A 71051-nucleotide genomic window follows, 5' to 3' on the forward strand; every position below is an offset into this window, starting at 1 on the left:
TAGTACAATTTCTTTTTGTGAGTGTTTGCAATAACTTAGATGTGATATGTTTATGTTGTACGTCTCAGGGCTTGTATTATGGTCGTATGGACCGAGTTAGTTGACTTACTAGTTTGAGATGTAATATGTGAATGGAAAGACTTTAATGTATGTCGATACTTAGACTCTAGTAATAGAATTGTGGAGAATGTTTTATTAATTCTACTGCATATTTTATATGAGATGAGAAGGTATCAGGTACACAGACGTCACTAAAGTAGCACATCGGGCCCACGAGGGGTTCGAGGCGTTACAGACGTATTATTGTTGAATGAAAAAAGGTTCTTCATTTGTGAAGCTTTTGAAACTCTGTTCCAATCCTTGAGATTGAGTGGCAAGAGGTTACGACGTTCTCATCGGAGATCAGTTGGTGTGAGACCAACATCTATCCATCACATCATCACCATCTCATATTCCCCACGCCATTCGCATACAAACATGCACAACAACAATACTTACACCTATTCACCGCGATTGTGAGGATTTCTTGGTTTGATTCAAGTTTGTTAATCATTGGTAAGATATCCAGCAATTCCACATGGTAATATATATCCTAATCCCTCCCTAACTTTATTTTAAACCCTTTTTTAAGATCCCATAAGCCTTAGTTTCGCAAAACCCTAAAAACCCAATTTTTATTTCAGTCCCGTCGCAGGTCAGGCGACTGACCCCAAGGAGTTTAGTCGAATGACCCTTGACAACTCTCGGTATCTCACTCGAAATCTCAGTCAGGCGACTGACCATACTGGCTTAGTCGACTGACCCCTCCCTGCTTTCCATAAAACTGATTTAAAACTCCTCAGGCGATTAAACTTGAACCCCAGTCGCCTCAAAACCCTAGAACTTTAAATTTTTCAACATTTATACACATATTTGCATGTCAATTGTGGGAATATAATTGTGATAACTTAGACTTATTTTCTTGAATAATTCAATGACATCTTCGTAGAATTTCACTTGATTTTTGTGAAAGAACCATTTGGGAATGGAATCTTGAATTAAACTATATCCCTTTTCAAAATCCTTGGACATGTGTGATAAAACATGATTTGTTTTGTTTAACATTTGGTTGATTGTATTCTCAATTCAAAGTGTTTCTCATATATGGTGGTTGAGGGTTGAAACCTATAGGACTAGGTCACCCCACCCCGTCCGACATCAGGTAACCATTACACACGCACACATAAAAGTGGTAACCATTCCATGACTAGATATCATTAAGGGTGCTAGGGGGGTAACCATTATTTGAATGGTTATTCGACTACCTTCCCTACGTACAAATGAATTTTTGAACTGAAATCTTCACTCTTTTCAGGTTTTACTTTATTTTTTACCTCCTTTTCGTTAAAAAAAAGGAAATAAAGTGGCAACTCCCATGTTATTTGTTTTGTGGAATCGATAACCTCAAAAAGGTAAATAGTTACTTTAATTTTTTATAGTTGTAATTTTCATTAATATTGTTATAGGGTATTTGATTTAAGAAGCAATTGCATGGATTGGAGCATTGGCTGGTAAAGTACCTCTATTTTAGGAGCAAAAAAAAAAAAAAAATCAAAAGGAGATATTGTTACCGAACTTTTAAGCCCACATATTGTATTATAGCTAAGAAAGTATGTAGACATCTACTTGTGAAGAAACAACTTCCTATAGTTAGAATGATCAAAATTGAATTTTATGTTCCTTAATTGATTAAAAATTATTTTTTAATTTTGTCTTATCCAATAGGAAACTTTCAATTAATCCTTTAGCTATCCAACCTATTCTATTAGTACAGTTATCAACGAAGTGCGTTCTCTCAAGTAGTAGGGTGATTAGTGTATAGAAAAGGAATCTTCCCATTTTAGAAAAAAGGAGATACAAGTATCGAACCCATGTCATTAGACCCCTTTTTTGGTTTAAGAGTTTAAGTAGTTCTTAATTAATTGTTGTATGTAGTGATTGATTTCAGTGACTAGGGTTTTTCTTTTCTCAAATTATGTATTTAAAGCACTAGGATTTATTACGAAATTCCACCTACCAAGACGATGACAAAAATTCCCACTTCACAGATTTTATATGTACAATGAAGAATATTACTCATTTAAATTTTAAAGGTTTTGAGTCAAAATTTTATTATCAATTTAAAATTTACTTATTTATCACTGCTGCGTATAAATTATTTTCATAAAACATTTTAAAAGCAAAACGTGTCTTAAATAATGTATCAATATGATGAAAATTTTATCCATACTAAAATTAGATTTTATAAAATAAAAATATTTATAATTATATAAAATATTTCTCACGCACAGCATAGAGCTATTAAATAATTTAAAAAAATTAACTTTCAAAAAATGGAACTTGAACTGAATTTCAAATAAGTGAATTTTATAAAATTTTCTTCATTTAAAACAAATGAAGCTTATACAATTATTTAAAATTCATTTAAAACTATAAATTTATTTAATATATTAAGTTTTTGGGTATGAATCTTTTCATACCCATACTGAGCACAAAAGTCTCCAAGTTCACCTTTATTCCTTTTGAATTCAGTTTTCATCTAAGATTGTATCTTAAGTTTATTGCAAAGCTTAAGACCTTCATGATTAATAGTACAAACGATTTGACCATAAGTAATTGATTCATAATTTGTTCCTAATGTTTCATTAACACGGTCTCTTACTCTTTGAGCAAAAAGTTTTGGTAATCCACTTATAAACTTTTCTTTCCAAAAGCCAGATCTTCCATCTGGTCTTCCCATTACTTTGACAATAAATGTATCTTTGTAGCATTGAAAGTCTGATAATTTTGGACAAGTAAGATTAAGAAGAATAACACTATTCTTCTCATGTTGACTGCTTTCTTCACCTATGAATTGTCTAAAGATTGACCAGATAAGAGCTGAAACAGCATCACTTTCTTGTGTAGCAATTCCATTTTCTTCCTTAACCTTTTTTGATTCGTCAAAAGGAGTGAGATAATGATCCCACCATTCTTTAAGAGTTCCAGTAAAACCATGAGTAAGAAGAGAAACTATTTGTTCCTCAGTTGCCTTATGTGAATGTAGTTTGTAGGCAGTTGTTGCCATAGCCATTTGATGTAAAAAGGAATGAAGTTGATGTTCTGTAAGACCATCAATTCTCCATTCATGAATTTCATTTCCTTGAAAGTTTCTTTGTGGAAGCAGATCATTAGATTCTTCTGATAAAAGACCTAACAGTTGCCATAAGGCAACTGAAGAACAAATAGTTTCTCTTCTTATTCATGGTTTTACTAGAACTCTTAAAGAATGGTGGGATCATTATCTCACTCCTTTTGAAAAAAGACAAATTTATGAATCAAAAAAGGTTAAGGAAGAAAATGGAATTGCTACACAAGAAAGTGATGCTGTTTCAGCTCTTATCTGGTCAATCTTTAGACAATTCATAGGTGAACAAAGCAGTCAACATGAGAAGAATAGTGTTATTCTTCTTAATCTTACTTGTCCAACATTATCAGACTTTCAATGGTACAAAGATACATTTATTGCCAAAGTAATGGGAAGACCAGATGGATTCAATTGGTTCTTCGATCTTTTCTTTTGATCTACTTGATTCACCTTTTTCATAAGTGCTATGGGCTTTTATCTCAGTAAGATTTTCTAACTGTTCCTCAATTCTTGTTGATTGAGAGGCTATTGATCTTAACATTTGATTTGTATAATTGTTTTGACTAATTAATTGATCAATTTCTCCTTTTCCTTTGGATTCTTTATAAGGTGAGGCTAAGATTTCGTTTCCTTTATAATTAAATTTGATTGAATTCTCTGGAGGGTGTACTGCCTTGACAAAGTAATTATCAGTAGTTTTTCAGTTTTTAACTGGGTTTTGAATAACATTAATTGTCTGCCTGTCTTTGACGAATTTGAAGAAAGGGATTTCTTCTTTTATTTGATCCATTCTTTCTAACCATTCTTTTCTAATTTTCTCTCTTTCTGTTTGGTTATATTTTTTGAGAAATAATTTTCTATTTTTTGCATTAAGTTCATGATAATAATCTTTCTCAATTTTTCCATATTTGGTTTGAATTCTTTATTAATAACCATAACATTTTTTCTTTATTCATAAAGATTTTCTCTTTGTTCTTCTTTTAAGATTTGTGATTCTGTTGGGGAATTTGACTCAGGGATTTCTTGATAATAACCTTGAGGTATTTCTGGACCAAAGTCAACTCCTTTAAGCTTAAGGTTCATTTGATTTGGTTCAACATAAGTATAAAGGCTTGAAATACTTTTTCTTCCTAAATCAATTGGTTGTCTAGAAGTTTGTCCTAGACTCTGGCTTCTTATGAGTAAAGGTTGAAAGTTGATTTTAACGTTTCCCTCATTATCTTGAATAATTTTTGTGGCAGCTGTTTTTTGTATTTCAGGAATAATTTGGTGATCTGTTTCGTTTAAATTTGTGAACTCCCATTCTCCCCCAGCCTGAATCTCATTCCATAGAAGTTTCTTTGGATGAGAGGCAAAGGATTTTCTATTATAATTGGCTTGTAACATAAGAGTTTCTCCTTTTTCACTTGTTTGAATAGAATTTGGTAATACTGTTGAAGTTGTTGCTTTGTAATAAATTTGATAAATAAGTTCAAGATTTGAACTTCTTGAATCCATATTGTAACCTTTAGTTTGAATATCTAATGTTAATAATTTGTATAATGATTCGTCATTAAGATTTGCCCTAATATTTGGATAACATTCAAAATAAATTGGTCCTTCAGTAATATTGGATTCTAACATTCCTAAAAGTGAGTCATTGAATTCATGATGCTTGGCATCACGAAGAACAACACAAACTGGTTTGTTAAGTCCTGCCCTTGTTAAAGGAAATAATCCTACTTGGACCATTCCTATATGAAGCCTATCATATTTTGACCTAAGAGTTTCTAAGTGTTCAAGACTAAAAAGTCTCTTTTGTTGTCTTGTTTCGCAAGTTGTTAAAGAAATGGATTTGTTAATTATTTTAATAAAGTATTCTTCTTCCTTTTCAATAGATCCCTTATGTTTGATAATCTGACTTTCATGTTTAGTCATTTTCCAAATTTTATTTGAATCTTGACTTGGTAAACTTTTACCATTCCAATTTGATAATCGTCTTTCAATTTTGCCAAGTGATATTTGTAGTTCTTTCTTATCAGATCTTTTGCTTGTTTCTATTTGTTCATTCTTATCTTCTTTTAAGAATTTTCCTTTGTTCATGATACTTTGAACTAGTTTATCCATCTTCTTTTCAAAGCTTTCAAAAGTATGTATGTTTTAGTTTTTTCCTAATCGGGAACGGCACCGAGACCACCCAAAACGCTCTCCTGGCTTCAACGGGCTGACCAACGGATTTTCACTGCCTTACCAACGCTTAGCGAAAATCAAAACATACAAGTTTAGAAAACTTTTAAAAGATCAATGAATAAAACTGGCTCTGATACCACGTACGCCCAGATCACTCTTAAAACAAGGAAAGTTTAAACGATTGGCAAGCAAAAGGACCTAAGCATCATAAATAGTTTGACAAATTGAAAGAGGATTATCAAATTGGAATGGTAAAAGTTTACCAAGTCAAGATTCAAATAAAATTTGGAAAATGACTAAACATGAAAGTCAGATGGCAAGTGTTGGAATCCGGGGAAAATAAGTGCGGGTACACAATGGGCCCCATCGTCCACTTAAATGACACGGAGTCCTTACAGACAGATGAGTCGACGCAAAACAACAAAATACTTTAGATAAAGGTGACAGCACATGGACGGCTACATTTGTGTGGGGATCCCACCACCTTTAAATAAAAATATTGTTTACAAAAAAAAAAATTACAACCTTGGCCAAAGGTGGACAGGTGTAAAACACTCAGACCTCACTCATAATTTACAATATAAAGTGACAGGATGAGCTGTCTTAGATGCCAAAACGATCATTGTCTTGATAAGCAGCATAGGAAGGGTGATAGGATGGCCTGTCTTTGAATTAAATCTTGATAATTATTTGGAACAGACTTCATCTGGATCATTCATGAACTTATACCAGGATTCAATATCGGATCCTAGCAGATTGAAGTTTGGAGCTTGTGGAGAGTCGGGTTCGGATCCGGACTCATTGGACGCAAGTTGAGCAATAATTTTGAGTAACTTTGCTTTTGCCGAAGACTTTGACTTTCTTGAGGAAAGAGATACTGTAGACATGGCATCGTCTTCCTCTTCAATGATAATTTTCTTTTTCTGGCTTTGAGTAACTGGTTCTGGGCAAGTGGATTTTGAAAGCCAGGCACGAACTTTTCCTTCTGGCATGATAAATTTATCCCACCAGCGTATCTTAAAAATTCTTCGTAAGGTCTTTGAATGCCCAAAGGAACTATCTTCTGGAGAGACAAGAACATAGTCCTAGCAAAAAATCCAGGTAATCATGAAGAATGAGCAGAAGAACATGAGGCAAGCCGTTTCTTCAAGACGACCTTTTGAATAATCGAGAGGGAGCTTAAAATTTTTTCTGAATAAGTCAAAATCATTTTTGATTTCTTTTGGAAAGATTCCAGCTTCAGCTCCAAAATAAGAAAACCATGTTAAGAACCATTTTGGAAAGGTTTTGACAATTTTTTGATCAAAATGTACAAACCAAGAGTGAGTAAAATTTCTAACATAAAAGACATAATACCAGGCTTTCTGGTAATCTTGATAATCATAGGTTTGAGGAAGATAGACTCCTTTAAATTCTTTTGATGTTCGAGGATGCTGTCCCCAAACTCCTGGAGAAATGACTTTAATAATTTTGATTTTTGAAAAAAATATCTTTTGAGGCTCTTGTAGGTCATAAGTATGATCAATAATGACTGAATTAGTTTCAATAAGGATTAATTCATAAAACCTTCTGTCTTTGATAATATCAGGAGTGTCAAAATGACATCCCCAAAAAAAGCATTTTTTAATAACTTCGAATGGTTGAGAGGCATCCCATTCGAGTTCAACTGGAAATAAATCTTCGTAAATATTTTTGGTAAAATATCCTTTTGAAGGACCTTTTGATGAAGGAGAACAAGAAGCAGATTTTCCTTCAATAATGTCATTGAAGCTTGGGGTTTGAGGTTTTGAAGGGTTCTCCAGTGGGGAGAATCTATTTGATAAAGCAATGTCTGGGGTTTTTGAAGAAGAGGCTTTAGAATAAAAGTCACTGACCACTTGCCTTCTTGCCATAATTTCCCTGTAAAAATTCTCTTGTTAAAAAATCTGGGATTGAGTTCGAAGTTCCTTTGATAAATTCAATTTTAAAGTCGAAAACTGATAGAATTGCTTGCCATCTTGCAAAAATTTGTTTTAAAACAAGATTTTTGACGTCCTTTTCAATAATATTTTTTGCACTGGCGCAATCAATTCGGAGTAAAAATTCTTTATTAATTAAATCATCTTGAAATTTTTGAATGCATAGGACAATTGAAAGCATTTCTTTCTTAATAGTGGAGTAATTAATTTAAGGACCTAACCAAGCTCCTGAGTGGAATCTAACCAGGGTCTCTTTTGAATCAATCCTTTGTTTAAATATACGTCCAAATCCTTCATTAGAGGCATCAGTTTCAACAATCATAAAGGCTTCTGGGTCAGGTAGACTAAGGCATGGTAAAGTTTTGACAAGAGTTTTAATTTTAATAATAATTTGAGTACATTCTTCGTCCCAGTTCGGAGGATTTTTCTTAAGTCTTTTAAACAATGGCTTGATTAAAATCCTAAGATTTGGGATAAAATCTGAGACGTAATTTAGACATCCTAAAAATCTTTGTAATTGATTTTTATTAGTAATTTCATTTGGGAATTTTTCAGCAAACTCTAATGATCTTTGTATTGGAGTGATTTTGTTTTGGTAAATTTGATGTCCAAGAAATCTAATATTGGTTTGAAATAATTTAATCTTTGGTTTAGAAACAACTAAACCATTTTTCTTAACAATATTATAAAATATGTTAAGATGTTTGAAGTGTTGACTAATTGATTCTGAGTAAACAAGGACATCGTCAATGTATACTATGGTAAAGTTCGTATAGTTAGTAAAAATTTCGTTCATAATGTTTTGGAATTCTGAAGGGGCATTTTTGAGTCCAAAGGGCATCACATTCCATTCGTAGTGTCCGAATGGTACTGTAAATGCCGTTTTGTATTTATCTTCTTCAGCAATTTGTATTTGCCAAAATCCTGATTTCATATCAAATTTTGAATAAATTGATGCTGTATTAAGTCTGTTGAGTAAGTCTCTTTTATTAGGTATTGGATACCTAATCCATTGCAAAGCTTTGTTTAATGGTTTGTAATTGATAACAAGTCTTGAAACACCTCTTTCTATTTCAGCTTGATTCTGAACATAGAAGGCTGCACAACTCCAAGGAGATTTACTTTTTCTAATAAGTTTTTTGTTAAGTAATTCTTGTATTTCTTTTTTATAGTTTTTGCAAGATGGCAAGCAATTCTATTGGTTTTCGACTTTAAAATTGAATTTATCAAAGGAACTTCAAACTCAATCCCAGATTTTTTAACAAGAGAATTTTTACAGGGAAATTATGGCAAGAAGGCAAGTGGCCAGTGACTTTTATTCTAAAGCCTCTTCTTCAAAAACCCCAGACATTGCTTTATCAAATAGATTCTCCCCACTGGAGAATCTATTTATCCTATGTTAAATTCTTCACCTTGTTCCTTTAACTTTTTTATTTCTTCTTTAGTTTGATTAACTTCTCTTTGTAAGTCTTGTATAGTTAAATTTTCTTTTGGTAATTCTTTAGTTTTGAATTTGTTAATTATCTCTTCAAGATTGTATCCTTCATTAACTTTGGGAAGTTTATCTTTTTCTAAATTCTTCTTTAATTTTTGTAAGTACTTATTTTTAATTTCTGGTTCTTGAATATGCTCAATCATTTCTAAAATAATTTCGTTTGTCTTTGAAATAACATTAACAGATTTTGAGCATTTGTTGCAGGAACAAAATCCTAAGTCTTCTTGACAAGATTCTTCTGAAGAAGTGTTAAGAGTTTCAGAACTTGAAATAATCTCATTAATAAATTCCTTTTCGGATGAACTGGAATAAGAGGTTTCTGATTCTTCTGAATCGCTATTGATAATTAAATTTAACATTTGTCTTTTTAATTTCTTTCCTATGTTAAGTTCTTTTATTTCTGGCTTAACTCTACAGTCTCTTGCATAATGTCCCTTTTTACCGCATTTGAAACATGTTTTTTGATTGTTAAGTTTTTGAGGTTTATTTTTCTTTTGAGACTTTGAAGTTTCTTCGGTTCTTCTCTTTTTCTTTTTATAATATTTTTTGTCGTAGTTTTTATAATATTTTTTGGATGGTTTATATTTCTCATAATTCTTTTTTAAGTGTTTTCTTGAAGGTGCTTAAATCTTTTCATACCCATATTGAGCACAAAAGTCTCCAAGTTCACCTTTATTCCTTTTGAATTCAGTTTTCATCTAAGATTGTATCTTAAGTTCATTGCAAAGCTTAAGACCTTCATGATTAATAGTACAAACGATTTGACCATAAGTAACTGATTCATAATTTGTTCCTAATGTTTCATTAACACGGTCTCTTACTCTTTGAGCAAAAAGTTTTGGTAATCCACTTATAAACTTTTCTTTCCAAAAGCCAGATCTTCCATCTGGTCTTCCCATTACTTTGGCAATAAATGTATCTTTGTAGCATTGAAAGTCTGATAATTTTGGACAAGTAAGATTAAGAAGAATAACACTATTCTTCTCATGTTGACTGCTTTCTTCACCTATGAATTGTCTAAAGATTGACCAGATAAGAGCTGAAACAGCATCACTTTCTTGTGTAGCAATTCCATTTTCTTCCTTAACCTTTTTTGATTCATAAATTTGTCTTTTTTCAAAAGGAGTGAGATAATAATCCCACCATTCTTTAAGAGTTCTAGTAAAACCATTAGTAAGAAGAGAAACTATTTGTTCCTCAGTTGCCTTATGTGAATGTAGTTTGTAGGCAGTTGTTGCCATAGCCATTTGATGTAAAAAGGAATGAAGTTGATGTTCTATAAGACCATCAATTCTCCATTCATGAATTTCATTTCCTTGAAAGTTTCTTTGTGGAAGCAGATCATTAGATTCTTCTGATAAAAGACCTAACAGTTGCCATAAGGCAACTGAGGAACAAATAGTTTCTCTTCTTACTCATGGTTTTACTGGAACTCTTAAAGAATGGTGAGATCATTATCTCACTCCTTTTGAAAAAAGACAAATTTACGAATAAAAAAAGGTTAAGGAAGAAAATGGAATTGCTACACAAGAAAGTGATGCTGTTTCAGCTCTTATCTGGTCAATCTTTAGACAATTCATAGGTGAACAAAGCAGTCAACATGAGAAGAATAGTGTTATTCTTCTTAATCTTACTTGTCCAACATTATCAGACTTTCAATGGTACAAAGATACATTTATTGCCAAAGTAATGGGAAGACCAGATGGATTCAATTGGTTCTTCGATCTTTTCTTTTGATCTACTTGATTCACCTTTTTCATAAGTGTTATAGGCTTTTATCTCAGTAAGATTTTCTAACTGTTCCTCAATTCTTGTTGATTGAGAGGCTATTGATCTTAACATTTGATTTGTATAATTGTTTTGACTAATTAATTGATCAATTTCTCCTTTTCCTTTGGATTCTTTATAAGGTGAGGCTAAGATTTCGTTTCCTTTGTAATTAAATTTGATTGAATTCTCTGGAGGGTGTACTGCCTTGACAAAGTAATTATCAGTAGTTTTTCAGTTTTTAACTGGGTTTTGAATAACATTAATTGTCTGCCTGTCTTTGACAAATTTGAAGAAAGGGATTTGTTCTTTTATTTGATCCATTCTTTCTAACCATTCTTTTCTAATTTTCTCTCTTTCAATTTGGTTATATTTTTTGAGAAATAATTTTCTATTTTTTGCATTAAGTTCATGATAATAATCTTTCTCAATTTTTTCCATATTTGGTTTGAATTCTTTATTAATAACCATAACATTTTTTCTTTCTTCATAAAGATTTAATCTTTGTTCTTCTGTTAAGATTTGTGATTCTGTTGGCGAATTTGACTCAGAGATTTCTTGATAATAACCTTGAGATATTTCTGGACCAAAGTCAACTCCTTTAAGCTTAAGGTTCATTTGATTTGGTTCAACATAAGTACAAAGGCTTGAAATACTTTTTCTTCCTAAATCAATTGGTTGTTTAGAAGTTTGTCCTAGACTCTGGCTTCTTGTGAGTAAAGGTTGCAAGTTGATTTTAACGTTTCCCTCATTCAAATGCGGTAAAAAGGGACATTATGTAAGAGACTGTAGAGTTAAGTAAGAAATAAAAGAACTTAACATAGGAAAAAAATTAAAAAGACAAATGTTAAATTTAATTATCAATAGCGATTCAGAAGAATCAGAAACCTCTTATTCCAGTTCATCCGAAAAGGAATTTATTAATGAGATTATTTCAAGTTCTGAAACTCTTAACACTTCTTCAGAAGAATCTTGTCAAGAAGACTTAGGATTTTGTTCCTGCAACAAATGCTCAAAATCTGTTAATGTTATTTCAAAGACAAAAAAGTATGCATGGATTGGAGCATTGGCCGGTAAAGTACCTCTATTTTAGGAGGAAAAAAAAATAAAAATTAAAAGGAGATATTGTTACCGAACTTTTAAGCCCATATATTGTATTATAGCTAAGAAAGTATGTAGACATCTACTTGTGAAGAAACAACTTCCTATAGTTAGAATGATCAAAATTGAATTTTATGTTCCTTAATTGATTAAAAATTATTTTTTAATTTTGTCTTATCCAATAGGAAACTTTCAATTAATCCTTTAGCTATCCAACCTATTCTATTAGTACAGTTATCAACGAAGTGCGTTCTCTCAAGTAGTAGGGTGATTAGTGTATAGAAAAGGAATCTTCCCATTTTAGAAAAAAGGAGATACAAGTATCGAACCCATGTCATTAGACCCCTTTTTTGGTTTAAGAGTTTAAGTAGTTCTTAATTAATTGTTGTATGTAGTGATTGATTTCAGTGACTAGGGTTTTTCTTTTCTCAAATTATGTATTTAAAGCACTAGGATTTATTACGAAATTCCACCTACCAAGACGATGACAAAAATTCCCACTTCACAGATTTTATATGTATAATGAAGAATATTACTCATTTAAATTTTAAAGGTTTTGAGTCAAAATTTTATTATCAATTTAAAATTTACTTATTTATCACTGCTGCGTATAAATTATTTTCATAAAACATTTTAAAAGCAAAATGTGTCTTAAATAATGTATCAATATGGTGAAAATTTTATCCATACTAAAATTAGATTTTATAAAATAAAAATATTTATAATTATATAAAATATTTCTCACGCACAGCATAGAGCTATTAAATAATTTAAAAAAATTAACTTTCAAAAAATGGAACTTGAACTGAATTTCAAATAAGTGAATTTTATAAAATTTTCTTCATTTAAAACAAATGAAGCTTATAAAATTATTTAAAATTCATTTAAAACTATAGATTTATTTAATATATTAAGTACGTAGTGATCACGTGAAGCAGCAATGAGGAACGGGCGAGTAATAATTGGATGGATTGATATGATGATGTATGTCTTGATTGATCAAGGTGTGGGCCCCGCGCTTTCTATTCGTGTCATCCATCGCCTCTCCTTCTTCAAATCTCAGCCTCGGGGCCCCACCCATTTCTTCTGTTTTGCCGAAAAGGGAAGCCAACACCGCCCCCGCGATATTACTGAATTACCATTAGAGCGAGGCCAAAGCTCGGGCCAACCAATCGGTGGAATTTATTATTATTATTATTATTATTTCTTTTTGGTTTCAATTTCTGCGATAAAAAATTACAGAGGTTATCCGCTCCCTAGGGTTCCTTTTCCTGCCCCAACCTAAATATCTCCCCGATTGAGCCTCTGCCATGAATTCTCCTCACTGTACAGATCTTCGCTTCTCCCCACGATATTTCAGCTGAGACTCTCTCCCTCTCTCGACATCTTTCTCCCTCTTTCTCTCACATTCTGGGTCGGGTTTGAATTATTTGCGGGTTTTGTTCTTTGGGTTTTTTCTGGCGCTGCCGGTTTTGGATATGGATGGGTTTGATGGTGGGAGTTGTATTCAAGAGAGTCCCAGTACGAAGCCCCACGATCTTAAGCAGTTTGCCGAGAACTCCACAGGTTCGCTCGATTCTATGCTTCAAAATATGAGTTGCGTTGATGTTTTCTTTTTTCTGAAATTGTCTTGCAGATCGTGTCTTTAGTTCATTTTTGTTTGGTTGTCGAGAAAATAATAGAAAATAAATGGAAAAGGATTTCTGAATCCATTGTTTTCATTTTTTTCTGCCATTTTTCGCATGTGAAACTGGGCCAGATTGAGTAAAACTGTTTTATTAGGTTAAGAAAAAGAGACTCTGTGGTGCAGATTTAAATGTTTTTGCCCAGTAACCTAACTAAAATCGTGATTCTTTCTTTCATTTTTTCTGAATTTTTGTAGCCATTATTTAATCTTCCCTGCAAGTATGTTAGCTCCAATTTCTAGACCTTATAGACCCACTTCAGATCTGCTTGGCTTGGCCGCATGGCCCAATTGTAGTCTGGCAGGACTAAATTTCGCCTACCTTTTTATTGCATATTTGCAAAATTGCCATGGAATTTTTGTAGCTTGTAATTGGAGGGTCCAAATCTTGTCAAAATTCTATAAAATTTGACTTTCCATTTTGCAATGGACGTTTCTTATAACTCTCATGCTACTACTTATGAATGCATCATTGCGTCTTGAATATTTTGCATTCTGTTATTGTCTTTGGTTGGCTTACTTGTATATTTAAGGACTAACTATATATATATTTTTCCATCTTTATTTGTTCTCAATGTTGGAAAATTGTAGGGAGCATTGATGATGTGGCTCTGTTTTTTCCCCTTGTCATGCAGGAGATGCAGTATTTGATGCATCACAATATGCATTTTTTGGTAAAGATGTAGTTGAGGAAGTTGAGTTGGGGGGATTAGAAGAGGAAGAGGATAACTTTCCTGCTGTAGAATTTGATGATGGGGATTTTATGTTGGATAGAGAAGAGGTTACATCTCTCTCTTCGTGTGTTTGTGTGTGTGTGTGTGTGCGCATGCATGCGTGTATGTAATCTTAAAATCTCTATGTGCTAGTTCTGTGTCATGTGTAGTATTGTTGCACATAAATATTTTGAATGTAAGTATCTTATTATGTTGAACCAGTGATGTAGGATTTCCAAGATTTAGTCTTTTTATCTTTTTGAAAAAATGCAGATGGTTTAGGTTAGACAAAAGTAGGAGATTGATTGCTGTACATGCAATGAGTGTGTGAATGTGGGTTAGATTCTGTGTACTTAAGATGATAATGTTGTTATGGGGTGTCTTTGTGTCTGTTTTTAAATTATTTATTTGGATTCTGCCTTTCTTGACATAGAGCTTCTTTTTGTTGAGTGGAAAACTATAAACTTATTGCCTCCTTATGATGCAGCGCCTTTCTAGTGAAGCACTTGCACAGTTTGCCAGTAGGAAAAGGAGACTTTGGTTAACTTTGGTGGAAGATCTTACAAGCTTAGCCTATTTATCAATATTCAGTTATAGGCTGTTAGTGGAAGCTAGAAAGAGTACGCATGCTTTGTTGTGGACCAGTTTAAGCTAAAAATTATTAGAACGCAGTAGATAACATTATATTATGAAATCTAGGTCATGAAAAATTTGAAATGTGCATATTTAGAACTGCTGTTCACAATTAGTGCATAAATAGGGTGGCAGCTTACCAAATGTGTCAATTAATGCAAGGCCTAAGAAATAGCACCCTCATGATAACCAATTAAAAATGTAGTGAGAGGAAAAAAAAATATTATTTCATTCTAATGCTTTTCATTTGAGGAATTTAGATAATATGCAATTTGGTCAAACAATTAAAAAGTCTGTCAGAAAGGGGCTGAATCCCTGCCTTACTGACCCAAACCTGAAAGATCAAGTCTGGGTCCTCACTTTGACTGATCCAAGCCTGAAAGACGATCTGCCTAACCAAATTGATTGACCCAAGCCAACTTATAAACAAAAATTGGATACCCACTTGTCATTGAACCGTTTTGCCCCCTTGTGATATATCAAATCATAGTGCCCTGGCCCTCTACGTTGCATTGATTCCCCTCAGTTCTGCTCAAGTCATGAAATACTAAAGAAGGGCACCAGGCGTCAGCCCCTGAAGCACTTAGTAACTGATCTTCAATATATATTAAAATAAGATAGCAGGAATTTCCGGGTTGATGAAAGGCAAAAGAAGTGCCAGGAATTTGAGTATAAAGGGAGGAAAACAGTGGCTGTTTGGTTTTGAATGCATCTAAATCTGAACCTGCAACTGTTAAGGGTGATCTTTTTATTTATTTATTTTATTTTATTTATTTATTATTATTATGATTATTTTGCGGAATTGAGGTGGTGTAGGAACAAGGTCAAGCAATTATTTGGGCTCAGGAAAGGAATTTTCTTGTGATCTGTGTAGGAGCATTTACAGGTTGGGCAGGGACCAGTTCCATTCGAATATGTTTAACACATAGTTATAAATAGTGGTATTGTGTAGCATGGTCTAATGTCAATAGGTATGGTGGAAAAAGAGAAGATCTTACATGGTGGGAAGTGAGTATGATTGTGACTTTTTTTAAGCATGCAGAAATTTGTTTTTATGGGTAAATTTGCTTGATTTAAGCCCCTTTTTGATAATATTTTTGATGTAATTTGGAACCTCTAGTTTGACTTACCATCACTGTCTAAGGTAGTAAATTTATATTGATTTAAAAAAATATTGACAGTATATTTCCTTTTCATTTTTCATTACTTTCCATTAATATAAACATATAATTGATTATAATATGTGAGAAATAAATTAATGAAACAGGAATGATTAGACTTGTATGATATACAATATTAATCTGTTAAGACTCATAAAATGGAAAATAAATGAAACCAAAAAAGGGCAGCCAGGTGCACAAAGCTCTTGCATATGCGGGGTTTAGGGAAGGGGCGGACCACGATGAGTCTATAGTGCACAGCCTTACCTTGCATTTTTGCAAGAGGCTGTTTCCATTATTTTATTAATCAAAGTCCCAAAAATCTAATAAATCTAGACAACTTGTTATATTGTATGACCTAAGCTACAAAATTACATTATTGTGTTAATAAAGTTCATCGTTAAATCCTAAGTTATTACCATCTTGAATAGGACAAAAACTCGAGAAGAAACAAGGTTAGAGTTGAACATTGTAGAAAAGAAATACAAGAATTGTTATTCATTGCATATCTTGTGGATTTTATAAACTTCTCTACATCTGCTTCACATAGCTAATCAAGATTGATTTATGAAAGTAAAAATGAGAGTGAGAAGAAAAGGTAGAAAAATGAAAAATAATTTAGTGTTGTAATTCTTGCTGTGGATGTTACCATTTAATTGTTAAGAATTAATCAAATTGAACAGATTGTATCTTCATTCATTAGAAATTCCAAATTGAATTATTCATGAGGTACAGGTCCAATTTGTATCAATGAAACAGATCATTGGAATTTTCAAAGCGATGCATTCTTGAAGGGCTGTATGCTTGTTTTGTTGATCAACAACGGCTTGTAGGTTGAGTCTGTTTTGTGACTGGTTTTTATTTCCACTGCTGTAGTACTGTGTACTGGTATGTGTACCCCAAAATCTGCATAACCACCATGGTCTAAGTGGCATCTGAGGCGAGTTGGTTAGGGTTGGTTCGGCAGTTGACATGTTGAACGTTATACGCATATGAGGCGAGTTGGTTAAATTCAGATCCCTAACACCTTGAAATCAGAATGTAGCATTGGCCATCCTAACAATGGAGGAAAGGGACGGGTTGTTGCAAACAAAACAACTCTGAAGATAAATCAAATTTAAAGAAATGCTAACAAAGGCTTTATTCCTTAGAAGTAAAAATACCACAACATAGCACCCATACAGAAAGACAAAAATAAAAATATGGCAAAGTAAATAGAAGAAAAGAATAGTATATCTGATTGCACAGGAGTTTACGTTGTACTAGAGCTGACTAGCAGCCAATCAAAGCAACTAACTGGCAAATTCTGGAGCGAAAGTGAAGAAAATGACAAAAATAAACTAAAGACTGCTGCTGTGATCTGCAATTTCAGATCTTGATTGTCCGTTAACCATTGCTTGATATATTGTGAGGGTGGCTCCATCCATGATCAATCTTCTTTTGAAGCTTTTATAGTACCATCTGACTCAAGACATTTTTCTCTGTTTTCAATCCTTTTGTTTTATCACTTAGAGCTGAACGAAAGTATTTCCTTTGCCTAGATTGAGATTTGAAGTTCTTTTTTTGAAGTCTTTCTTTTTCCCTCACTAATCTTGTTCTTGCTTCTGATTTTTGGGATTGTGGAAGAATTTGGTCCGACTACTATGGTACCAGATGCAAACAACAAATTGCAAGGAAAGTGATTTGGAATAAAAATAAATTTCTCAGTCCCACTCTTGAAAGAGCACATTAAATCTATCTTGTTCTAGCTTTAGAAGTGGCAACACCAAGTTCTATTGCCAAGCCTCTCCTCCCTACATCATGAATCACATGTGAGCTGCTCACTTTTAAGATATCCCCTTCCATATTTTGCCATTTGACGTAACCTCTCAGATCGAGGTTGCTGGGATGTTCTGATAGGTGGGAGAAGGTGGTTATGGGTGTGAATGGTGGAAGGCAGCTGCTGCTGGTTTTAGGAAGTTAGACCTAGGTTTACAGACTCCAGAGAATAAAATGAGAAGGATATTAGGGCAAGGGAGCTGGCTTTGGGTTTTATTTGAATTGCATGGGCAAATGACACTATATTTTCATTATGGTGTTTCGGGACAGTTATTTGAGAATAACAGATATATTGTTATTTTAAATGTTTTGACTGTACTTCTCTTTCCTAATTAACTGGGTGGATTTGAGTAGGCACATATTGGTTTATGATCACTCCTAGTTCTATGGGTTGGATGGGGATGGAGTTTATGTGCAGGCAGCAATATTCCATAGAGACCTAGGCAATCATGCCTAGGATCTTAATCATCAATCATCATAACCCAGAAAAGATGCATGACATATATCATGGCAAGGGGGCTGAAATGATTTCTTTCCTTTCACGTCTAAAACAAGCTGAATACATGCATATAAAGGATCAATTTGGAGATTAAGTTGTCTTTGTGGCCAAGTAAACTTGTAGCCCAAGGCTTGACTTTTCTTAAAAGACTTGGACTGACTCTTTGCACCCATTAAACTACCATATTGTGCCCCCAAATCACTAAAATAGTCCAAAATTAAAGCCCCAAGCTGACAGCTCAATACTTCAAAGGAAAGATTTACCAAAATGCCCCTGCAATAAAAATCATAGAAATGTCAAACTAAGCTGAATACAAATTAAGCAAATAATTAAAGCCATTCCTCCAAAATTGCTTGCAAGTCGTCTTGGCAATGTCAAATGAATAATTGGGCTTTCAAATCAAGTTCTTTGCTGTTCTTGTAAATCATGGCTGGCCGCTATTGTACCCCATTTTTCCCAGCCTTGAAGCACTTTACTGTGAATAAAAAGGAGCGACACACTTGTGAGGTTGTGATTAAGGTATTGGAATTTATTAACTATGATTCAAGTACAAGTATTAGAGGGCATTGGGAAGCCCCTTCCACTTTATAAGGAACTTCTAGTATCTTCACTATTTTTTGATAGCACAAAATGGTTCATTACTAGATTAAGGAAATGCAGCAAGGAGAACTTCTAGTATCTTCACCATGTATTGCAACTATTTGTTCATCATCACACTCATTTTTTATAAGGGGTACAGGTTTAGAAAGTTGAGGATTTTATTGTAGCTTGGGATATTAGCTTATTTTTTTGGAATTTTAGCTATGTTGATGTTTTATTTTGATATCATTATTTTGTGGCTATTTCATAATTTTTATTGTTTACATTTACGGCTTCTTAGTTGCTTATAAATATAGGCTTATGAATGAAAAGATGATTGGTTTGGACTAATTGAATTACTTAAGCTCTTATCTAACATCAAACTCTTTGTCTCTCCCTACTTCTTTCTGTCAATCTCTCTATTCCTGATCCCCTCTCTCTCTCCTTCTCTTCCTCTCGTGCCTGCCTCTACTTCAGTCCTCTACTCCTCAACTTCCTCTTTCTATACTTTCTGTCCCTTCCCTCTGTATTCTCTGCTCGTCCTATTTTATTACTCAAATGTGTCTTTTTATAGATATCTTTTCTTTCTCCTTGGCTGTCCCTCATCTAATTGGTATCATAGCAAAACTCGGTCCTCCACTATCCCCACACAGCCCAATCATCACAGATGTCCACTTTGTGCTTCATAGTGGTCCAGCCAAGTTCCCATCCCAAGCGATTGTCCTACAAGCAAAACTTCCGTCTCCTGAGTTTTAGGTACAAAAAACAAAGATTGTGTTGGGGCTGTGAGATGACAGGGTAGTGGACGCATTGAGGAAAAAAAAAATCATTGCTACTAATCTGAAATTCAAAGGAAGTTCCAGCGATGAAAAAGCTCTGCTGCTGCTGCCAATTTGAAGTTCTTGCCTTGAAAGAAGGTTCATCACTGGATAAGTCTTTCATTGCAACTCTTATCAGAATTTCAATCTCTATCATCAAACTCCTCTGCTGTTGCTATAAATCCTCTGGTCATCGCAATCCCTTTATCTTGTTGTGGTGTAGGCCGTTGTTATTTTTTTTTTTGATAGAACGGTTGTGTAGACCATCATTGCAGCCCTAAGCCTTCAAGATAATTCTCATCTGTTTGTGGGGGAGCAGATCACACGTCTGTTCGTGAGAGATAGTTCCAATCTGTGTAGCCATCTCCTTAATTCCCATTTTTCCTGGCAAGGTAGCCCAAAAGTGGAGATTTTGATAAGAGGGAAGAGAATTTGACCACTGCTGCATGTAAGAGATACTTTGACTGCCACTGCAAGATTTCAAATGTGTCAAAGTGAAATTTGAATCTTTTCTTAAAAATTGAAGATCTGCTGTAAGATTTTGAAGAAACTAAAGAGAAGTTGACTGTTACAGAATTAGGTTCTTTAGCATATTTTCTGGTCTCTACTGTCATATTTTGGAGTCTATCTACCAAAAAAAAAAAAAAAAAACAATAGTGCTGCAAGGAATTGGGTGGATTTATGATAATTGAAGATAAGGGCTGTGCTAGCTAGCGTTAAAAGCAAGCTTGTGGGCAATGTGCATGTGGTTAGGTTGGATTAGTGTTTATTTGCTTAGCGCATCAGTGAATTTATGTAGTTCCACTTTTCTTGATTATAAAAAAAAAAAAATATTATGAAATATAATATACATTGCTTGATCCTTTATCCTTTTTTTTTTCCTTGTAGTTAGCCATTGTGTGTTCATGTGGGCTTAATAGAGCTTTTTGACACTTTGTGTGCATTGATTTTGATAGCTTTTCTCTATGCATCATTACATAGTTTAGGATTATTAGTTATTGCAGACTTAATCTTCCTAAATTTGTCTTTTATCTTCCCTTATTGTGTATCATGAGTTCATGACCAACAATGAAAGCATTGATTCCACCTCAAGACTTCATTATTTAACTCCTAGACTTTGTCCTTGTGCTTTGATACCTCGGAGTATAGAACAAATATTTGGGCAGCTCTATGAGCAAATTGCACAAGTTCTAAATTTTTTGGATGAGTGTTAAGGAATAAAGTCTGTTAAATGATAAGATAAAGACCTAGAGAGAAATATCTTCCCTCATTCTATATGATAAATAATTGTTTAGTGAGCTCTTGGCCCATGCATGCTAACCACCTTCTTGGCTAACAATTTGAGGAGCTTCTGCATAGAGCAGCATTGTTGAGGAACAGTGGTGGACCCAAGAAAATTTCCAGTGGGAGTGGTACATAATTATCTGTGCAAATTGGAAGAAAAAATATGAAAATATAGAAATTGAAATGAATTCCTTAAAGTTTAAACTTAAAGACCTTCTACGTTGATGTTTTGTGTCAAAATATTGGAGACAATTTAACAAATAAAAGTTCGAATTTCCTATATATATATATATATATTTTTTGTTCTTTAACTAGTTCTATTGCAAAGTGAATATGTTTTTATTAACAATTTTTAATTTGATATTGCAAGTGCTTTTGTGTAATCAACTTGTGCAACTTAACCATTTGTTTTTCCTCTCTGCATTTTCAGGGTGAAGTTTTAGATACCTTTTCAGATATTGATGATCTTGCTAATACTTTTATAAAGGTAAGTTGCCATGCAGGCAGTGAAGAGTATCGGAAATAAATGTCCAACATTTATTGCTTTCTTCTTATTTTTGCATATGTTATTGGGCATTGAAGTGGATGCTGCTCTAAGACTGAACAATTTCCCCAAACCTAAGAAAGGGAAGTGCTATGTAATACATGTCTATATATATATCTCTGACTGTTGAAGTAAACAAATGGTGACCTATTATAAATAGTCACAAGTTCCCCTTATAGTGGGACTAACAAAACTCTGTGTTTTAGTCAATATAGGAGAACTAATAGGTAGCACACGACATGCACAGTGGCTATGTTTTTGAGGTCTAGCGGCGTGCATTTTTTACATGCATTTGTTCCACATTTTAATCATTGACAGGAAAAGAATTCTAATATCCTATTTTTTAGTTTACCAATTAGTTCTAGTTATTGAGAGAGTTTTGGTTGCCCTATGCCCCGCTTCCTGGGAAAAAAGTTAGTCTTTTTACGAAGTCCACATGGTTTATACACATATTTTAATCCTTAAAATTGAAATGCCATATTTTCCTTTTTTATGTTTGTTCTTCATTTTGCTCTCTCTCATTTGGTTTATCTTTTTATTTTTTGTTGATTGTATGAGTTTTGGCTATATTTCTGTATTATGCATCTTCCACACAAATTTTGGATTTGATACTAATTTTGAATTACCACTTTTTTAGGCCAAAGATTGTGCATAATATGTTAATACAACATTAAACATATTATTTAAACTTGGGTATTCTGAGTACACGTGTGCAGATGCCAGAATAAGAATAGAACAATACTTCGCTCATTAAAAGAATTTAAATTTTGTAAATAATTGTTACCTGAATCCAATTAAGCCAGTAGAACTAAATTAAATCTACAATCTTTTGGAGAGAGTTGGACACTTAGTCATGTATCTAGGAAGCCAACTTTTGCAAAGCAATTCTATTATCTTTGTTTCTTTTGTTTTGTTCTTGTGAGGTTGGCAAGCTTACGTGTTATCTGTTGGCTTTTATTTTTTACACATGCTTGGTACCAACATTGGTGAGGAGGAAGTTGTGGGGGTCCTCGTTATTTGGGGTATTGTGTGGATCGTAGAATTTTTAACTTGGTAGGGGTCATTTCTTTTCTGTTTAGCTGGAAATATGCGTAAGGCCAGTGGTGGTTTGGGTTAGTTTATGCTCCTAACTTTCATCATCTTAGGACCTATAGGGTAGGTGTAGGGCCAGTGGTGGCATTACCTGCCATTTTTTGGGTTTTGTGTTCTTTTTGGGTGATTTTGGGGGGGGGGGGGGGGGGTTTGTTGGTTTTAACGTTACTGAATTTTCTCATGGGAAGTTAAATGATTCTAAGATTACTTCTAGTATGATAGGTTTTAATGATTTTATTAGGATTTGTAATTTGAGGGAGATAGAACTTTGCAATGCTTGGTTTGGTTTGCAGTAGGTTAGTCGTCTTTGCATTGATAGGTTTTTGTTATGAATAAGTGGGAGTAACTTTTTAATTTGTCTTAGGAGTTTTTACCTACAGTGGTGTTAATCATTTCCCCATTGAGTTTAGTTTTGTGAGCCTATGCCTTTTAAGTTTGAGAATATGTGGTTGAGTTATCTCAGTTTTGTTAATTTGGTTTGAGATTCATGGAGAGAATGGATAGTGGAGGGTTGGAGGGATTTTGTTTTGAGCAATACTGTTATGTTAAAAGAGGAAATTGAAAGAGGCATTAGTGAATTTTTACAAGGCCTTTTATTCCGAAATAAAAAATTGGAGACCCGTCGTGGATGGAATTAATTTCAAATCACATAGCCCCTCTATGTGGAGTAGCTTGAGGACCCTTTGAAGAAGCTGAAATCCTGCAAAAACCATCAGAGGTTGCAACGGTGACGAAGCACCCGACCTTGATGGTTTCTCCTATTCCTTTTTTCTATCTAATTGGGACACATTGAAACCGAACCTCATTGACAGTTTGAGGACTTCTTTAGATCAGGTAGATTCTTGTGCGACATTAACTCCACATTTCTGAGTTTGATTCCGAAGAAATATGGGGCTCTTAACATTAAAGACATTCGTCCAGTCAGCTTGGTTGAAAGTATGTATAAGATTCTTGCTAAAGTCTTGGCTAAAAGGATAAAAAAAGCCATACTATAAGTTATTTGCAGCGCCAAAATGCCTTTGTAGCCGGGAAACAGATCATGGATGCAACCCTCATCGCTAATGAGTTGGTGGATTCCTATCAGAGGGGAAGGAGAAGCTATGTGGTGTGTAAGATTGATATGGAGAAAGCTTTTGATCATGTCAACTGGGACTTTCTTCTTTATCTTCTTAGAAAGTTGGTACTCCAAGCTTCTCAGTGCTCATAAATGGATGCCCGTTTGACATCTTTGGCTCTTCCAGAGGTCCAATACAATGAGATCCTTGGTCTCCCTATCTTTTCATTGTGGTGATGGGGGTGCTAAGCCTTATGTTGGGAAAAAGCCATCGACAGAGTACTCTTGAAAGGTCTTAGAGTCAGCAGTAATGGAAAATCTTTGATGGTCTCTTACCTTTTATTCACAGATGGCACCATCATTTTGTGAGGATTACCCTCTTTATATTCTTTACTTGTGTTGCATCTTAGTTGCTTTCGAGGCCGTCTTAGGTTTCAAAGTTAATCTTGAGAAAAGCAAAATCATTCTGATCGGTGATGGTTTGGAGGATCTCTGCTTTTGGGTTTCTTGGGGTGCAAATTAGGATCCTTTCCTATTAGCTACCTCAGACTACCTCTTGGACCCAGGTTTAAAGATAAAGAATCTAGGATCCCATCATCGATTAGTTTGAGAAAAGTCTAGTAGGACGGAAAAGGAACTTCTTGACAAAAGGAGGGAGACTCACTGTTATTAAAAGCACCTTGACAAACCTTCCGGTGTATTTAATGTCTCTCCTCCCTCACCTGATTTCTATTGCCAAAAGACTAGAAGGAATTCAAATGAGGTTCCTTCGGGGGAACTTGGGGAATTCTGCCTAGTGAAATGGGGCCTGTTGGAACAGCCAATTAGTTCAAGAGGCTTGGGTTTAGAGTCCCTTCACATCTTCAACAAGCCCTTCTTGGAAGGTGGATTTGGAGATTCATGAATGAGAAGGATCTCCTTTGGCGGAAAATTGTTGCTATGAATTATGTGCTTGGGCACAATAGGTGGACCTCCCGGGTTGGCAGAGGACCATGGTGCAGGGTTGTGGAAACACATTAGGAGAAGTTGGAATGATTTCTTCTCCTTTATTAGATTTGAGGTGGGGGATGGAGAGAACATTTATTTTTGGCATGATGTGTGGACTTATCTGGGGCCTCATAGGGTCGCATTTCCAGCCATTTACAACATAGCTTGTGATAGAGATGCTTGCATTAGTTAACACCTTCAAGCATCATTACATGGTTTTTTCTGGGAATTTCTATTTTTCATAGAAATATGGAAGATTGGAACTTTCACCAGCTCACTGATTTCTACAGTCATATTTACAAAATCCAGCCCCAAAACACTCATGACCTCCCTGTTTGGTCCTTGGACAAGAAGGGGGTCTTCATTGTCAGATCCTTTTACAAGAAACTTTTTATCTGGGAATCAATCAACATCCACTCCTCTTGGTCTCAACTATGGAAGACAGCTGCCTCAAATAAGGTTTGCTTATTTAACCTGGGAAGCAACTCATGGTAAGATCATGACCCTGGAGAACTTGCAGAGAAGGGGTTCTTGATTCTAGTAGATGCACCCTTTGCATGGTGGTTGAGGCTGAACTAATTGACCATACCCTTCTCCGCGGCCCCTGGACTAGAAATCTTTGGAATGTGGCTTTGTCTCTTATTGGACAAAGGTGGGTTACCACTATATCTGTGGGAGGGGAACTTTGGGCCTGGGGAGGGAACTGGGCAACAAATGAAAATAGGAAGGCTTTGTCTCTCATTCCCCTCGCAATTTTCTGGTGTGCTTGGAAAGAGAGGAACAGAAGGGTTTCAACAATTCAATCTCGACAATTCAGTTCAGCAAATAGTAGTGGTTTACTGCAGCTACTAATTGGCATAGTGGACTTGTTGCAAATGAGTGTAATGTAATTTTTGATTTTTGTGAGACCCTATAGGGTGATTGGTTTCTTGTATAACGGTTTAGCATCCCCTTGATGCCCTTTTAATGCATACCTTTTCTACTGATAAAAAAAACTGCTATGTTAAAAATGTTATGGCGTGGAATTGGAGGGGTTTAGAGATTAGGAATTACGAAAAAGTGGTATTCTTCATAAGGATAGAGGCCTTGACAGAGGAGGGGAATTGTTGGTAGATTAAGTGTCTAGGAGCGTGGAGTTGCTTGATGAGTGATTAGGTGGGTGAAGGAAATTAGTTGGAGGCGAAAGTCAAGTTGAAGTGGGTGAAAGAAAGGGGTTGTACTGGTTTGTTCCAAAGAAGCACATATATTGACACCGGATACGGATATGACATGGTACTTGCACAATGATACAATCATTTTGAAAATATTAGGATATGATGTGGCAGGGATACATTAATTAATATAATAAATATATTTAATTAATATAATAAATATATTTAGGCTTGTTTTCTTCCTTTTGAGTGAGAAATATTAAGTTAATTTAAATTTTGAACAAGACATATGCATCATTCATGCATATTCTACAAATAGATTTTATGTACAAACGACAAGTGTACATTCAGTTTATATTCACATTAAAAAACATTGGTGCAAACTGCAAACAAAAGAACGACAGAAAAGATTTTAATTAAAGTACAAAAAGTAACTGTTAGATCTTGATATACATTGTTGGCCCACAACTTAGTAGCTTAAGCTTTTAGGTAAAATGATAATCTAACGGTAACTAGAAAGAAAAAAATATTGAGAAAAAGAAAGATTGCATTTCATGTATTCAAATAGAACAGATTTAGAGCTCCCAAAAGTTGCTTGATAGAAGAAACAAGAAGCAATTCTCCAGGTTCGACATCTTTGTTCCACACCTTTGAACTTCCCCGCTGCCAGATTATTCACGTCTCGCTTCAGACTTCATCGGAAGTTGGAGAGCTGCTGGATCAACAATGGTGGCATGTGATCGTTGATTGGGAAGAACCATCATTTTTTGCACGCCTTTGACTGAAAGCCTCACTGCTGCATTAAGCCCTCCCCTCATTGCTGATATGGTGCAAAGGAAGCTTGGATGGTCTGATGATACAAAGTAGCAAGGGGTTTGTGTCTAGGGCTCAATCTCTATTGCCTCTGCATCCTTGGATCCTCTTATTTTGGGGTTTTGTAATGTACAAGGACGATATAGAAGGGAGAAAAAAAGTGCTTGATTTAAGGTTACATCCGTGTCTTGAAGTGTTCGACTGTGCCTCTAACATGTCTGAAAATTAAAAAAAAATTAAATTAAGTGCATGTGTCAATGTCTGACATGTGTTGGATACTGACGTTTAGGCCTTCCAGAAGTGCTGGTGTTTCCTAGGTTTGTTCCAGAGGGTTGCTAGTGGTAGAAAATGTAATAATTTTGTTAAGGTGTTGAAGATGATATGGGTGAGAATCCAGAGTTGATTGCTAAAGAGATTACTCTTTTATTTTTTTGGGTTCGGAGGAGGATGTTATGAGATTTATGGTTGATGGGTTGGTCTCTCAATTTGGCAGATAAGGCAGTGTGGTTAGAAAGACGTTTTTAAGTGGACAAAAAAGAGAATTCGTTAAAGGGCATTGAAGGGGGACCCTATCACAAGCAACAGTGGCCAAAAAAGAGAATTATGTTAAGTATCCAACATATGCAATCTAGGAGCAGCATGCCATCTTTCTTTGAGAATCGCAAGCGATGTAGCTGTTCTTGTGGAAGCTCTTTTGTTCCTTCACAAAGCTGAAAAAAGGGCAGGAGGGATGAAAATCAGGCTTTTTCCTGTGAATACTTGAAGAAATTCCCATCTCACTTTCTCCAGAGTCTAAGCTGTAACCAAAACTTGCCTACCTGCACAGTGGCCCTGATTCTGCTGGTTTCTAGTTGGAAACTGTAAACTGGGATGTGATCCATGGATTCAGTATCTTCTTGGCATGAAAAGAATCGGTGAGGTGTTAATTAAAGATATACCCCTTTGTTGAAAATTGTTAATGGTGAGTATTTTCCCAGGGCTGCCACCCAAGCACGAAAACAACCACTTCGGTAGGGGCTAGAGATTTTTATATAGCTTTCAAGCGCAAGTTTGTTCCAGTTTCCTGTAAAGAGAGTTGACTGTTAAGCTTCCATCTAGACTTATCAGGATTTAGTTCGAGGAGTAACACTACTATTTGAGGCTTTGAGCAGCCAAAGAAATTAACAAAAGTCAGCTCTCTCATTCTTGGGAATGTACCAAATTATTCCATTTGGTGGAGATGAAGATGCATACTTACCAGAGCATACTTGTCATTAGAAAAAACTGAATGTCAAGAACTTGAGTACTAAGTGGGTTGGGCCCACATTGTATATCATGCTGGAAGAAAATATTTTCCCATTCAAAGTGGATGAGGACAAATATTTTTTTCCAGCCTTCCATGATTTGTGTTTTGGTCACCTAGCCCATGGAGAAGGAAGAACTTTCCAGGTGTGGTTAATACCTTTTGTCTTTGCATGTATGTACTCCACCCTTGGTATTGGACACCATTAGGGATGGTTTCTTCAAGGTTTTTTTTAAAGAATTGCAAATGGCACGATTTGTAGGAGTGTTAACTGTTCATCCATCTTTATCACTTGGGGCCTGAAAAGGTTTATCAATTGAGGTGAGAGATTTCTGACTCATTAACTTGGTGACATGTGTATGAGATTTTAGAGAAGGTATTGGCAAATAGATGATGTGATGTATTCTTAGATGACACTTCATAGTAGCTTTTACATTGGGGTGAAAGTGTTGATTTTCGATGTTACTTTGGTGGCCAATGATCTTGTAGAGGATGTTAAAAGAGGAAGCATGGAAAAGTTTAAACTTAATTTTGAGAAGGCTTATGATAGGGTTGGTTGGAATTTCTCGGGCAGGGTGCTGAGTATGAAAGGGTTTGGTTCTAGGGTGAGAAAAATGGATAAGGTTTTGCCTTCTTATCAATGGCTTTTGTAGTTACTGGTAATGACCATCCTAAATTTATTGTCTTGTGCCGGGGGGGTGGGGGGGGATTGGCCAAGATTATATTTTGTTGTTTCATTTTTTTTGGGTACTATTGTGTGGATGTATTAGTAGGATGGTTAGCTATTGTACGGAGAGTGGGAAAGTTCTTAGTTTTGGTTTAGAGGAGGTGATTGTTTCTTACCTAAGACAAATGCTGCTATTCTTTTCCTTGTTTGGTGATATTAGATACTTTGCTAGATAATCACTTCTTGAGGAGGGCTTTATTTGTCAAGATGATCTTTTGTTGTTGTTCCAATACTATTTTCCTTCATGGACCTCCATAACCGCTTCTTGAGGAAGGCAAAGAAAGTGAGGAGGGATTTCAGCTCCAAACCTTTCAAACATATGGGTTATTTAGCCACTCCCCATCTAACAAGGTCATATTTAAACTCCTCCCCTAAGCTTCCCCAATGAAATCTTCTTTGTATTTCCTCCAATATCCTAGCAATTTAGGCCGGTAAGGGAAGGAAGACATGAAATAGAATGGAAGATTCATTAAAGTGCTCCTGATAAGGGTGAGTCTGCCTCCTTTTGATGAGAAATCTCTTCTCTAGCCTGCCCTTCTCCTCTCAAAACTTCTCAATAATGGGTTCTGAAACTCTTTTGACTTTGAATTTGGCTTGAAGGGTGAGACCAAGGTAATTAATGGGAAAGGTTCCCATCTTGCAACCCAAAAGACCAGCAAAAAAAGTTAAACCTCCGTGTTCTCCCCAATTGAAATGAGCTCACTTCTACGAAGATTCACTTTCAAGCCTGAGACAGCCTCAAACCCTAACAAATTTTCCCTTCAATTTTCTGGAATATTCCATTTACTAGGAATGTGGCAGATTGGAAATGGCATGTACTCTCGGACTTTTACAGCAATCTCTATAATTTGCGTTGCCAAAACATCCCCAATGAATCAAAATGGGCTTTCTACATAACTGGTGTTTTCATTGTTAAATCTTTCTACAAGAAGCTCTCCCTGATTGGAGCAAATTGTAACTCCTTCCCTTGGATTCTTATTTGGATGATAACAACCCCTTCAAAGGTTGCCTTTTTTGCTTGGTAGTCCACACATGAAAATATGTTAACACTTGAAAATTTGCGTAAAGGGGGCGTACAATCACAAATAAATGTTTTCTTTGTATGGCTGATGCAGAATTAGTCAACTGTTCTTCTCCTCTGCCCCTGGAGAAGGAACTTGTGGAATATGGTTCTATCCTTGACTGGAGATCTGTGGGTTACTGCAAATTCTGTTGGAGGGTAGATATGGGCTTGGAAAGCCATCAGGGCCACCAAGGAGAAGCGAAAGGCTTTGAATCTCATCCCTCTCGCCATCTTTTGGTGTGCTTGAAAAGAAACAAGAGAACCTTCAAAGATACAGCTACGCTGATTCAGATTTGCATAGAGCAGTGGATTGCTGTTGTTTCCAGATGGCATAGTGGGCAAATTGTTAATGATCATAATGTAATCCTTGATGTTTTCAACACTCTACAGTGTAGTTGATGTTTTGTACCTCGGGATGGCATCCCCTTGATGCCCTGCTAATAAAAAAATTATCTTTATTGATAACAAAAAGATGATGCTTTGCTAATATACTCACTATTTTACAAATTTTTGAGGAAGTGTCTAGGTTACACTAGAGGAAGAGGCTTGCATGAGAGGGAGAGGCATAATATCTTATGCAATCCTTTGGAAGTTTGTGTGGTAGGTTGCTTTCTTATTCTTCCCGCTCTCTTTTTTTCCTATAAGTAAAAAGAATTTATTGAAGAGGCATCAAGGGGATGCTGGCCTGTTGTTCAGAAAATTGTGAGGGACAGAGTTACCCCCAAAGTTAAACACTCTCTTGGGACAGAGTTATGTTTCTTGCCTATTTTTTTGAGCTTGTTTGTTTGGGTTTATTGGCGGTTGTCACTGCCCGGCCGACCTTCAAAGATATTAGAGGGTAGCTCTTTGTAATCGATAAATTTTTGTTTTGTTTTTTTGGGGGACATCTTGTTCTCCTTGTATTGTTCATTGTTTTCTGTCTCTATTTTTTCTTTCTGGAAGATAACAGTGTTTTGAAAACTGGATTGGACCAGCTGGTTGGACCTGTTAAACCTGGAACCAGCTCCCTATATGGTCCAGTTATCAAGTTTTTAAAGAAGTCAAAATTGGTCAAATCTGGAAAATATCGGACAAACTGGCCTGACTGGATAGAGCCAGATTCATATTTTTCAAGGCACCTTTTTTTACCAGATCAGAGGATTTCATGGGTGGGAACTTCACAGAGAGAGAGAGAGAGAGAGAGAGAGAGATGTTGGTAGTGGACTAGGCTTGCAGCCTTACATTTGTGATTTGTGATTCCTGCAATTCATGGGTTGAGACATTTGTGACTTTTTTTTCTGAACTCATGGGGAGGGGGAGAGAGAGAGAGAGGCTTGCAGCTTTGTGATTTGTGATTTCTGCAACTCATGGGTTGAGACATTTGTGACTTTTGTTTTCTGAAACAAATGTAAGGCTTGCTGTGATTTGTGACTTGTTTGTCTAAATGCATTATTCGATTATATATAGTATTAAAAGAGGAGATGTTGGTAGTTGCAAGTGTTAAAACTTGAAGTGTAAGGTGTAAGGTTGTGTTCAGAAGCTTGGATTTCAGGCTTTGGATTTGTACTAACATCGATTTAGACGAAGTCCAACACGGCCTCTCCAATCCAAAAATCTCACCAAAACTAAATTCTCTCTCCATTACAAACTTTATAGTGAATATTGGGACCAAAAAGATGATAAATTTGTGAAGACAAATTTCCAAGGGCATGCGTAAGCAAATAGTAGAGCTTCAACACCCCACACTTTTTGTTTATGTCCAAATTTACTATGAATCACCATGTGTCAAAAAGTCAAGTTCTGAGGGAAAATGTCATAACCATTTCCCCACCAAAGAATGTTATTGGATATTGAATTACTGCGACCCAAACTCCCCCCATTCTTTGATCAACAGCCTGTCTCCAACCTACAAGGTGATCACTACCTTGTTCATCCCCTCCTAACCACAAAAAATCTCTCATTTAACCTCTTAAAACTCTGTGCACTCCCTCACAAGAATAGTAAAAGTGACATAGGATAGCAGAATGCAAGAGAGACAATTAGGAATGAGGATAATACATCCCCGTTAATGGAAGAAAGCATCTTTTGGTTCATCTAGTCTCCAAATTATTATTTTGGGTCGCAAAATGAGGATGTGGGCGGTAGGGGTGTACAAAATTTACCGGAAAACTGAAAAATGAACAGAAACTGGACATTTTGACTATTTATTTCGGTGTTTCCGTTTTGTTTTGAATTTTATAAAAACTGATATTCGGTTTCACAAAAAGAATTTGTAGGGGTTGCTTCTAGGTTCACCTTGCCATCCCTTAAAAGAGGCGTATGGCGAAAGGGGACAAATCGATTTATAATTCCTTCAATTTACGTAGGCAACACAGGAACTAATTTTTTGCTCGAGGAAGGATTTCACTTGAAGCAACAATGGAAAGGAATGCATGAGTGCAGTTCTTAGCAGAAGTAGAGAGCCAGCAAACCCACGCAAACCAAGAGCCATTCACACACCATCATGTACACTTGCACCACAAACCTGAAAAATGCAAAATTCCCTAGGCAAAAAACCTTACAAATATACACACATTGAGTAGGATTGTAGAAGCATGCTAGGCACGACAGCAAAATAACTAACAATTCATAGAAAACATGCTTCAAGAAGGAAAAAAGCATGTAAACACAAATATGTTACAACAACTTAACTGGCAATTTGTGGAGAACTTGCTTAAGCCTTCAAGAATGAAAAAATAGGCAATGCATGTAAACACAAATATGCTATTGCTTTGGTTTAGACACAAGCAATCAACACCCAATGTCAGTGACATAGACATCGATGACTATCATAAACCCAATGCAATAGCATAATTTTATAAGCATGCACTCAATTGGGTGTGGTAGGGATAGCAAAGTAAATGGGGAAGTGGATACATCAATGGTACATCAATAAGTAGGGCTATGAAAGAAAATGGAGATTGGATGGCATGTAAACGCAAATCTGCTATCACTTTGGCTCGAAGACCAGCAAATCACCCCAATGGCAAGATGTAGGCATTGACGACCATCGTAAGCCCGATGCATTGCATAATTGTGTAAGCATGCACTTAATGGGGTGTGGTAGGGCTAACAAAAGAAAGGGTAAAATGGATACATGAAAGGTACATCAATAGATAGGGTACCAAGGAAAATGGATGCAATGGCATGTATCTGCAATTCTGTTATCGCTTTGGCTTAAAAACAAGCAAATCAACACCCATTGATAAGATAGAGGCATGGATGGCCATTATAAGCCCGGTTCAATAGCTTAATTATATAAGCATTGGACAATGGGTGTGGTGGAGCTAACAAAAGAAACGAGCAAAATGGTTTTCAAGTGTGGAAATAGACATGTCAAGAACCATGTATCCGACTTGGCATGGCATGGGCTGACCATGCACATAAAAGCATCCAATCGACTTGGCATGGGCTTACCATACGCATAAAAGCATCCAACCAACTTGACATGGCCTTACCATGCACATAAAATGAAATGCATTGTGTTCATTATCAAGGGACATCATTTAAGCAATACCACTGGGACATGGGCGTGTTGATGCCATGGGGGAGGTGTCAACACCACATAGTGCACAACATAGGTGTCAAGGGCATGGCAGACGCCCTTCCCAATCATGTTGTGGGCCATGCAAGGCTCAATGATGGGCAATCCATGCAGCCACAAGGCCAGCAGCATGGCAATGATGGGCGTTCATTCGCCTTATTACCCAGGGAAAGGTTCTATCTCAAGAAGTTTCATCAGTCAATTGTGCACAACATAGGTGTCAAGGGCATGGCAGACGCCCTTCCCAATCATGTGGGCCATGCAAGGCTTTATGATGGGCAATCCATGCAGCCACAAGGCCAGCAGCATGGCAATGATGGGTGGTCATTCGCCTTATTACATGGGGAAAGATTCTATCTCAAGAAGTTTCATCAGTCAATTGTGTAACCATTTAGTTAACCATGCGTGGCCTAACCCTCACGAGCCGAGCTTGTTCAGAGCATTATGCTTGCCTGTGACCGCTTGTTTTGTGCGTTTGGGATGTGGGTTTCCATCATGTAAATACTAGTGTAGGGTAATTTTCTAGTTGTAGTTTCTTCCTATGCCAAATAAGATAGTATGACTTCTCCCTCACTTTTATGTTTCCTAGTGCCAGAGTGAGAATTGCATAGAAAGGGGAGGGTGAGTGTTCATCAACTTGTAAAACTCACTAGATATTGTCAACGTGTTTAGCTTACTTGCCTCCCTCGCTAGACACACAATTTTAACGGAGTGTTAATGAATTGCGTTGCTTCAATGTTTTCTGCTTACTTGCCATTGCTTTCATAATTGCTTACTGCTTCCGCTGATATTTGATCGAATGATAATGAAAGTGTTTCGTGGATGAATTGTGATAAACGACATGCTGGCTAGTTAAACAAGAGTGCTTTAGCTAGCACCGCACGGTCCTTTCACAAAGGTGTGAAATAGTTAGCCCGTGACACTTTGTATCAGAGCTCGGTTAGTTGCTAGGTGAATTTAGTTGCCTTCGTTGTGGGATTGGGAAAACTTTGGTAAATTACCATGGCCCCAACCAATGGTGAGAGAATCAGTGTGCTAGAAGCATAGGTTGAAACCAATGCTCGGTTAGTTGCTACATGAATTTAGTTGCCTTCGTTGTGGGATTGGAAAGCTTTGGTAAATTACCATGGTACCAACCAATGCTGAGAGAATCAGTGTGCTAGAAGCACAGGCTGAAACCACAGCCAACAATGTGGCCACAAAGATGGCCCAACTGAGGGGACTTATTGATGAAGTGATGAAATCAAAAAAGCATCAGGCAAGTTTGATAGGTGAAATGTTAAGAGGACTTTTACCATATTGTGGAAATTTTGCAATCTCGAATAGCTGATCTGGATGAAAAGATGAATCTGATGGTTCTTACTATGGGAAACTCTAAAACTCCGGGGTTTAGCTAGACCAAGTTACTAGAACCTAGGAAGTATGGGGGTGCCTGTGATGCCAAGGAGTTGGAGAACTTGTTTGATATAGAGTAGTACTTTCGCGCTATGAGGACGAATTCAGAACAGGTGAAAGTGGATACTAAGACCATGTACTTAGTTGGTGACGCCAAACTGTGGTGGCGTACCAAGTACAATGAAATTGAAAATGGACGCTGTGTAGTGAATTGTTGAGCAGACTTGAAAAAAGAGCTCAAGGCCCAATTCTTTCCTAAGAATGTTAAGTACAATGCTAGGAAAAAGCTGAGAGACCTCGAACATACTGGTTCAATCAGGGAATACGTGAAACAATTTTCTGCTTTGATGTTGGATATAGGGACATTTCAGAAAAGGACAAGCTGTTTTATTTTCTGGAGGGGTTGAAACTGTGGGCAAGAACATAACTTCATGGGCAAAGAGTTCAAGACTTGTCTACCACACAAGCTGCCGCGGAACGCATTGACTGACTACGGTGGCGATAATACCTCCTCATCCAAAGAGTTTGGCGTAGGGGGAAACAATGGAAAGTCTTTCAACAAGGGCAAACCCAAAAGTGGGGGAGCCGACTATAAAGCATCAACTTCAAAAGAAGCTTCATCGCCTCGAGCATAGTAGTCAGAGGTGCGAGGCAACCCAAGGTGCAAAGGATATTTGAAGCCGAGGCACGAGGTGTGAGGCGAAGGCATGCACCTCACCTTTTATTAAAATGCTGTAAAATGCCTATTTGGGGTAATTCATATATGAACATATGAATATCTAGTAATATTAGAATTTAAAATGCCAAAATATTTAATAGCAAAATTGGAAATTTAATGAAATTGCCAAGGCCAAAAGCATCAACAATTCAACATAGTTCAACATCAAAATAAAAGAGTACAATAAAAGATTTCAAAGTCTAAAATCTAAATATCAGCTTAAGTTAAATTCAATACTAGTGAATTCTTAAATTATGTTGGTAAAACAACCTTCTCTAGTTTGATTCTTGTTGATTATTATATTAATTATTACGAATCTTCAACTTGCATTTTTTTTTCTCTTTTTTAAAATATATTATTTAGAAGTTTAAGATTAAAATAAAATTGTCAACTAATATTATAAGAAGCAGCAGTAGGCAGCAAAAATAAGAAGAACTCAAAAAGAAGAAGAAAAATAAGAAGTGAAAGAAGAAGAAGAAGGCTTAAAGACGAGCTCGTTGCTAGTTCGAAATGTTGAAGAAGAACTCACGTTGTTGGTTTGAAGGCTCGTAGATGAACTCGCGAAGGCTCCTACTGCTTTGAAATGTGGAAGTCACTTGCGAAGGGTTGTGCTGGTTCGAAATGTTGAAGAAAAACTCATGCTGTTGGTTCGAAGGCTCGAAGACGAGCTCGAAAAGGTTCCTGCTGGTTCGAAGGCTTGAAGACGAACTCGCGCTGTTGGTTCGAAATGTGCAACAGTGCAAGACAAACTTGCGAAGGGTCGTGGGGCTTCGAAGGGTCGAAAAGGGCTAGGCCTTTGGCCTTTCTTTATTTAAACAACCTCAAAAATTTCAGGGGGCACCTCTCGTTCCCTGACGCTGCTTTGTGCCTCATCGCGCCTCTTACAGGCTGCCTCGCCTTGCATGCTATGAGGCGCTGGCCTCCTCGCCTGTTTGCGCCTCGCGCCTAGGCACGCTTTTAACAACTATGGTCTCAAGGGTTCAACACACCCAATGGAAACCGTAAAATTTTGTGCTACTTGTGTCGATGCCCTCATAGAGTTTTTGAGTGCCCTCACAAAGCAACAATTAATGCCTTACAGGCTTCCATTGCGGAGCAGGTAGTGGAAAATGATGGGGAAGAGGAGGATATCCTGAGGATGGGTGCAATGCGGGGGGTGAATGCATTGAAAAAGCAGGTGAAAGCACTGAAAGTTACACAAGAAAAAGGATTGATGTTTATGGACTTGAGGTTCAATTGGAAGATTACCTGAGCTAATGTGGATATCGGGGCTACTCATTACATTGTTTTGCAGCTTGAAGCATGGAGACTCAACTTATCCTTGGAGAAGGATACAGGACACATGAAAGCAGTGAATTTGATAGCCCAGCCTACTCTGGGGGTAGCCAAGCAAGTAACTGTGAAGCTTGGGCAGTGGGCAGGTCATGCGAATTTCATAACGGTGCCATTTGATGACTTTCAAGCCATTTTGGGAATGGTATTTGTGAGGGGTACAAATGCATTGTTGATGCCTTTTGTTGCTTCCCTTTGTCTGATGAGAGATCACTCATGCATGGTGCAAGTCGTTGCGACGAAAGGAGACTATGGGAAGTTCCTTTCAGCTATGCAACTCAAGAAGGGGTTGAGAAAGGGTGAACAGACATAACTAGCCACGGTGGTGGTAGATGAAGAAGTAGGCCAAAAGTTGGTGCCTACGACCATCCAAGTGGTGTTGGATGAGTATAAAGAGGTGATGCCGAGTAAGCTGTCTCATAACTTGCCTCCACAACGGGGTGTGGAGAATGAGATCGAGTTGTTGCTAGGAGTGAAACTACCTGCTAAGGGGCCATATCGGATGGCGCCTCTAGAGATGAGGAAACAACTTGATGAGTTGTTGGAAGAAGGATATGTTCGCCCTTCCAAAGCACCGTTCGAAGCATTGGTGTTGTTTCAGAGGAATAATGATGGGAGCATACAGATTTGTGTAGACTACTGCGCGCTTAACAAGGTGACAGTGCGCAACAAGTATCCTATTCCATTGATTGTTGGTTTGTTGGATCAGTTAAGTCATGCCAAGTACTTCACTAAACTTGGCTTGAGCTCAGGCTACCATTAGTGAGAATTGATAATGGGGATGAGCCGAAGACTACTTGTGTGACACGGTATGGGGCATATGAATCCTTGGTGATGCCATTTGGTTTGACGAATGCGCCTGCAACATTCTGTACCTTGATGAACCAAGTATTTCAAATGTACCTCGACAAGTTTGTTGTGTACCTGGACGATATTGTTGTCTACAGTTCCACTCTGGAGGAACATAAAGAACATCTATGTAAGGTCTTTGACAGGCTGAAGGGGAACAGTCTGTATGTGAAGAAAGAGAAGTGTTTTTTCGCTGATCATGTGATTGAGCAAGGTCATATCCGGATGGATATGGCGAAGGTAAGGGTGATTCAAGAATGGAAGATCCCAACGACAGTGAAGGAGTTGCGTTCCTTTCTTGGCATTGCCGACTATTACAGTATGTTCGTAGAGGGGTATTCGCAGAGAACGACCCCTTAGACAGAACTACTGAAGAAGGGTCATCGGTGGAACTGGACTGAGAAGTGGTAGGGAGTATTTGATGACTTGAAGGATGCCATGATGAGAGATCCAGTACTTGCTCTTCCGGATGTCATGAAACCTTCAAGGTGCAAACATATGCATCAGACTTCGTCCTTGGAGGTGTCTTGTTACAGGAGGGACATCATGTTGCATATGAGAGCTGTAAGCTTAGTGAAGTAGAGCGGAAGTACATAGTTCAAGAGAAGGAGATGCTAGTGGTAATACATTGTCTCCACTTGTGGTGGCATTACTTACGTGGGTCAAGGTTTGTGGTGAAAACAGATAACTTGGGAGTTAGCCATTTCTTCACACAGTCGAAGTTGACACCCAAGTAGGGCCGATGGCAGGAATTCTTGGAAGAATATGATTTCTCCTTTGAGCACAAGGTGGGGCGCCTAAACCAAGTCGCAGATGCATTGAGTAGGAAGGTCGAGCTGGCGGCCTTGCAAATGCTAGCACACTTGACGGTGAATATTGTTACCACGACGATGTGGGAGTGCATCAAAAAGAGAATTTAGCCAAAGATCTAATCGCGCAAAACCTAATGAAGCTGGCCGAAGAAGGGAAAGCACGTCAGTTCTGGATGGAAGACGTATTGCCGATGACCCATGGTAGCTGGCTCTTTGTGCCACGAGCTCACAATTTCAGGAAGACACTGTTGAGAGAGTGTCATGATACCATGTGGGTCGGACATTCAGGATGGCAGCCCACTTTGGCCTTACTGAAGCAGAGGTATTATTGGCTGCAAATGCGTGATGATGTGGTTGATTATACTTGAACTTGTCTTACTTGTCAATGAGATAAGGTGGAGCGGAGGAAGATTGCAGGACTGCTGAAGCCTCTACTAGTACCATCCAAACCGTGGGAAAGTGTCTCATTGGTCTTCATCACCAACCTGCCCAAAGTAGGAGACGCAGGGTCTATACTTGTGGTTATAGATAGGTTTTCGAAGTATGGTATGTTCATAGCCGCACCCAAGTACTGTTCGGCAGTGGAGACGACGCAATTATTCTTTATGAATGTTGTGAAATATTGGGGTGTTCCCGAATATATTGTTAGCGACCGAGACTCACGATTCACTAACAAATTTTGGATAGAACTTTTCAGAATCCTCGGTTCATATCTTGACATCTCTTCGAGTTATTACCCATAGACAGATGGACAAGTGGAGAGATTCAATGGGCTATTGGAAGAGTACTTGAGCCATTTCGTCAGTGCCAACTGGAAAAATTGGGTGCAACTACTTAATGTGGCTCAGTTCTGTTTCAATGCCCAAATAAGCTTAACAACCAACAAGAGCCCTTTTGAGCTTGTTATAGGCCAGCAGTCACTGCTACCTCACACAGTGGACGAGCCGTACAGAGGAAAGAGTCCTAGGGTGTACATCTTCACCAAAGAATGGAGACAGAGTGCTGAGATTGCCTGAGCTTGCCTGGAGAAAGCTTCTAAGCGGATGAAGAAGTGGGCAGATTAGGGGAGAAGATTGCTACACTTCAAGGTGACTTGGTGCTTGTTAAGCTCAATCGTGAACAAATTAGGTGACTACGAGGACGAGATAGGAGACTACTTCGCAAATATGAAGGACCATTCCCCATCTTGGCCAAAGTCGGGAAGGCCTATTACAGAGTCGACTGTCCGACTTGGATGAAAGTGCAACCTGTGTTTCACGTCAACTGCCTCAAGCCATTCAACACCGATACTGAAGATTAGAGCAGAAGTTAGCCAACTAGAACATAATTGAAGATAGTGCAACCTGACAAACGTGAAGTTGAAGATATCTTTGTAGACAGAGAGTTCATATGCTCAAGGAAGAAGCAGCGAGAGTTTTTAGTTTTGTGGAAATGCCTTGGTGATGAAGAAATCAACTGGATTTCTGCGGAAGATATGCAACTATTCGTGGACAAAGTACAAGTGAACCTAGCGCCAAAGTCTATGAGGACGCTGACCGCATAAGTAGGGGAGTGTCACTAGACGAACTTGTTCAGTGCATTATGCTTGCCTGTGATCGCTTGTCTAGTGCTTTTGGGATGGGTTTCCATCATGTAAATACTAGTGTAGGTTTATTTTCTAGTAGTAGTTTCTGCCTATGCCAAATAAGGCAGTATGACTCTTCGGTCACTTTGATGTTTCCTCGTGCCAAAGTGAGAATTGCATAGAAAGCTCTTTAGGGGAGGGTGAGTGTTCATCAACTTGTAAAACTCACTAGATATTGTCAACGTGTTTAGCCTACTTGCCTCCCTTGCTAGACACACAATGTTAACGGAGGTGTTGTTAATGAATTGCATTGCTTTAATGTTTAACTGCTTTCATAATTGCATACTGCTTCCGCTGATATTTGATTAAATGATAATAAAAGTGTTTCGTGGATGAATTATGGTAAACGACAGACTGGCTAGTTAAACAAGAGTGCTTTAGTTAGCGCTGCATGGTCCTTTCACAAAGGTGTGAAATAGTCGGCCCATGACACCCAACGATGACATATCTGCACGCCCACAATGCCCACCCACATGCAGTGGCCTCTCTTTTCTTCTTTGTTGATTTTCTTTCCTCCAGAAGTTTAGGAGATTTAGAAGGCTTAGAAGGGAAGCTAATGTGGAGGCATGCTACTTTTGCTATGGTGTGATGTTATTGGTTGGATCACAGTTTTAGAATTCTCAATGGAAGAGAGTTGTTGAGCTTATATGATGCTGTATCAGGCAACAACTTTGCTATCTATTTTGTAGACCAGTTATATAGATACATAAATACATACATGCATGCATACAACGAGTAGCATTAGGTGGGGTTGGCTACATGCATCCTCTTGCGCCAGTTTACATGATGTTGGGCAATATCCTTTAACAAGTTGAGGGCTGTTAAATCCTTAACTCACTATCTCATTCCAATTTATTCTAGGTCTACTCTACCTCTTCTACAACCACTCACATGAACCAGCTCACTCTTCACTTGTGCCTATTTTGGTCAGCATTGCAGGTGTCCAAACCATCTCAGCTGCTCCTTTATCTTATCTTCTACTATGCCTATAAGTAACTTAACGCTAATGTTTTTTATACACCTTAGCATTCTCATTTGGGCAACTTTTACGTTTTGGATGTTTCTTAATTAGTTGCTCAATTCTGATCCATATTTCTTATCTACGTGTTTCTGTGTGTGTGCATATTCATTCATTATTTATTTTTTCATTGGATAAGAGAATATGCAGAGTGTTGCAGGTATTGAGGCAACATGACTGCTAGTATGATTTTCAAGTCTTCCCCTCACACCCCTTGCTAGAAGGTTTCGCACCTTGCAATGGTGTTGTAAATATTGATCTTTAAATCTTATGTTTCTTAACTTATTTTATTAAATGAAGTTTTTGAAGTACAGATAATTATGATGAAAAATGCTCTAGTTGTGGAAACTCTTAAAATTGGAATTTCAAACTGAACAAATCCTTACAAAACCTTTGGTTGGTTAAAGAAAATTTTTGACATTTGAACTCTGATCCTTTATTCTGGTTAAACATTTGCAGTCATTTCTTCTCTTCAACTTGGCTCATCAATGTTTGCATGCCCTTTTTCATGACCTTTTAGCGTTGTCAATTTGGATTAATTATACCTTTGCTGGTCCAATTTTTGTTATAATATTCTTAGAAAAAAGAAATGATTATCTCATTCTTCGAATTTTTATATAATTGCTATTCCTATCTGATGGTCATGTATATGTTTCTGGATATTAATGGATTCTGTTCATGTTCAAATTATATTCTAAATCAATTTTGCCCCCATTGCAGTTGAACAAGGTTGTTAATGAACCAAGAAGTGCTGGGGTTATCCGTGATTGGGGATCAAGGGAAAGTGAGTACACTATTGTCGATTTCTTTCTTATAATTTTAAATTAAAATTTGGGCGTTGGACAAACTTGATTTATCATAATTGTAGTTATTGTGTGGCCTGTTCTATTTAATGTCATGGTTGTGATAAAGCCAATTGATTCTATGGTTAAGACTGACTCATTAGACTGGATGTGAATGCCTAAAATACAAGCCATATTTATACAGTTATACAGCGTCTCATTTGTTCTTCCACTGCTCTTTTGACATTTTCTTGGTCATTATAATTTTGTTTAAAGCCTTTCGTAGTCCTCGTGGTTTTGCTAAATAAACTAGTTAACCATTTTAGTCCTTAATTTTGTTACATAATCTAGTTAACCATTTTCCTAGTCTTTGTACCTTGGGGAAAAGGTTAAATTTGCAGATAATGAGGTACTGTCTGTTGTCTAGATGAAGAAAATCTAATAATCCCTTTTTGGGGGCATGATAATGGTGCAAACTAGTGAAATGGTTTAACACTTGTGATGTGAGAGGGAAGTTTCTGACAGGCCTTTAAATATATTTTTTTTTCTTAATCTTTCTAATACTAGGTAGTGTATGGCCTTTTATTTGTTTTATTGCTGTGCTGTTTCATCGTTTTTTTTTTTTTTTTTTTTTGAAAATTGAAAATGCTATAATGGATTAAGCTGGTGAGTTGGTGAGATCATTTGGTTGAAGATATCGGGTGTGTAATTGTTTTGAACTATTTCTCTTTTGTATTTTTTGCATTCTGTGCTTTCTTAATATTACATTGCTCTCTCTCGGATGCGTGCATGTAATCCCATTATTATCTTGTCTTGCTGTTTGTTTAGTTGTTTGTTCCAGTTACTTAAAAAATGTTTCTTCCAGGTTCATCTGCAGCTGAATGGGCACAAGAGGCAGATTTTCCCAACTGGTTTGATCAGCATATATGTGATAATGAAGGTATTCAGGATGGTAAAAGATGGTCATCACAGCCACATTCCTCTTCTGCTTGTCTTTCCGATTCAAAGCCTCTGCACAGAACATCTTCATACCCTGAGCAGCAGCCACAACCACACTTCTCCAGTGAACCAATTCTAGTGCCAAAATCTTCTTTTACTTCATATCCTCCCCCAGGTGGCAGATCACAGCAGGCTTCACCAAACCACCATTCACAAAACATGAATGTTCCATATCTTCCTGGTGGGCCCCAAATAGCTCTGCCTTCTCCAAACCCTTCTCCCTTCTCTAACTCGCAGCTTCAATTGCCTGGCTTACCTCATGGGTCCCATTTTGGTGCAAATATGCCTCCATTTACTCCTGCTATCTCTGTTAATAACCGACCACCAAATCATTGGCATAACCAGACTGGTTTGTTTCCTGGAGATCATCCCTCTCTCCTGAACAATTTACTGCAACAACAGTCACCTCATCAAAATGGGTTGATGCCACCACAGTTAATGCCACAGCAGCAGTTGCGGCAGCATAGAGTACATCATCAAGTTCAGACATCATTTGGTCATCTATCAGGGATGCAATCCCACCTATTTAATCCCCATATTTCTCCAGCCCCACCCATAATGAGTAAGTATGATTCAATGCTTGATCTGGCCCATCTAAGAGATCAGAGACCTAAATTGTCACAAAAAAATAGGCAGTATCTTCGTTTTTCTCCACAGGGCTCTGATACCAGTAGCCAGAAGAGTGATGGTGGGTGGCCACAATTTAGATCCAAGTATATGACAGCTGACGAAATTGAGAATATCCTTAGAATGCAGCTTGCTGCAACACACAGTAACGATCCATACATAGATGATTATTACCACCAGGGCTGTCTTGCAAAAAAATCTGCAGACGCAAGGTTGAGACACCATTTCTGCCCAACTCACTTGAGGGATCTTCCTCCACGAGCCCGTGCTAATGCTGAGCCTCATGCTTTTCTCCAGGTTGATGCCCTTGGGAGGGTTCCATTTTCCTCAATTCGAAGGCCTCGCCCTCTTCTTGAGGTTGACCCTCCAAATTCATCCGTTGCCAGCTGTACTGAGCCAAAAGTTTCAGAGAAACCCCTGGAACAGGAGCCATTGCTTGCAGCAAGGGTCACCATTGAGGATGGTCTTTGTCTCCTCCTTGACGTAGATGATATTGACCGGTTCCTGCAATTCAATCAGCTCCAAGATGGTGGTGCACAGCTGAGGGGGCGGCGGCAGGTCCTGCTTGAAGGGCTGGCAGCTTCGCTTCAACTTGTTGACCCACTAAGCAAAAACACTCACACAGTTGGGTTGGTTCCCAAGGATGATATTGTATTCTTGAGATTAGTCTCTCTTCCCAAGGGCAGGAAGCTCCTCTCAAGGTACCTCCAGCTCATTTTTCAAGGCAGCGAGCTTATCCGAATAGTCTGCATGGCCATATTTCGTCATTTAAGGTTCTTGTTTGGTGGCCTTCCATCTGATCCAGGAGCAGCTGAAACAACTTCGAGTCTTGCAAAGGTTGTTTCTGAATGTGTTAGTGACATGGATCTTGGTGCGCTAAGTGCTTGTCTTGCAGCAGTTGTTTGTTCGTCCGAGCAACCTCCTCTCCGACCACTTGGAAGCTCTGCTGGAGATGGGGCTTCCGTTATTTTAAAATCTGTTCTAGAGAGGGCAACTAAACTCTTAACCAGTCCTCGCTCTGTGAGCAGCTGCAACGTGCCTAATCGTTCTCTGTGGGAGGCCTCATTTGATGAATTCTTTGGCCTTCTCACCAAGTACTGCTTCAATAAGTATGATAGTATTATGCAGTCGCTACTTGCGCAGGCCCCACAAAATATGGCTGTTGGGTCAGATGCAGCAAGAGCCATTAGTAGGGAAATGCCTGTTGAGCTTTTACGTGCCAGTCTTCCTCACACCAATGAGCATCAGAGAAAGCTTTTATTGGACTTCGCACATCGCTCCATGCCTGTAGGTGGGTTTAATGGACAGGGTGGTGAAAATGGGGGTCATAGTAGGGGTAGTGGTGGTTATGACTTTTTGAAAGGGAACCGGGACTTGTGATAGCATTGGGTTTTTCTGTTCTTTGCATGCTTCTATATATTGTTTAGGAGCAGATGAGGCAGTACTGGGGCAAAACATGGAACTTATTGGAGCATCTATTATTGGAGTCCACTTGGTACTTTTCAGATTTATCACCTCTCCAACGGTGCATGTGCTTCTTTGGGAATAGTAAGCAGGTCTTCCCGTGTAGTATGTTGAAATCTTGTTCTTTTTACCTCTTTATTTAATTTCCTCCCCCTTTCCCCTTTTTGCCCTTAGGAGGGGGCAAGAGCAAGAGCTTGTTTTGATGCTCTGTTATGAAACCAGATATAAGTGGTTTAAGTAGGGTTTAGAATGTACAGGCTTTCATTACAGGAGTTTCCCATGCTCTTTACTATTATATTTTGAGGAGATGGGAAGGATTTTGAGATTTCTTCTTTCAGAAATGTGGTGTCTGTATTCTTATGTTAGAAATGGGATTGGTAGCATGTGGACATACTGTTCTTTTAATACGTTGATGCTGGGTTGCTCTCGAACTACAAAGAAAGGTGTAACAAATGGTGGAGCGGTGTTTCTTTTAACTTTTCCTGCAGATTTTTTTTGACTCTTGTATTTTTATGTTTAAATTTATTATCGTTGCTGTTGCATTCATATGATCTGGTTAAAAATCTTCTAGTCCTCGGATTGCACCAGGGATCTTATTTACCCCGTTTAAGCTGGGTGATGATAGCCGTTCAAGTCTTTTCTGATCAGGATGCCTTATATCTTAAAGATATGACTGGGGCCTTGACCACTATAGCTGCGCGCACCAAAAAGACACGGGGTGATCAATGTTGTGTGTGTGTGTGTGTGTGTGTGTGTGTGTGAGAGAGAGAGAGAGAGAGAGAGAGAGAGAGAGAGAGAGTAGGGTTTCAGATGTAAATACACATGGTTCTACATTTTACTTGTTCTGAAGCTCATGCAGGTCACGGGGAATCTTTCATTTGACCTATAAGCCAGAACTTCATCGTGTTGGGTGTGCACATGATCGAACTATCGTGGGCCTGCCTCTTGTCAATGTAATTTTTTGTTCAGATTTTTGGACAACTAGTAAGATTTGGTTGGCCCATAAGCTTTTTTTCTCATACTGAGATGGTATTGTGCCATTTGTGTTTTTAGTGCTTTATATTCTCTTTGTATGGATCATGTGGCCCTACTATAATATGAAGGGTCATATGTCGTATGGTTCCATAGGGAATTTCTGCTGTTCAATCTGGAGTTTGCTCAATACTTTGATGATGAATATGTTTATGTTTTGCCGGTGTTCATTTTTTTTTTTCTTTTTCTCGTCTTCATTTGGAGTTGAATAAAGTGAAAGTAGAATAATTTTGTATGGTAGTTTCTAATTTAAGGTAACCCATAATTTACAAGTTGGTGTCATTTGTCTGGTACTGATTGTTGCAGTCATATCTTAAAATGACTTTTTTTTTTGGTTGTAGATTATTTTCTTGTAAAATAGCAAGAAATTTATTTTCCTATTTCAATCTACAATAAGCTAAATGCGTAATCAGTCGGGGAGTTCAAGGGTTTGTTTATTTATGGAAAATAATTTTTATTTTTTATTTTGATTTTAAGAAAAATTATGTAAAAGTTAGCTAATTTGTTTTTACAACATTTTTATGAAATAAATGAATAATAATAATTAGTTTTGACATGATTTGTATGGGAAAATTGTTTTAGTTTTAGTCATTTTATTTCTTAATTTTTAAAATTTATACATAAAAGATGACAAACGTTTTTTTTTTTTTTTAATTATTTCTTTAAAAATTTTAACTCTGTGTACATGAGTATAAGTTCCAAGTCTTGGACTTTCAAATCTACACAAACTTAAATTGAAGATCAAAATGGATGATTCTAACATTACCTAATCGAAATTGTAATTGTATGAAATTGAAAAATAAGTTTTTTTTTTTTTGGAATAGTTTGAAATTTAGAAACGAAAATTTAAAAATTGTATTGCACATTTAAACAAATTTTTTATTTAGTGTCTTCTTAATAGGAATTTTGAAAAATTAAAGAATAAGCTAAAATATTTATAATTTTTAAATTAAAAAAATTGGAAAACAAAAAGTGTTTCCCTAACTTGATATAAATGAGTTTTAAACGAGGAAGATAGTACCGTAGTTGATGGCTCATTTCCTTTTCTTTTATTGCTTAGAATATAATCTTTAACGAAAATTGAGTTTCAATTTATGTTTGGACGGACATAGGATTTTTAAATTACACTTTTATCTTATCTCAAACTGAGTATTACTTCTTTATGTGCACTATTTTTATTGCATTTTCTTTATGTTTAATTTTTATTTTCTCACTTTGTTCACATTTGGTTTGCATGAAACATAATCTTGGAAATCGAATAAATCCAGTATGAGGATTTAATGACTTACCAAAAAATATCATTATAAAGTGAATGACATTTTCAAAACTTTTCAACTCAATGTTTTATTTTTTCGATTAAGCGATAAATGATCTCTTAAGTACTTTAGCAACAAGATTCTAATACAATTTGATACATAATCTCAATTCTAAATGCATGTTAATTTTGCGTCCAACCTAAAGCATAAAAGGCTTATAACCTGAAAGAAGACTCAATCAACAAGTTCAAATTAAGCCCGTGTGCAAACCCAAATGGACCCTAGCCCCAACATCCGACACTATTGCAATACCCATGCACGTTTTAAGACCCAACCTGGCTAGACCTAGAAGCAGTCCAATTTAATAATGAGTTTTATCCCTCTTTAGATAAACTTCTGTGAAAACCAACACATTTGGTAATGCACTTATTTGACTTTAAAAAAATTAGGAATCATATTTGGCCTTAAATTTATATATATATAAATATAATTTTTGCTATTATGATGTTAGTGTTATGATTTGATTGATTGAAATGGAGAGTGATGCGAGCGTACTAAATGTTGATGGACATGTAAAAATAAATTTGATGATGATATTCATCTATACACTTGTTGGGTATGACTATGGACGACGATGATATTTGAAAATAACAAGCACCAAATTAGTTATTGAGCATGAAAGTTGATATGAGACATTTTGGAGATAAACTTGGGTATGTTGGGGATTTGTTTGATTATATTGGAATAAGAATAAATTTAGATAGATATTATTGAACAAAGATAGAGTTTGTGTTTATACCAACAAAATGGATCACTTTGTCGATAATAATTTAGGTGCTATCAAAAGGAAAATTGGTATTTTGTTGGGGTTAATTTAGATAGTGTTGATGGTCTATTTTAGCTTAATGAACATAAATACCTTTTTTAAAAAAAGCTTTTTTGTTTTGGAAAAATGAGGAAAATACTTTTTTTTTTTAATTTCTCCGTCTTGACTAAATAGCTAAAATACCCTTCTTTATTTTCCATTTCGACCAAAATACCCCTTCAACTTATCATCTTGACCAAAATAACCAAATTACTTAATTTTTCATCTTGACTAAATGACCAAAATACTATAGAATTTTTCCATTTTAACCAAATTACCAAAATGTCGTTCTCAATTTTTTCCTAATGACCAAAATTGTAACGACCTGAAAATTCATACAATTTATATATATATATATATATATATATATATTAAAATTACTCTAATACCCCTGTATTATCTATATAACATCTCAGGTCCCAGGTAGGCACCAAGGAAATTCCTGTTCACACAATAGCATTCCTATGCAGCGGAAAACATAGAATTCAGTAATTTCTTAAACATTAATACATACATATCTACCCAAAAATCCTCCACCAGATCCCCTATAAGCTACTGATAAATACATCTCCCCAAAACCACTTACCTCGCTGACAGGGTAGTATAACTATCCCCTCTACCTCCGAGTCTGACCTGCTTGTCTAGTTGGATCACCTGAAATATGTTAAATTACTAGGATGAGACAACTCTCAGTAAGATGAAATATACTATTACCAGTGTGTGGTAACTGAGTTTACATGAATAATATATTGATAAATAACTGAAACTGAGGTAACATGTAAAATAATATACAGTATAACTCACACCTATGTGGCTTAAAATACAACTGTAATATTTGAGCTTTTTATTTATTTATACTTCTAGTATTATAACATATCTGCTGTTATTCTGTAAATTTGTATACATATAAATAACTGTAAAAGCTTCCCTGGAAAATTGTATGTCATGATTTACTTCACATAACTGGTTGTGCAACCTGTAGGCGAGACTAAACATTGGTTGGTCTACTAGTGCTAGTCTAATTGTGTGCATAAACATGCCTGTAGCACGAAAGGCCCACTCCATCTGGTCTGGACGCCAGGGAGCCCTCTACACTACTGTGGCACAATCGGCTGTTTCATATTCTATCTGAGACACATGGTTGCACTTTGAACTGAAATAACTATGGTACCGTGCTCTGATACTAATCTGATTCATCAGGGTCTGATACTGTATAATACTATTTCGTATATATCTTACTATTTCATCATGATTCCAAAATAACCGTAACACTGTAAAACTGATATGAATTTACTGTATTATCTGAGTTAAAATATCTGTAATATCTGATCTATATGATCTGAACTAAATAAACTGTAATATCTGAGTGTTATGGTTTTATAATTCTGGAAATCATGGTATTCTGTGTATACTGTAAAATATCTGTTTGTGTATATACTGTAAATCATAATTCTATTAATATGGTAAAACATATTTCAGCACATAAATGTTGTAGATTATGATATTATGATAACTTTATAAATACTATACTAAACAAATACTGACTCAAGCCACACCATTAATAAATAGAGCATATATACTGAAATTTGTACAACTATATAATTTAGACTATGTATCTCATAATCAAACACTCTAATTTACTAATAAAATATATGAATTTACTAGCATAGCATATTTCCCTTACTTAATTGACTAAAAGATCTGACTCCAATTATATTCCTACACCCGCCGCGCCAAACACATAATCTTGTAATAATATACATTTCTCAATTCAATTAACCCATATCAAAATAATAACCATATCTGCCGTTTCCCTAGGCTCACGTTTATCTTTTATTCATAAAATTCTTGAACTATTAATTATTTATCAATATTACCTGAGTTCTTGGGAAAATACCTGCTGAGATTCTCAACCCATGCCTGAGGTGTTTGGAAACCCAAACCTTGCAATCACAACACCCTAATTTAATCAACCCAAACACCAATATATTTCCATCTAACCCAAAATTTGAGTTCAGAAAAGCCTAATAACTACTAAACCCTTAAACAACCTATTTACCCTGATTTTGGGATAGTGCCTGAACTCCTCAAACCAAAATTCTATTTGGCTAAGTTGTAGAGAATCTCTTCAGGATCATTGTGGCAACTTCTGATCGTCGAACTAGGGAGAAACATAACTGAATGTGTAGAGAGAAGGAGGAGAAACCGAGGGTAGAGAGAGAAAAATAAGAGAGAAAATGATTTTTCACGTTGAATCTTGATTTTAGCGTTTTTATAGGTGGCTTGACACATGGCTTCGTCGACGAGCCACGTGTACTCGTCGACGAACCAAAGAAGGGAGTTCATCGACGAAGGTGAAGAGCTCGTCGATGAACCAATAGGTCTGAAACACCCCCTCTCGGTATCTCCTTGTCGATGAGACACTAAACTTCGTCCACGAATCCTATAAGGTAGTTCATCGACGAAACCAAGACGTTCGTCGATTAACCCTGCTTTGCCCTTAAAAATTTCCTCTTCTCTCTATTATTGAATAATTATAATTTTCGGGTCTCTACATTCTCCCATCTTTATAAAATTTCGTCCTCGAAATTTATTATTTGCGCTATGCACCATTCTCTGAGGAAAACTTGCCACTTATTTATTAATTACCTTCACTTATGGTGGAGGAATACCGTCGTTACATTTAGGGTTCTAGGAGATTACAAGTATATTTATAAAAGAAAATTCTCCCAAAACCAAAAATACTACCTATCCTATATTCTACTATACAGTTTATGCATCAATTACTTTGTACTATATAAACGATATTAAAATAAAACTTATTCTATATGATTTGTTATTGTTTCTTTTCTGTCTAATATCGATCCTCACTGAACAAATGTGTCTTCTGTATCTCTTCCTCTAGCTCCCATGAGGCCTCTTCCTCTGGATGATTCCTCCACAGGAGTTTTACTAGTGGTATTTTCTTGGTACACAACTCTTGTTCCTTCTATCTAGAATCAGCACTGGTGTTTCCTCATATGCTAATGTATCTCTAAGCTCTATTTCCTTGTAGCTGATCATGTGGGAGGGATCTGGGGTGTATTTCCTCAACATAGAAACATGAAATACGTCAAGAATCCTAAATAGAGTTGGTGGTAACGATAGCTTGTAGGCGACTGAGCCCACTCTCTCAAGTATCTCGAATAGGCCAATAAATATAGGGCTCAGTTTACCCTTCTTCCCAAATCTCATAATTCCGTTCAGCGGTGCTACTTTAAAAACACTTGATCTCTCACATCAAACTCTAACTTCCAGCGGTGTGTATCTGCGTAACTTTTCTGCTGACTCTTAACTACACTGATTCTATCTTTAATAAGTCAGACTTTATCATACGCCTGCTGAACTAAATCTAGTCCCAAAATTCGCCTTTCACCCATTTCATCCTAGTATAGTGGAGAACGACACCTCCTGCCCTATAATGCCTCGTATGGTGCCATCCCTATGCTGACTTGGTAGCTGTTATTTACGCGAACTCTACCAGCGGCATATACTGGGTCCAACTGCCCTCAAAATCCAGTATACATGCTCGTAGCATATCCTTAAGTATCTGAATCGTCCTCTCTGTCAACCCATCAGTCTGAGGATGAAAGGCTGTGCTGAATGATATCTGAGACCCCAAAGCTTCCTGTAAACTCCTCCAAAATCGTGATGTAAATTGTGGGTCTCGGTCTGAAATAATAGATACTGGCACACCATGAGATCGAACTATCTCCTGAATGTATAATTCTGCCAGTCTGTTCATGGAATAACTAACTTTAATAGGAAGGAAGTGGGTAGTCTTTGTCTGCCGGTCTACAATCACCCAAATGACATTCTGTCCATATAGCACCTACGGTAATCGTGTGACGAAATCCATTAATATATGGTCCCATTTCCACTCAGGGATATGGAGTGGCTGTAACTGTCCTGCTAGTCTCTGGTCTTTGGCCTTTACTTGCTGGCACGTCAGATACTGTTCCACAAACTCTGCAATTTCCCTCTTCATACCACTCCACCAGAATGACTCCTAAAGGTCCCAATACATCTTAGTGCTGCTAGGATGAACTGTGTAAAGGGATCTGTGAGCCTCCTCTAGAATAGCCTTCTTAATCTTAGCATCTGTAGGGACACACATTCTGGTATGAAACCTTAGAGCTCTATTATTTGATATACTGAACTCCTCTCCCTGACCGTCTTGCACTTTATCTATTAGCTCTACCAATTCTGTGTCATTCTTCTGGGCAGCTTTAATTCTCTCCTGTAAGGTAGGCTGTACCACCAGATTGGCAATAAATGCCTGGTGACCATCCTCTACTAGCTTTACACCGAGCCTCTCTAGGTCCATTTGAATTGGATGCTGATTCTCCACTGCTGACAATGCTGCACCCACTGACTTTTCGCTCAGCGCATCAGCCACCACGTTTGCTTTCCCTAGATGGTAACCAATGGTACAATCATAATCTTTAATGAGCTCTAGCCATATCCTTTGTCTTATATTCAATTCTTTCTAGATAAAGAAATATTTCAAGCTTTTATGGTCAATGAAGATTTCACATCTCCCATCATAAATGTAGTGCCTAAAGATCTTTAGAGCACACACCACTACAACTAACTCTAAATCATGTACCGGGTAGTTCTTTTCATATTCTTTAAGTTGCCAAGATGCGTAGGTAATAACTCTCCCGTACTACATCAACACACATTCGAGTTCCTTATGATACACGTCACTATATATAACAAATCCATCCTCTCTCAATGGAATAGATAATACCGGGGCAGTAACCAACCGCTGCTTCAGCTCCTGGAAGCTCTGCTCACACTCATCGGTCCATTCAAATCTCAAATTTTTTCTCATGAGTCGTGTCAGTGGACCTGATAATCTGGAGAAACCATCCACAAAAAATCTGTAGTATCTTGCCAGACCTAGAAAACTCTTGACCTACTGAATGTTCCTTGGTCTCACCCAACTTACCACCGCTTCTATCTTGCTCAGGTCTATTGATATGTCATCCCCTAAAATTACATGCCCGAAAAAAGTAACATGCCTCAACTAGAATTCACATTTCTTAAATTTAGCAAACAATTTCTTTTCCCTCAATACCTGTAATACCAGCCTTAGATGATTCTTGTGTTCCTCAAAACTTCTCAAGTAGACCAGTATATCATCCATAAATACCACAACAAACTGGTCCAAGTACTGATGGAACACTCGATTCATTAAATCCATAAACACTACCGGTGCATTAGTCAATCCGAACGACATCACCGTGAACTCATAGTGCCCATACCTGGTTCGAAAAGTTGTTTTTAAACATCCTCTGTTTTAACTTTTACTTGGTGATATCCCAACTGCAGATTAATCTTGGAGTAGACCTGGGTCCCCTGGAGATGATCAAATAAATCATCGATTTAGAGAAGAGGATATTTATTCTTGACTGTCACTTTATTTATCTCTTTATAATCAATACACATCCTCATAGTCCCGTCTTTATTCTTCACGAACAGGACTGGTGCTCCCTATGGCGACGCGTTAGGCCTAATGAATCCTTTACCCAACAATTCCTGCAACTGATCTTTCAATTCTTTCAGTTCAGCTGAAGCCATTCTATAGGGCACTTTAGATATTGGTGTTGACCCTAGTATTAGATCCACGAAAAATTCTATTTCTCGATCTGGTGGTAAACCAGGTAACTGCTCTAGAAAAACATCTAGAAATTCTTTGGCTACTGGAATATCATTTTGTTTCAATTCTTCTTTTGGCACCTCCTTTATATACACAACATACCCCTGACAACCACCCTGAAGCAGCCTCCTCGTCTAAATAGCTGATACTAATTGTGGCGAGGCATGCACACGTGATCACACAAATTTGAATTCTCGCTCACTCGGGGGTCTGAAGATCACTTCTTTTTTATATAGTAAATACTAGCATAGTTAGCTGTCAGCCAGTCCATACCTAATATCACATCAAACCCCTGCATGTCTAATACTACCAGGTTGGTTGGTAACACTTTTTCCTAAATACTTACTAGATAATTTTTAAGTACTCTCCTACATTTGAATATTAGCCTAGTCAGCGTGACAACTAACAATTCAATATCCAACAACTGCGCCTCCACCCCAGATATTTTAACATATCTCGATGATACAAAGGAATGAGTGGTACCTGAGTCAAACAAAACAACAACTTTATATGGTAAAACAGTAAGTGTACCTGTAACAACGTCTCTGACAGCCTCGATGTCTCCCGACGTTAGTGCATAAACCCTCGCTGAAGCTGTGTTCCTCTATTGGCCTCCACGAGGTGCCTGATAACCACCTCGGAATGGTCCGTGAGCTAGTGTGTGGGTCGGTGGTCCTCTACATGATCGTGCCATATGGCCGAATCTCCCACACCGATAGCAGACATTCTCTCCCACTCTACATTCTCCTGGATGGCTCCGGCCACATCTAGGGCAGATAGGATAAAACTGCCCACCCTGAGCACCACTTTGTCCCGTCATTTGCCTCTGACCTCCACTGTACCAATATTCCTTCCAAGGGCCCCGACTAGAACCCACTTGAAAACTAGGAGGCATGGGCCTTTTCCTTTGGCTCGATACTCCTACATCTCTCTATTCGCTTTCTTCTGCTACTGTGGCTCTATCAACGAGCTTAGTCCCTTAAGCAACCTAAGCATTACCTTGGTTCCCCACCACTATTGACAAAGGCGAAGACAGGAGAGGATTTTTACTTGTATGTGGCCTCTACCCCAAATGATGTCAATGCAGTCCTAGTTAGAGAAGAGGGAAGGCAACGCAAGTGTTGACTTTTTGAGTCCGATCTCGTTTTGATAATGACAAAACACAAATATCTCATTTGTGCATTTAGTACTTGAACATGTTTATACTTCAAGCATGCACACATGGCAAAGGAAAAATGGAAGCCTTAAGGAACATAAAGCTCACATATCTTGGTCCATTCCATAGAAAATTCAAGAGCAAATGGGTGAAGACGTAGTCTTATTTCAGTTGCATTGTTTTAGATTATATTTGTATATGCATGCTCACATGATTGGTTGGAAGCTCAAATTAACATATAGATTGACCTTAGGATGCATGTTTTTCATGACACATTCATATGCATTGACCTAGGTTGGATTGGGCTGATTAACGGGCAGCTTGTTGATGATTCCCCTAGTCTCATCAACGAATGATTGAAGGGCACTCGTCGCCGAACGCTCTGCTCTCATCGACGAGAATATAACGAGAACTTAAAATTCTTAGATAGTCCACTTGTCTATGAATCCCCTAGTTTTGTCGCTGAATGAGTTTTGAACACTCGTCGACGAGTTTGTAGTGCAGAATGGCATTTCAACGCGGATACAGACGGAAATATTTTATTTTAAATGATCCAACGGCTAGAAATCATTTATATGCCGAGATTACTTATAAATATCAACCTAAAACCCTAATTGAACAAATTTTGAACCTCTTGCCAACGTTCTATCACATTCGAACATCTTTTGGGCATTCTCTCAGTTTATCAAAGAGCTTTCATGCATATATCTTGCAAACATCTTTTTGATTGAGGTTTGATAAAAGCAAGTATATGATTTGTAATTTCAAAGTATTTCTTCTTTCATATTCTTTTATTTAACATTTTATTGAGAGAGCAAAAACCCTAGTTTCCCATATATTTGCTTGAAAAATATTTTGGGAAAAGTTCATTCTAGGACTTTAAATCTTTGAAGCATTCTCGATATTATTTTTACTCAAAGATTTTATATTCTTTTATTCGTGCTAAAAGTTATTTGAGAAAACCCTAGATCGTCAACACATATTATTTAAAAAATCAATTTTTGGAGACATATGGCATTGGGTGTAGATCTTTGAGAAAACTCATCATACACATTTTTATATACAAAGATCATATATTTTTCATTACATAAATCATATTGAGATTAACACATATTCTCTCTTAAGCTTCATGTTATATTGTGTGAGAGTGCTTAGGGCTTATTGTACTCATTAGCTTCTTGAGAAGCATCTGAGTGTTCAGAAAGTTTATTCATTTATTGTATTAATGGTTCGGGCTGTGAACCGGAAAGGAGGAAGCTATGCCTCTTGTAAGCAGCGGATTAGGAGAAAGTTATACCTTTTATAAGCAGCGGAGTAGAAGGAAACTACGCCTCTTGTAAGCAGTAGTTTGTAACGGGAAGCTCCACCCGGGTTTAAGAAGAAGATTAGTGAAATCTTTGGGTGTTTTGGCCAAGGCGAGGACGTAGGCCGGGTTTGGCCAAACGTTGTTAAAAATCCTGTGTTTGCACTCTCTCTCTCTCTCTCTCTCTCTCTCTCTCTCTCTCTAACTCTCTTTATATTTATGCACTTATATTCATATTATATTTGCTATGGATGTTTTAAATATTGGTATATATGAATATCTAAATATGTGAGAATATTTGGGTAATACTGAATTAATTGAGATATCCACTGATTAAATCAATTAAGTTGTATAATACCGGATCAGTGTATATCCAAATTTGTGCTTGTATAGTTAGGTTTTCAATCAAGGATTGAAATACCAAAATACTTTTAAATTCCTAATTTACCCCATCTTGGGATTACACCTAAATTAACAACAAGCCCATTTATTACATGAGCAAAATGCTATGCGAGGATAAGATCAACTACAGGACAGCGGAGAAGGCAGCTTTTGCAGTCATCTGTGTAGCCCAAAAGTTAAGACGTTACTTTCAGGCGCACAAGGTAATTATGCTGACCAACTTACCGCTAAGATAGATCCTGCAGCGGCCAGAGACTTCGGGGAGAATGGTGAGGTGGTCATTTGAGTTGGGGGAATTCAATATAGAATACAAGTTGAGGCCTGCAATAAAAGCAAGGTGCTGGCCGATTTCATGGTAGAGCAGTCATATGAAAGATCAGAAGAGCCAAATGTTTGGGTGTTGCAGGTTGACGGGTCGTCCAATGGAGTCGGGGGGGGAGCAAGGTTAATTCTTATGGCTTCATATGACTCACAAATTTTGTACGCGCTATGGTTAGAGTTCACAACAACCAACAACGATGTTGAATACAAAACCTTGCTGGCAGGTCTGCACCTGTCAGAATCGCTCGAGGTGGCTTGACTTCAAGTCTTGAGTGATTCTCAGCTTGTGGTTGAATAGGTGAAGGGAGAATTTGAAGTTAGGGATCAGAAGATGAAAAAAATACTTAGCGAGGACGCAAGAGTACATCAAAACATCCGCTCAGTTTGATATAGAACATATACCACGAGCATAAGACGTAAAAGCTGATGCACTAGCAAGATTGGCCTTAGCCTGAAAGCCAAACTAGTATAATGCCATATACTTAGAAAGAATTGCAAAGCCATCCTGCGAGGAGATCTATGTCAAGGTGGCCGTAGTAGAGGCTAACGAGAAAGACTGGAGGACCCCTTTGATATAATACTTCTGGGACGGGTCCTTACCAGAAAACAAGAAGCAGTCCATGAAGATAAGAAGGAATGTAGCCAGGTACACACTCATAAATCAAGAGTTGTACAGATGATCCCTGAAGTTACCCTACCTGTGGTGCTTAGGCATCAAAGAATGAGAATATGTGTTAAAGGAGATTCACGAAGAGATATACGGAAATCACTTGGCCAGCAGAGCCTTAACTCATAAGGCTCTGTGACAAGGGTTCTATTGGCCTACCATGAGGAAGGACGCAATCGAGATGGTTAAACGATGCGACAGATGCCAAAGGTGCGCTAGCATACCACACTTGTCGGCCAGTATTCTCTCCCCCCTGACAAGTCCTTGTCCCTTCGCCCAATGGGGATTGGATATCCTAGGACTGCTACCTCAAGCGACAGGGCAACTGAAGTTCTTATTGGTGGCTATTGACTATTTCACTAAGTGGGTAGAAGTAGAAGCTCTAGCCCATATAATAGAGCGCAATGTCACTAAGTTCGTATGGACTTCGGTGGTCTGTAGGTTCGGCATCCCCTGAGCTATAGTCACAGACCACGGCAGACAATTTGACAATAAGAACTTCAAAAAATTCTACGCTAACTTGGGCATAAAACTACTATTTGCGTCTATTGCACACTTGTAAAGTAATGGACAAGTAGAGAATATGTAATAACCGGAATTTTTTTTTAAAAAAATAATTAATTAAAATTATTAATCAATTAATTAGTCAAGTATTATTAAATTAATGTATTAAATAAACAAGTAAAAATAAATTATATAAAAAAAGTTAAGAGTAATTAGTAATTAATTAATTAAATAATATTAAATTGAATTAATTTAGTTAGGTAAAATGGTGGTTATATATATATATATATATATATATATATATATATATATATATATATATATAAGTATATAATATAATAAGATATGTTATAATATATATAAAGAAAGTAAAGAAAAAAAAAAAAGAAAAGGGAAAAAAAAAAGGATAAGGAAGTAGAGGCTTCCGACGACCTGCGTCTGTCTTCGTCTTTGTACTCTCTCCTTCTCTCCGCGTTTCTCCTTCGTCTCCATCTCTATCTCCCCTTACTTCTCGACGGATATTCAACTAATCAGGAAACGGAATGTGTCGTTGGATTCCTAACTTTGCCACCGACATTTCTACTGGAACGGATTTGTCGTGAGAGCGACATAGGCACCACTCTTGAGGAAAAGTATATTTCCCATAATTTCTCAATTTTTTTGTTAGATCTTCAGTCAAAGCGAAGATCAGGTACCACCACGGGGTCCTAGTCATGATCGTTGTCATTTTGACATAAGTAAAGTTTCAATTAAGGTTTTCTAGGCCCCACTCCAAAACGAGAGTGAGATTTGAGAAATTTGGTAATTTGACTATATTTAAGAGTATATTTATTTATTTAGAATTTTAGGGCCTAAGAAATATTAAAATAATATTTTATTTGAGATTAATTTAATGAAATTAGGATTTTTGATTCAGGGTCTGGGTGAACGCCGTAGGTATTTTTCGGGGTCCCTGTTGGTGTAGTTCAAGAAACCAGGTAAAGGGAAAAAAATATATTTAACCAACATTTTTATGAATTTAATGGAAAATGAATTGTGTTATATATACGTGTATATATTCTAAGCCTAGGGTTGTTTTATTAGATATGTATGTGTGAAAATGAATTGATGAAAGTGGGAAATATTTTTAGGATAATTATGTAAGAAATGGAAATTATATTTTCAGTATTTAAATGCTAAATGTGGGCTGACTTATTTTATACCGAATATGTATGAATTTTATTACTAAATTATGTGGCATGAGTAAATGTAAGTTCTGTGCAAATATATGTTAAATGTATGAGATGCAGGTTAAGTAAGTAATGGATTATGAATAAAACATGATATTTACTATGTTGCTTGTGTGTGTTAATACAACCATGTAAACAGCCGAAAAATGCTAGGTAAACAGCTGAAAAATACTGGGTAAAACAGCTGAAAGATACTGGATAAAATAGCTGAAAGATGCTGGGTAAATGTGTAACAGCTGAAAAATGCTAGGTAAAACAATTAAAAGATGCTTGGTAAATGTATGACAACTGAAAAATGTTGGGTAAAACAGCTGAAAGATGCTGGGTATGAAATGAAATGAAATGAAAAGGGAAATGAATGAAATGGAAATGATATGTGAAATGTGAACAATGTAAAATGGGGAAAAAGTCACGTAAAGTGAAATGAAATGAAAAGTAAAAGATGGAAGCCTGAACAGTTGAGAAATGCAAAATAATGACAAAAAAAAATAATGTATTAGTATTTGTGCTAGTAGAACATATTACATTTAGGCGAGGCAAACTCTTCGCCCGAGGGCTTGCTGAGAAAGGCGAGTGCCCTGGTTGTATCAGGTGTAGCAGTTGGTTGCATAACGTGCAAGGGCAGAGGAAAACTACTTGTATGGGTGGGTAGATTTTCCTATTCTTGGAAACCTTCGCCAGTAAACTTTTGTATGAACTGTGTGAGTACAAGATCAATTTATCACTTGAAGGCTTACTGAGTAAGGTGAGTGCCTTGATATGCTTGAACTGTGACTTTTGGGTTGCCTAGGTATTATAGCAGAGGGGTGCTACTTGTATGGGCCGGTAATCACCCCTATCCTCGGGTAATCCGTGGGTTAAATCTTTTGCATTTGTTTGATTAGGATCAGAGAATGATTTTATAAATTGTGTTAACGATTTTCAAATGTTAAATATTATGTTGTTATATATCTTATGTTAGCCACATGATGTGTTTAATATATTATTTCTTTCCTTACTAAGATGTGTCTCACCCGAATATAAATTTATCTTTTTTAGGATTTCCTCGAGATCGAGCTTTGAGAGCTCGAGGTTTTTATAGCATTATTGGGAAATAGAAAAAGAAAAGGGTATATTTCTATGTTAATTTTGAGGAATGTAAATATTTATATGTTATGTCTTTATGTTTTAAAGTTGTTGAGTAAGGAATGATTGTAAAAATACTGAAATGTTTCGGGAGTTATGTAGATTTATGGAAATGCAGGTGATGGATGATTTATTATGGACTATAGTTAGAATTAGTAAACTTTGGTATTATGTTATATGGATATTATGTTTATGTTTTCCGCTGCGTATACATTGATTTATGGATTAACAGGGATTTTATCAGGTATAACGCACTAGACCCGAGACCAGTTAACAAAAGGTTAGGATGCATTGTTCTAACCTGCTCTTGACACCTCCGGAAGCCTTCTTAGTACGTCTTAGAAGTATCGAGAATGAACTTTTTGGAGTTTCGATAATCTACTATTGCTGTGCTAGCAGCAACAAGGATCTCTTCACTCTGAATCCTCGCGATCTTATCTTGATGAGCCTTCTCCTAACGATTAGCATTGGCCCGAGCTTCGTACAACTCATTCTATGTGGCAACATATTTCTCCCTTGACTCCGTAGAGACCCGGTACATCTCAGCCACCTTTTCTTCTTGGGCCAAAGACATAGTCGCCACCTAAAAACAATATCAAAATTATCACGCAGTGGTTAGCAGCAAAAACAAACTCATAGGCAGAACTAACAAGGCAACCTAATAGGTAGTGTGTCGAATGTTGGTAGAGAGATGTTCAGGGAGCGTAATCTTCACCTCCACAAGGTCCTCAAGTTGCGATGCATGCCGAAGGGCAGGACCAGAAAGCATAAGGTCATGAAAAATGGGTCCCCCGAAAGAAGTACCCACAAAAGGGATCATTTGAGTTAAAGGAGGCTCATTATCTGCTACAGGGGCATTCTCTCCATCTGAGAAGAATCACTTTATAAGTCTATTTTATTCTTCTTCTTACTTGCCCGTTGTTTTTTTGCTTCAACCATCACGATCTCGTATTGATTGAAGTCCATATCTACAAAAATAAAAGAGGGGGGGGGGGGTAAAGAAAAACAAGTGGAGCAAAGTGCAGACATGTGCACTATAAAGCCTATGAGAGGCAAAGATCGGGGGAGACAAGACTAAGTCCACATTGCACAAGGACTTGGTCCTTGAGCAAATCGTTGTGGGGGACAATCCCTTGTTGAGCACTAGTCTGCAACTTCTGAACGATGGCTTGCTCTAAGGGGAACAGAGTGGGAGCCAAGTGCCACAGTCGGGTTAATACAAAGGGTAGAGTTAGACAAATAAATAAATAAATAAATATATATATATATATATATATATATATAAAATAAAACCTATGCATGCGCACAATAAGTAAAGGATAAGGGGAAGAACATCACCATCAAGAAGAGTAGACCAGCCGCGGGGCCTATGATAATTTAGTTCCCCAGACACAAAAAAAAAACCAAAACTTCCAGTCATGAATAGAAGAGCTACTAGGGGTGAATAGCTTATAATCAGAAATGTCATTAAAGTAGTACAAATCCTTCTCTATGGAGTGCCTTCTCATATGAAAGCAGCTCCGAAATAGAGGGACTGTGGGCTAATGGCTTCTTTTGATGAGGAGAATGACAAAGCACACCAACGTCAAGTATGAGTTGGGAGCCAACTGCGAAGGAGCAACATTGTAAAAGCGAAATACGTTAGAAAAGAAAGGAAAGAAGGGCAGCCTAATACCTAAGTCAAGAAAGTCGGTGTATAAACATATCTCATTGGGACTTGGCTCTTGAGCGGACTTAGAGCTGGTGGGCAGCCTAATTTGGATATTGTCAGGGATGGCTAACAAACGATGCACGGTACGCATGTCTGCATATGAGAGGTTTGATCGAGCATTCCTTATAGTAGTCGGAGGCATGGACTAAGCCTTAGAAGACTTTATGAGGGTCAAGCTTTAAAAGATCAAAGAGACAAACAACATGCGTTGTTCAAATATTTGGATCAATGGTACCTATTTTCAACAGTTTACTAGGAACACGTTTGAAAGAAATGAAAAGCACGAAGAACATTCAAGCAAAATTTGAAGAACACTAAGAATGTGCAAAGAAAAAGGACAAAATAACACACACAATGTCAAAGAAAAGCGAACAAAAGCAATGAAAGACACAAAGAGAAAGGAGGACGGAGAAGCGTACCTAGACGAGACAAAGGGAACCTTTCTGTCAAGACAAGGAAGAAATGAGCAAGTGAATGCTTTTTATAGAGAAAAGTTGGCTCGAATCTCCAAAAAGCACACATCCAGAGGAGGTGGGAAATCATTAGTTGGTTCATGTCTTGAGAAAAAATACAAGTCTCCGTACAAGCATGCAGTCCAAAGAAGATACATATCCTGTCAGGTATAGAAACTGAACAGACGCATGCTGACAAGACTCCATACAAATGCATCCTAAACAGATGGGACACCAAACCAATGTGACCATGAGCCCCGAGAGAGATCTCGAAACTCTAAAGGTATGACACAAATAACAAGAAATCTTGAAACTCTGCAGGTATGACCAAAATAAGGAAAGATCTCGAAACTCTGCAAGTACAACCCAACTGACGAGCAACGCTTGCGAGGCCCGAAGACAATACAAAAGATGAGTACAACTTATTAGTCAAAGAAGAATTGGCACAATTGATAAGCAACGCTCATGAGGTTCGAAGACAACCCAAAAGATGAGCATGACTCATTAGGCAAAGTAGAACCAACCCAACTTATGAGCAATGCTCATAAGGCCCGAAGACTGCCCAAAAGATGAGCACGACTTATTAGGCAAAGAAGCTGCTCGAAATAAAATGCCTCACAAAGAGCTGCTCGACATAAAATATTTCATAAAGAGCTGCTCGGCTACTTACCAAATAGCTATTTGGCATAAAATGTTTCTTGAATAGCTGCTTAGAACAAAGTGCCTCACAAAGAGTTGCTTGACATAAATTGTTTCTCGAAAAGCTACTCGACATAAAATGCCTCACAGAGAGCAGCTCTGTAACGACCTGCTAAAATTCTATATATTTATATATTAAGTTAAACTATGCTTATAACCCCTGATGGAATAAAACATCAACCTAAGCAGCGAGAAACTAAAGTCAAGTATCCACAACCATATACATATACAATACAATACTAGAGTGCTAAATACTCCCAAAATATAAATACATAACTGAACTAGGGCTACACAAAAATACCCTCTTTCCCAAAAACTCTCACCCTCTTGGCAGGGTAGCACTGTAACCCCTCTACTTGCGAGCTTGATCTGCTCGCCTAGCTGGATCACCTGAAAAATATCAATTAAATTGGATGAGGCGATGCTCAATAAGAAGAAACATGCTATCACTAGGGTGTAGCAAGTGAGTCATATACTTGGAAAATATGATCTAAAACAAGATACTATATATATAACAAAACTGAGAAAAACCTGAATACATGTTATCATATAAAGCATGCTTATGTAGCTTAACATAAACTGATTATTCAGAATGTTCTATTCATAATACTGATAATACTTACAAGTATAATTGTCGTCTGTAAATCTGATCATAATATATATAAATAATAACTGTGAAAATTCCCTGGATGGATAACTGAAGTCATGAATTAACCCCTTATAATAGGGTTGTGTGGTCCGAAGGCGGGACCTAACCTGGCTGGCTGACCAAGGTAAGTCAACTAAACTCCAAGAGTCAGATCGACCCCCTCAACCCATATCTGATGGGGAGTCTGTCCATAACATAGGCACGATCGACTTTTGAATACCACCTATTATTTGAATAGGGGTTGCACTCTGAACTGAATATAGCTATGGTACCGTGCTCTGCTGCTGAATATGGTCCATCAGGGTCTGATACTATATACGTAACTGATATTTCTAAAAAAAAAATAATACTATTTTTACCATGATTCTGTAACATCTGAAATAACCATAACATCATATAAATTGGTGAGTAAACTGCAATAACTGAGTTTTTGAGATATCTGTGTATCTGAATAACTGAAATATCTGATTTACTGCATGAACTGAATGTTATGGTTTTGAAATAGGTATATCATAATTATATGAAAATACAAGTTTTTGTGCGTATGCTGAAAATCATGGTATTTTGAAAATTATGGAAACCTTGTACTGAACTAATACTAACTCATGTCACACAATTAAATATCAACATTATCAGGCTCTGAAACTACACAAATAATCTGAATAATAATTTTCTGAAAAACATATAATTTATACTGAATTATAATATATTTACCTAGCATAACATATTTCCTTTACCTGATTCCTGCTAAAATCCCTTATTGTGATGGGTCCTACACTCGCTGGGCTTCCCACTCAACACCCTGAAAATTAAATATCCCAGAAAAAAATATCACTATTTCCTTGCGTACTACATTTCCTACAACTGCTAGATAACCAGACTTTGATAAAAAAACCTTACCCTGAATCTGGGATGAAATTCAATTCCGTCCCACCTACTCTGCTCTAGTAAACTTAGGGAGAACTTCCCCAGGAGCGTGGTGGTGGCCTCATATTGTTGATCTAGCGAATGATGGGGCTGAAATCAAAGAGAGAAGGAAAAGGAACCATAGGGAGGAAAAAGAGAGAGAGAGAGAGAGAGAGAGAGAGAGAGAGAGAGAGAGAGAGAGAGAGAGAGAGAGAGAGAGAGAGAGAGGAGAGAGAGAGAGAGAGAGAGAGAATTCTACTGAATTTCTGCCTAAAATCCTTGTTTAACACTATTTATACTGTGGCCTTCATCAACGAGCCATGTCACCTCATCGACAAGGTCAAGAAGGCAACTCGTCGATGAACTTCCCCTCTCGTCGACGAAATTCAGACTCACCCAGATATATTCTCAGTATTTACTTGTCGACGAAGGACGCCCTCGTCAAAGAGCCCAAAGTGCAACATCGTTGACGAACGTGAAGCCTTCATCGACAAATTTTGCTACTTCCTTCTGTTTCTGTTTCCATTTCCCTCCCTCTTTATTAATTAAATACCATTATTCTTTGGGTCATTACAAGCTCGACATAAAATGTTTCCTAAAAAGTTGCTCAGCATAAAATGCCTTACGGAGAGTAGCTTGGCATAAATGTTTCTTAAAGAGCTGCTCGAAACAAATTGCCTTACAGAGAGCAGTTCGACATGAAATGTCTCCCGAAGAGCTGCTCGGCACAAACTACCTAATAGAGAGCAGCTTGGCATAACATTTTTCCTGAAGAGCTGCTCGATACAAAATGCCTCACAAAGAGTTGCTCGGCACTAATTGCCTCACAAAGAGCTACTCGCTATAAAACGTTTCCTCAAGAGTTGCTCGACACAAAGTGCCTCATAAAGAGCTGCTCAGCATAAAATATTTCCCAAAGAGCTACTTGGCACAAAATGCCTCACAGAGAGCGGTTCAGCACAAAGTGCCTCACAAAGAGCTTGTAACGTCCTGCTTATATACTCATATAATATAAGTAAAATAAATAAAACAGTCAACCCAAACCCGTGGATAATGGGGACACCTGTCATTTATAGCGGAAACCTAAGCAGCAGTAAATATAAATCACATTCTCAAAACCATAGAATACATAATACCAGAGTTAATTATAATCCATCACGTTTTGTATTTATATACAATCTCCAAAATACCCAAAAACACCAAAAAGTATTTCTTAGGATCCTACAACAAAAACCATTGATCCTAGCACAACACTTACCCTCCTAGCAGGGTAACTCAATAAACTCAACGACGGCCATGACCCGTCAGTCTTTCTGGGTTTCCTAAAAATCATTTAATGTTTGGGGGTGAGACACTTCTAAATAAGGGAAAATAAACTAAATACAGCTGTGTGACAACATGAATACTTAATGATAATATAGATATACAGTACAAACATCATACCAGAAAACATTCAACATTTAATAACTGCAAAAATGTATACTTTCATATTTCTAATAAATCATACTAATTATAACTGTTTGGTATAGCTAATAATACTGAAAACATACCCAGGATGCATAGCTAGCCGATGTTATGTATTACCCCCCATGACGGGTTGTGCAGCCCGAAGGCGGGACCCGACAATGATTGGCCAACCACTATCGAGTAAAAAATGTCTGTAAGTACGATGAGCCTGCCACACCCTGGTGCGGACTGCCAGGTGGACGTCTACACTCTACACTGAAAGCCACATCGACTATCCATTTCCCACCCCTACGTGGGGTGGTTAGCACCAATTTGATCATAGATATCTGATCTACAAGCTACGGTACCGTGCTCCTGAACTGAACTAAATTAACATACGGGTTCTGATAACATATAATACATGATAATATAGCGTTTAACATAAATGGATTGATAGCATTTTCTATAATTTCATAATACGGCCTCGCGCCAAACATTCCATAAATACGGCCTTGCACCGAAATCATACGTAAAACACGGCTCGCGCCGACTATCAATCACGGTCTCGCGTCGAATATCTTATACATATCATTCTGAATAATAAATCAATTATCATGTATTTTCAACATCATTTTATATTGTAATAATTCATATTCTTAAAAACATGCTTCATTCATAACATAGTCATATCATAATACTTCTCACATAAAGTAATATTCATGCCACACATTTGCTGTATAAAACCATACATTGTATTCTAAAATCATAATTTTCGGCATCTCATACATACATATACATTTCAACATAATAGTAGTATTTTCCCAAATGTGCATTTCCTTCGTAATATATAGATATAATACATACTTTCCTGAAAATAAATTTACTGATAAATAATAATTTGCATGGAAAATAACTAGTTTAGTTTATTCCCTTACCCGACACTGAAAAGTAACCCCCTAAAATACTGGTCCTGCACTAGCAGGGTTTCCCGAGCAACACCCTAAAACCAACAACTCTCAGAACTAAATTTCAGTATTTTCACGTGAATATCATTTCTTATAACTACAGTAGGACCAAATTTGGCATAAAAAACTTTACCTCAACTTAGGCATGAATTTTGACTAGCTTCCACCAGCGATCCGCTCCGACAGATTTGGAGAGAACTTCCCTAGGAGCGTCGTGGTGGCCTCAGATCGTCGATCCGGCAAACAACGGAGCCGAAATCAAAGAGAGAAGGGAGAGAAACCAAAGGGAGAGAGAGAGAGAGAGAGAGAGAAAGAGAGAGAGAGAGAGAGAGAGAGAGAGAGAGAGAGAGAGAGTGAGATTTTTCTTAATTTACTGTGTTTAAATATGGGTTTTTGCTATTTATAGGGTCGGATTCGTCGACGAGACACGTCACCTCGTCGACGAGTCTTGTAGAAAGTTTGTCGACGAACCTGCACTTTCGTCGATGAATTTCAGAATTTCTCAAAAATTCTCTCTCGGTACCTTCTTGTCGATGAAACTTGTCTTCGTCGACAAGGCCCTCTTATACCCTCATCGACGAATCCTCTGTGTTCGTTGACTAGGACTTGATAAATTCCCTCAGTTATTACTCCCAAACGAAATCTGTTGCCTCCTTCTGTTTCTGTTTCTATTTCCCTCCCTCTTTATTATTAAAATACTATTATTCTTCGGGTCGTCACAGTGCTGCTTGGCATAAAATGTTTCCCGAAGAGTTGCTAGGCACAAAATGGCTCATAGAGAGTGGCTCGGCATAAAATTTTTCTCGACGAGCTGCTCGGCACAAAATGCCTCACAGAGATATGCTTGACATAAAATAACGAGTTGTTTGGTATTAAATAAACTCTGGAAAGCTACTCGGTCGTTATCTGGTTGATCCAGCGAAGGCCTAAAAACATTGGCTCGGGTGAACAAAACAAACATGTTGACCGCGGCTCGGCAAAGCCATGAGCATATGAGACTGGCTTGGGTCATCCAACTTTTCGAAGAGTTTAGCTCGTCAAAGCCGTGCACGCGAGAAACTGGCTTGGATCAGCCAATATGCCAACGACTTTGGCTCGACAATGCCCTATTTGTGACAAATTCAGCTTAGATCAGCAACACCCCCATGACTACGGATTGGCAAAGCCATGAACATATGAAACTGGCTCGTATCAGCCAACTTTCTGAAGAGTTCGGCTTAGCAAAGCCGTACACACGAGAAACTGGCTTGGATCAGCTGACGCCCATACGATTTCAGATCAATTAAACCATGTACACACAAAACTTGGCTCAAATGAGCCAACGACACACCAATGAAGGCTCAGCAAATCATGCATGAGAAAATGGCTCCTACAAGATGTTCATAAAAAAAAAAGAAAAAAAAAAGAAAAAGAGGAGAGGCAAAACAACTTTCGAACTTTGGAAAACAAATTTCAAAAATTTGAAACTAAAGAGGGGGGGGGGGGGGCGCAACTGATATACCCCAAAATATATCAATCACCCTGAGTCAAAGAGAGATTAAAGCCCAACATTGATGATAGCAGTCACCACCCAAGTCAATTGCTCGGACCGAGCAATTGACGCCAATCCAATAATGGCCAGAGTGATCCAAGTCGACGATATAATGACCAAAGTGATTCAAGCCAAATGCCATAATGGCAAATCTCCCAAGGGTCAAACCTCGCCAATATAAGAAGGTGGTATTGCGAAGAGGCAAAGGTCTCTCTTTCTAACCTATCTTTACTATTGCTTACAACCTCTCTCAGCAGTCATTTACTTAGGAATCAGAGTGATTCCCTGAAGTACACCCCGGGTCCTCCAAGCCACCATCATTTCTTTCTTTTTCAGGCGATCGTGATCGGAAAGTTCATCAGAGGTCACTCAACATTTCCATTCTGCAATAGTTGATCAAAAAGTTCTTTGGAGGTCACTCGACATTTCCATTCCACAATAGACATGATTCACAATTTTATTTTATTTTTTTCCCAAATCTAAGATTAGAAATTCCATTAACTAATTATTTTCTCAAAAGTTTGGATAGAGTATGCATACTACAATGACCTAATTTATGATGCTACAACCAAGATTCATTATTTACAATGAAAAGATATATAACATTTTGATAAATCAGGTCATTCAAATTAAATACATATACATTTTCTTCCCTTTTGGCCTAAAATATTATTTGATTATATATTTTATTCACATCAAAATAAAATATAATAAGATAACCTTTATTACATAATTTTCTAATACTCAATATATGTTTTAATCCTCTAAGAAGTAGCACATCATCAATAACAAGTGAATTGTTTTTACTCATGGTGCGAATACCAATAATGGTACCTTTTCCATTATCTCCAAAGGTGACACTTTCTACATCTTTTTTGGTGAGAGTGAGAAATTTGGTGTGATCTCCGGTCATGTGCCTTGAACATCCATTATCTAAGAACCATTTGTTTGACCTTGATTTTGACTTCAAGCAAACCTCCTCTTTATCCTCAATGACCATGAGGCAAATGTTTGCAACTTCAAAGTTGGAGTCCAAATTAGAGTCATTATCCTCTTATATATTTCATTGAAGGCCTTCTTCTTGAACATTCTCTTATTTTTTTTGAGTTAAACAATCATGTCAAATGTGGACCCAATTTCTTGTACTCACATAAAATGATTGAATACTTTTTGCTAGTTTCTCCTTTCTTTTCATTCTTCTTCTTCTTTTTCTTCTTGAGGAACCTCTTGAACTTTGTAGCTAAGAGCATGATATCTTCATCACTATCATCTCTTCCTCCTTATTTTAATTAGAGCTAAGTGCAACTATCTTTCTTATGCCCCTTACTTCTGTTGTCCTCTTGGTCTCCATCTTATGTGCTAAGAGGGATAGAAGCAACTCTTTCAATGGAAATTCTTGTAGGTCCTTTGATTCTACGATGGTGGTCTTCTTAACCTCCCACTCTTTTGGCAAGCATCTAAGTATTATTTTAGCAAGCTCAAAGCTAGTATAGTTTTTTCCAAGTTATTTCAATACAATATTTGTAAATCTAGTATATATATCATTGATCTTTGTAAATCTAGTATGGTGCATGACCTATTCGTACCAACCCGCAGGAGCCTTGTATTTAAAAATATTACATGAATTGCGTGTTTATAGAGTTACAATAAAAGATGTTGATTCAAGATTATAAATTCATCAAGTTCTTGTGGCTCATAGCACACATTCTCTAAGTGCAATTCCAACTGAAAGGTATTGTCACCCTATGCATGACTTTTCATGGTTGCCCAACCTTTGCTTTACTTTTGTTTTTTGTTTATTTATTTATTTTATTTTGTTTCTTAATTTGAAACACATGAGGGATTGTTAAAGATGTTTTAAATTCTAGAATTTTTTGTTTCTTTATTTTTTGGATTAATGGCAACAATTTTTTCTTGGTGTTATTTTCAACAAATTTTATTTTGTTTAATTTCCTCCAACGGTTAGATATTAATGGTAATATTTGAATGGTCAAATACAATTAATTTGCTGCAATAACGAGTTGGAAGTTACTCCTCTATGGAACCTATATAGGCTGCATCTAACCCTTTCCAAATTATAGCCAAAGAAACACATCTCTTCTCTTTATTACATACTTATTCTCTGCATCATCCAATTGTAGCTCAAGTAGATATCCATTTTTTTTTTCTTTCTATCATTTTATTGTTGTTTTTTCTTCCTTCTGATATATTTTGTGTGAGGCCACCCAATATTTAATGGGTGGGTAGTTTGACACCAAAAACATCACCACCTTTAAAATCATTTTGATGACATATCCAAGAGTTGTATCTTATGCATGCTCTTATGACTCTCAAGGTGAGGGTATCTTGTGTAGGGTTGTCCACTATTTAGAAGGTTGATAAGTTCTAA

At 37.1% G+C, this 71051-nt stretch overlaps 1 protein-coding gene across 2 annotated transcripts; it reads left to right on the top strand.

Moving 5' to 3' along the window:
• Positions 1–12840: 12840 nt before the first annotated feature.
• On the top strand, positions 12841–45941 carry LOC131144250 (protein PAT1 homolog). Of its 2 annotated transcripts, none has more exons than XM_058092777.1 (5): positions 12841–13222; positions 13976–14121; positions 21275–21331; positions 41588–41651; positions 42515–45941. In XM_058092777.1, exons 1-5 carry the CDS (start codon positions 13135–13137, stop codon positions 44653–44655), a joined length of 2496 nt encoding a protein of 831 aa, XP_057948760.1. In that variant the 5' UTR covers positions 12841–13134; the 3' UTR covers positions 44656–45941. The 2 variants fall into 2 exon arrangements, with proteins under 2 accessions (XP_057948760.1, XP_057948761.1); XM_058092778.1 differs by having other exon boundaries at positions 12869–13222; positions 13985–14121.
• Positions 45942–71051: the final 25110 nt, after the last annotated feature.

Source organism: Malania oleifera, chromosome 12 (genome assembly GCF_029873635.1).
Source record: "Malania oleifera isolate guangnan ecotype guangnan chromosome 12, ASM2987363v1, whole genome shotgun sequence".
In the NCBI taxonomy this organism is placed as follows: Eukaryota; Viridiplantae; Streptophyta; class Magnoliopsida; order Santalales; family Ximeniaceae; genus Malania; species Malania oleifera.

Excerpts from the sequence above, each read along its gene's own strand:
- LOC131144250 (XM_058092777.1), top strand. The coding sequence starts at position 13,135 with ATGGATGGGTTTGATGGTGGGAGTTGTATTCAAGAGAGTCCCAGTACG. Across the intron at positions 13,223-13,975 it reads GTTTGCCGAGAACTCCACAG|GAGATGCAGTATTTGATGCA; the intron begins GTTCGCTCGATT and ends CTTGTCATGCAG. Across the intron at positions 41,652-42,514 it reads TGATTGGGGATCAAGGGAAA|GTTCATCTGCAGCTGAATGG; the intron begins GTGAGTACACTA and ends TGTTTCTTCCAG.